The sequence below is a fragment of the Oppia nitens genome, unplaced genomic scaffold, assembly GCF_028296485.1.
Source record: "Oppia nitens isolate AA-2021 unplaced genomic scaffold, nextdenovo-longstitch-racon4-pilon3 scaffold1_pilon_pilon_pilon, whole genome shotgun sequence".
In the NCBI taxonomy this organism is placed as follows: Eukaryota; Metazoa; Arthropoda; class Arachnida; order Sarcoptiformes; family Oppiidae; genus Oppia; species Oppia nitens.
The window spans coordinates 9,524,922-9,593,060 of NW_026533199.1; the positions used below are offsets into that span (position 1 = coordinate 9,524,922).

Here is a 68,139-nt window from a genome sequence, read left to right on the forward strand (position 1 = left end):
GTAATATTCATAAACAAATAATCAGTTATAAAATAAACAACCAAATTATTATTAGTAATTAATCAAAAAATTTTATTTATAAAATTAGTGATACTTTTTTGGTAAAAAAGGAATTAAAAGTATGATACATATAATAAATTAATTATAAAGCAAACATTTTATAATAACAATACAACTATAAATTGTCATAAATAAAATATCAAATTAAAATTAAATCATAACTTATATAAAAACAAAAATCACATGAATTGAAACTAAATTATGATATAATGTTTGGAAAAGACTATATAACTTAAGACAAAAATATGATTTAGTAATCACAACCACAATCACAGTGCAAATCCTTGAATTTTTCATACATTTTCTTGAATTCATTGGTAACCATAAGGAAGGGTTTCAATTCATATAGAGTTCGGGCGGAGTTATCTAAACTGAATGGTTCTTCTACAGCAATGTATTCCCAAAGATATTGATCCAGTGGTGGTACATAACTGGCTTTAGAGATGGTTCGACCCAACCGTACAGAAGCCACTTGTGTTGAGAAATCAAAATCTAAACTGTAATACTTAAAAAAGCCGACAAATAATTGACCTAAAGATTGTTGGTTTTCACTCTTAAATGGATTCAATTGTTCCAAATCGGGTAGTAATCGGTATTCAGAGATGTCTGTGTTTGTGGCAAACATCTGTACATCTGTTTTCTGAAGACATGGCAATAGTGGTGGCGAACAAATCTGGAGATAGAATATTGCCATCAGTTCCACACAATAGCTCGACAGACAGCCGCTAAACGAGTCGATAATCTGATAGTGTTTTGCCCACTGTTTGATGGATATACAGATAGGAACGACACGCCAGTCAACTGATGCCACCAATAGATCCAATGAAATGTCATCATTGATATTGAAAATAATGGCATTTTAATTCAAATTTTCAAAAAATAAAATAATTAAAATCTAAAATATTTCGACATTTAGACTAAAAAAAACTACAGTATAATAAATTTATAATAATGAGAAAATTTACAGAATATAAGTGATTAAAAAATATCAATTCAAGCAATTAATTACTCTTAAAATAATAAACGATTGTTTTATTAACTAATTAGTTTTAACAAATATTTTTTTGTTACTAAATATTCATTATTTCAATTAGAAATATAGATATGAAAATAACCTCTATATCGATATATTGGGTATATTTGTATATAAAAAGTTATAAATAAAAATACACAATTTATTTTCATTAAATATATTAATTGTGATATTTCCAATAAAATCTTAATTTAATATATTTATTGTATTCATATTAAAACTATTATTCACTTTTAGGCTTTTTTAAATTTAATTAAATTTAAAAATTGATTTAATAGTAAAGTCAAGTAAATGAATCTCTTTTATGATATTTTTTTTAAAAGTAGATTTTGGTTAATAACATATGAAATAATATTAATTATCTTTAAAAATGATATCTTTGAACAAAACAATTAGTCGTTAATAACGTTAACTAAACTCACGTTTTGAGTAACAGTAGAGTAGTCTTGAGTTTCTGATTCCGATTTCATTATTGATGTTAATCTCAACCCGAATACCCGTTAGCCGATCGGTGTACCGCAAAATCGGTACTCTGGCCTCAATTACTTGGCTGTCGACCACTTCAAACTCGTTGCTCACAATACTCTCGATGGTCGACAAGATGTCAACTTTCTTGGACTTTGAAAAGTCTTTATAGAAAAAGTTGTGGACAACAAAACACAGATCAATGTCCGAGTCATTGGTGGCAAATCCGTTGACCGTCGAGCCGCTGATGTAGAGGTTTTCAAACTTGAGGTCATTGATGGTAAAGTATTTGGTCAGACAACTGGTTAGTTTTCGCTTTAGTCGACTCTTGCGATCAAATTGCCGAAAATGATGTGTATTTGTCTCATAAAAAGTCCAAATCCTGGCCGACAGCCAACCCCCACACAGTTCGTCCACTTTCGGCATTATTATGTACCCAAAGTCAATCAATTTCTGGTAATAAGCGTTCAATATTACGGCCATTTTGTACACCACCGATGAACTGTCCACTGACCAGATGTGTTGACCCGAAATCTGATTTTGTTTGGATCAGTTGTCGACCACTTCTGTGATCATATAAATCATATGCAAAACAAACACTGCATTCAATGTATTCATTGATTTGTATTATGAAATCACGTGTTTTGCGGCAAAACTGTTATTCAATGACTTCATTAGTAATCAAATACTTACTGATAAATAGTTTAACTTTTGTATACATTTATCAAAGTTTTTCATCAATTATACAATTTTTTATTTCCTACTATTTATTACATTTAATAGTTTTATTGATAAAATAATTAGATTTTTATTATAATTAATAGTTATTAGTAAAACTATTTAATTATTGGTTACTTTTAAAAAATGTTTTCTTTTACTGTATAACAAATTACAAACTATTTTAAATTACAACAGTATTAATATAAATATTTTACTATTTTAGTTAATTTATTAATTAAGCGAATTTTAATTAAACATAAAATAACACTTAAATTAATATATTTTGTTTATTAAAATTTAATAAAAGTGATTTTTAAAATTAAACTTAATTGTGATTTACTCAATACAGTAATCAATTTAAATGAAATAATCTTCAAAGTGATCCATTCATCAGATGATTAGATTTAACTCTTTCATTGACATCAATTTCATCTAAACTTTTTTGTAGACAATCCTATTTAATAGATAAACTTTGAATAAAATGTTCAAAATATTACATTTTTTAATTATTTTTTAAAAAAATCAAACCTTTGTTTCAGTGACCAAATTAATTATAATAGTTCTCATTGTTTGGTTTTTGTAAATTTCTAACTCTTTCTAAAAATAATAGACTATTTATTATTATAATACTTATAATTAGTTTAATAGTTAATAAAGTGATCTAATTTTTGGTAAATACCTGTATGTTTTCCAATGCAAAATCAAAAATACAGTGTTTCAGTTTGACATAACTGTCCGCTTCACATGTCGGCAACAATAGTTTAAAACACGGCATTTGTGTCAATTTGGCTGTTAATTCAATGATATCATCCTTAAGATTAATTTAATATTAATATATTGATATTAAATACATTATTATAGTATAATAAAACAGTATAGTATTGAAAAATATTACATACAGTATATAATTTGTTAATAAATTGGTCGATAATATTTTGAACACATTTTCTTTTTGATAGCTTATAAGCGTCTTCATTGACTTTTACTGATAAAATAAAAATTGCATTTTTATAAATAAAACTATATTATAATTTTTTTTCTGCTAAGATTACATAAAACTTATCAAAAATATATAATCATTTACAATATCTTACAAGTTTGACAAACCCTTTCATATATGAACTGAAAATCATGAACTAATTCAACGCTTTTGGTTATCAATGCTACCCCACAGTCATCATCAGTGGCAATGTTTTTGGACAGTTGTGCCAAAAGTAATGTACTCACAATTATTAAACCTTTCATTGATTATATTAACTTCAAATATGATAAGCAATAATAATAAATATTGTATGAAAAACACCTAAATGTTGGAAAACATTTAACTCTTTAAATAAACTGAATTGAATTGAAAGATAGTATGAAAATAATAGAATATTTTTTACAAATTATTTTATAAAAAATATTTATACAGAAGTTAAAAAACAATACCTTAAAATTTATGAAAAAATATAATTATTAAAAAAATTGTTTATAATTATTTAAATTTATTAATTAGTAATTTTTACTTGTTTTACAATATTAATAAAATTGTTATACAATTGATTTAACATTAATTGATGTTTATAAAACTAATAATAAAATATATTTTGAATTATATGAGATAATATACTGTTATAAAATTATGTTGAAAAAACATTTGTGTTGAATTAATTGAATAAAATTGAGATAAACGGTTATATTATATTAAGAGAAAAAACATAAAGAAAAAAATTAATGACATTACTATACAATATAACAACTGATAAAACAATTTATTAAACAACTGAAAAATACAAACAAAAAATAATGAGATTAACAAAACTCAGACAAACAAATAACAATTAATTATACAAAAAAACATGTTTCAACACTATAAATGTAACAATTAACTAAACAAATATAATTTATATTATAAATCCTATATTTTTTTATTTTAGACAAATTTTTTGACAATTAATTTCAATACAGTTTATATAGAAAATTACAAAAATATATAATATTTTTTGTTTGTGTTATTGTTTAGTGTTTTTTGTTGTTGATTTTTTTAGTGCTTAGTGTTTAATTGATTAATACTGTAAATATCTAAACATATCACATAATGTATATATTTTTTACAATTTGAAATTACTATTATATTTTTAAAAATGTTTTAACCACATGCCGAATAAATTATATATTTTAATTTATTTAATTAATGATATCAACAACAAAATACTATGAAAATTTAAAAGAAAATGTTAGCAAAAAATAATATGAGGTATAAATTTACATTACATTTAACATAATATGACAATATTTAACAATACTTACAAATAAATGACAATTAATGGTTTAGAAAAAATAATTTACAATTTACATGAATGCAATAACAATAAAAATTAAGTACAGGTAATAACACAATAGGAAACTTACATTAGTTGACACTACACATAATTGACTCTATAAACAACAAAAACTATACATTACAATTAGTTAACACAATTAACAAATAATTAGACAGCTATTTATAAATGTACGTAAGATATACATATTCACTATATATAGAGTTGGCTTATAGTATCATAAGGTATAATACGTATAAACAATAGTTATGTAAATGAGATTTAAAATTCATATGAATTTATGATTTTTGATAATAGAAACAAAATTATCTCAAATAAAGAGAATATTCTTGAATTAAGAGCTAAAAACTGATGAAAAAAAATCATATTATTTACTAATTATAAGCTAATAGTTTGTTGTGTTTTTCCTCCATTACGGAAACTCAGCTCTCTTTCTGCACTTCTTTCACCTACTGTTCCTCTTCTCTGTCCTCCAAACATTTTTCTCATTAGACCACCGAAACCACCACTAAATTTATCGTCTGGTTTGTAGATTATCTGAATGACAGCATTTTTACCATCTGCCAGACCATCGGCGTCATCGTCATCATCATCGTCGTCGTCATCTTCATCATCATCGCAATCCTCGTCATCGACATTATTATTATTATTATTATAGCCGCCAGCCTTGCGTTGGACACCCATCAGATTACTAGGCATTGTCATCATATTCTTGTACTGATTCAATGGTATAAATCGGATGCCCTGCGGACCACTCTCTTTAGACATAAATCTGGTAGCAGTGGTTATCCTATCAGAGGAAGCCTGTGATTGCATATCAATTGATGGCTGATCTGACTTTGATTTCTTAAACTTTTTCAACTTTTTCTGTTTATCCTCTTTGTGATCAATTGGACTCTTCGAGGGTGACATAAATAGTTTCAATGGATTGATTTTGTCCATCAATGTCAATGGCATTGCTGTTGTAGTCTTGTCATGTCTAATTGGTGGTACATTACCCGCTCTGTTGATTGATTTTTTCGATTTTGTTTTCGAGATTTTGTGTTCATCTATGTCTTTATAAACTGATCTCTTGTGTCTAATATGATTTCCCTCATACCTAAGCACTCGGTCGGCCTTTGAATAGTCATCATTATTGTGATTGTAATTATCGTTATAAAGTGTATTATAACTGGAGATCTGTTCCCCTCTCTGTTGTTCAGAATTATCCAAATGATTCTGATTCTGGTATTCATTGTTGTGTTCATCAAATCTATTAGCACTGGTATCAGGTCTTTCATGGGTTGGTTTTAGTCGTGTGTCTTCATATCTTGTCTCTGAAATTGGTTGAAAACCCTCGACAGTAGTGGGCATAGAGTATGAGCTATGTTTAAATAAAGGCATCATTGAATTTCTCTGTCCATCATCTTTAGGTGAAGATAATTTGGGAATTCCTAGAATCACAGTTGGTTTGGCACCGATATCAGCACTGGGTTGACTTTTTACATTATTGATAGCCGACTCCTCACTTTGAGGCCAATATATTTGACTCGGATCTATATTCGGGTACTGTTGTGACATAGCGTTGGCCACAAGCATTTGGTCGTAATTCATACCACCGCCCATATTATTGCCATATGAACCCATATCTCCACCGCCACCACCATAACCACCACTACTGCTACCATAACTCGTAGATTTTGTTCCGTATCCACTATTCTGGTAACCACCCTGTCCTCCCTTTCCATATAAATTGTTTGATCCTCCACTACTATACCCACTACCAGTACCATAACCTCCCTTATTGCCACCCAATGATCCATAACCCCCACTATTGCCATATCCACCTTTACCATTACCCTCATTGACTTCATTCTCATCGTCATCATCGTCATCATCATCATCGTCGTCGTCGTCGTCATCATCGTCATCATCTTCATCATCGTCTCTATAATAATAATACAATCAATTAAATAATATATAACTAAATTACTACTAAATTATTGAATATAAATATTGTTTTTTAATATATAGAGATTATTAAAACATTTAAAAAAATATAATTAAATAAAAACAATTACTTTTTAAGATTGCTGACTTGTATATTATGTTTTCCGAGAAACATCATTTTGGTTGACGACCCATCACCTCCCGGTAGAAATCTGCTTAGACCTGTCAGACCACCACCATTAGGTCCGGCCAATCTTGAAACCAGAGCTAAGTTAATGGCACCCATAACTGCTGTCGGCAACGAAGCCACAAGAGGTGTCCATATATCGGGTGATACTGCCTCCTGTGCCCACGTAAAGAATTGGTCATTACTAGTGAGGACAACGGCCACAATAACAACACAACTGTAAGTTAAATATTTTTCAAGTTTTGGCATTTTTTTGTAGTAAAAATATTTTTTTTACAAATACTAAAACAATAAAACAATTGTTTTTATTTATTGTTCACAATATAATGTCTTCATACGTCAATACAATTTATTATTATTATTTTTTAAATATAAGAATAATGTATTTAGACAGAACTTATGATCTTTAGTTGTCTACCGATGTATTGTATAACATATAATCATATTTATTGCAAAAATTGTAAACCTTTTTATACGGTATTGTTTTTTGGGAGTCAATACTCATTGAAGCACTTAAATTGTCTTAAATCTAATCAACGATCAGAAAATGAAACTAAGTATCGATTTTCTTAATTTAAATCAAAATTATATACAATTAACAAGTTTTGTTAATAGCTATTTAGCTATTAATTAGAATAAGAAAATATAGTTATAATAAATTTAGTAATATAATTAGTAAATTATTTAAATAGTTATGTTTTTGTTTTAATTTATTAATATGACATTTTACAAGTATTGTTTATAACAAATATCATCACAATTTATTGTCAGATTTTTGTTTGATAATAATGTCTGACAGTTAGGTGACCTAGACACTATATATTTTATATTATGCCGAAACTTAATTTAGTTAAGTTAACAATAATTAGTATTTGTCTAAATAACTGACTTAAGAAATAAATAAATACTGTAGAGAAAGATTATCTGCTAAATAATTAAAAATGTATTCAAATTTGAAATTAAATCAAATTTAATTTAGTAAAGCTATACAGTATATGGACTTTTATATAGATTTTTAAAATATCATATTCAGTATTATAAAAAGCTAATTCTATAAATACAATAATATTTTTAAAAATTACTAAATAGTGTTATCAAAACTAATCATTAATAAAATATTCAGATTTATAATTAGAATTATTTTTTTTATTAATAATTATTTGTTATTTAAATATTTTAGCCACATTATTTTATAACTTAATGATTATTATAATTTATTTAGATAATCAAATTTGAGAATATGATTATAGGAAGTGTAATATTTTTAAACAATTTATATAAATAGTTAGTATAACTTTAGTTTAATAGTAAAATTTTATAAATTTTACAATAAATATTTGTAAGTTTTAAATTGGATTTTTAAAAAGATGACTTCATCGATAAGATCAATATCATTAAATGGCACATAAAATATTATAATCTAATAATCAAACACTTATAATTGTTGCCAATTATATATATATATATATATWTTTTTTTTAAATAGTAGTTATATTTTAATGTGTTAACAACTAATTCATTATGAGATCTCACATGTGTTGCGATTGAAAATTATTTCACATTATTAGAAATAATATGAAATCAGATAAAATTGATAAAATCTGTATTAATAATATATACTAAATACAAATATAGAAACATAATAAACATATGTATGTATTAATATCAATAATAATCTTTTATGAATCATAAACTACATGATTGACGCTATTTTTTGAAACATCTGAATTATTTTTGTTTGTTTGAAACATAACTTTTTTCAATTGGCATATAATTTATGTTAAAATATTAAAGTTTTGAATGCTTTTTATGACAATTTCTTTGCGCTCTACTAATCAAACATTTAATATGCATTTTATTATTAGTATTGCATAATATATAAAATTGCATTATTTAAATTGTTTTATATAATAAAAATATTTACCACAACCTATAAGAAAAATAATAAAATAGTTTTTTATTTTATTATACAATAAATTTGCCAAATATTTAAAAATTTTAGGAAATATTTATAAATAATGAATGTAAATACCATAACACATATTATTTTATTAAAATTTTAGCTTAAACTTGAATTTAATAATTGACATATTATTAATAATTTTATTAAATTGTTGAGCAATAAAGATATTTCAGTTTTAATAAATGTTTGTAATTAAAATTTAGCAGATTAAACAAATATTTTTTTATTTATTTATATTTAAGTACTATTTAAACTAATACTAAATTAATGAGATTAATAAATGCACATAAAATAAATTTTTTATTTTTATAATCACATAATAAAATATTTATAAAAGTAGGGCAATTAAATATGAGGGACATATTTATCTATACTATTATTATTATTGTCTACATGTATGAAATTTCAATATAAAATTATATTGTACAAATATTATGCAAATACATGTAAAATTATATACAAATTTTTAATTTTATTGATATATCACTTTTTAATGTTTTTTTAAACGAGAACATAAATAAAAAACAATTTTGCAAATGCATTCAATTATAAATTAATTTATTAATTAATTATATATCTATTTGAATAAATTAAAATCTAATTTATATACATCAAAACAATCAAAAATATTATTAATTAATTTTATATTCTCTCTCTCTCTCTCTCTTTCTTTCTTTCTTTCTCTCATCTATATATTAATAGTGTAATCCGATTATATATAAATAGCTTAAAATAAAAAATTATAATTTTGTACTATATTATACTGTTTTAATAGCTTTATTTTGTATACTAATAAATTTTGTTTACTATTTTTCTACATACTAGTAAAATCTATTTATTTCTGTATAAAGTAATAATTTAATAACTTTATAGATTTCATATTAATTATATACTTTTAATTAAGAATTTTATCATTTTGAAAAATAAATAAAATATTATAAATTATTAACATTTTTAAATAAAATGAGTCAATTATTATGTTTTTTGTAGATATGATAAAAGGTCTTAGAACTTGAATATATGTATGTATTGCCTAACATTTAATTATATTTTTTGATGATAGATAACCTTTAAATTTTAAATTTAACTAAATTGCACAATCTAGTATAAATTATTATATAATATTAATTATTTTAGTTGTGAAAAATAATGCTATTTTATAAATTTATTCATATAATATATAATATACAATGTGTACTGAACAGTATATAATATATTATTAAGTGAAAATGATATTAAAATCAAAAGTGCTTACCCGTAACTGTTGATATAAATGTTAAATTAGTACATAAATATTACCAAACTTTAGATAATCTCATTTATTATACTGTATGTATACGCATATAATCTCGTTTTATCTAAAATTTATATAAGTCATTGACATTATGATAATCTAAATGTTAAATAATATATATATATACAGTATAATTATTAATTAAAATATAGAATTTATTTGACATAATCTTTTTATTTCTTTAATAAATGTCTAGCATTTTAAATAGCTTTATTAAGTATAATATTTTTTAAACATTAAAATTTTCAAAATATATTTAAAATATATAGATTTTATTATATTAAATTATTATTTATTAAATTTAATACGATTACTAGGGTTCGGTACTTTTTAGAAATATTTTTAATCAATTATTACATTGTATTGCTTGTCACAAGTTTTTATTAAACAAAATTTTCAATATATTTTTCTTAATTTATATATTGTATAATAATATTAATACAGTATATGATATGTGCTGAGAGACCACACTTTCAATGCAATGTTAATAATTATTTGAGTTAAAGGCCTTTTTAGGGCACACTTATGTGATGCCATTTCTGTAATTTTAAACAATGTATTTTAATTAAACCCTAAATTTAATCATTTAATGGATAAAATAGTTTTATTTTTAGGGATATGAGATTCGAGTGTCAAAAATATTTATATAATTTTAGATTTACATCATTTGATTGGATAATTATTTTTCGTAAAACTTTTCTAAATGTTTGACCAGTTTGTCAGCTTTTTCTGGTTTAATTGATAGACGTTCGGCCAATTCATGAGCACCGGGAGCATTGTCTGGAGGGTTACGATAGGGTAATGGGTTAGTTCCCAACAGTATATCAGGTAATTGATCGACAGAAACGTATTGATTGATAGTCTTTTTGCCGATAGTATACATATATTTGGACTGTTCGTCGTTAAGCCACGAACGGCAAATCTTAAAGATAGCCTCCAAAACGGTCGGCAACTTGAATACCAGTGCCGAAGACACCAGTCCCGGATAATAGTCATTTAGGACTGTATGCAAAAATTTTAGTGCATCCATATCTGCGTTCATAATACCGGCATCTCTGCAATCCATTAGTATTGTTAAACCTAATGTATATTTTGGTTTAATTATATTTTTTAAAAATAAATATAAACATTAATTATATATTTTTATGTTATCAAACCTTTTCCCTCGTAGTTAGTGTCGATGGTTTCAAACAATAAGACTAAGAACTGGTAGGCATTTTTTACCCACGACTTGATCTTTCGCACCACTTTGGCTCTCATTATAAGTATTGGTGATCCGTTAAGATCGGTGCCATAAATAAAGGCACCGGCACTGAGATAGGCTTCACGTGCAAAATCAGTATTGTTAATGTCTCGGACACCAAATGACTTCCTCCACTTCAACGACTTATCCAACGCATCCAAAGCTTTGTTGACATCGGTTTTAGACTTTGGTTCATAAAGAAAGCGACGAACAAACCAATCATTACTTCTTAATCTCTTAATGTCTTCACTATAGTATAGATCAGGTGTTTTGTCAACTCTTTCGACAATTTTTTGTCTTAACTCTTCAATTAAGTCTTTTGATATCACAAGACTATTAGCGTAAGTATCATATATTGGAAATGATTTGTCACTCATTTTTAATTTCTTTTTTATTTCACAGTATTTATTAAAATAAATATATAATAAAATGTCTGAACATTTATGAATAATACAAATTGTATTATACAATCTGCTAATAATTTATTGACAATATTTATAATCAATTTTATAATCAAGGTTTAGCAATAACAAGTAGCAAATACAAGTGGCAGCGACCCTGAAACAATTGTGTGCTGGTATATTACTAGAATATATATTTTTTTTAAAAATAAATATTAGAAAATTTTATTTAAATTATTTGCACATATTGAAATTAGATATATTTGGGTTTAAAATAATTAATATAAATTTATTATACAAATTAAATATGTAACATATATATTTAAATGCTTTTTTAAATAAAATAAAATATTGTGTTATTTAAAAAGTATTGATATTTAAATTATTACATTTTCATGGTTATTAGATTATTATAATTAAAACAAGTTTGTCAATGATATATATATATATATATATATATTAATATATTAAAAAGTTTATTTCATAGTCTGTTAATAAAAATATGCAGAATTATATAAAATAATATAACATTGAAAAAAATTAAATATTAGTCAAACATATTTTGTGATGAAAGTTATGAAAAATTATAGCAAAGTGATGACAATTATCATTAATGTGATTGATATTCATTAAGGAAATGTTTATTTAGTTATTTTTGTTTAAATTGTTTATTTTAACGTTTTGTAGTTTTCAATTGTATGCCAACTCTTGAATATTTGCCAAACATTTAGAGGACAAATGTCTACTAAAAATGTATAATAAATAGTAAAATTTTTATTGTATAATTTTTAATATTATTATATTTATTTATAGTATATTTTTAGTATCATAAATTCTGTACATATTTTCTAAATATTGTATTTAATACAAAAATAATAAGTTTATTACTTTTATACATTAGATTTTTTAAATATTAATACATTTTATCTGAATTTTTATGAATATAAGTGATAATATGCTAATGACTAGTTTGTCGATTGTTTTAAACATTCATTTTAATGATGCACTGGTATTGTAATTACTATTTAGTGAAACATTAGTTTGGTGTTTAATCAAATGTTTGATCAAGGTTATTTTTTGGTAATATTATTTTTAAAATATTATTAAACAATGGATATGTTTACAGTTTATTTTAAAAAGTTAATTAATTATTTGAAGTTATAGTTTAAGTCATATCAAATATGGTATAAAATTTATATTATAAATTTACAATAGTGTTTATTCGATATGAATACAATGTTGTAAATTACATATACAGTATATAAAATGATATTTACTACTTTTATAACAATAGTTAATTTATTATAAATATTTAACATTTATATTAGTTGTCAAAATACCAATATTTTCAAAATATATTTATCACAGATTACATTAATAAAGTTTTTGTTTATTTTTAAAAATACTACATTATATACACTACTATAGTATTAATTAGAATTTATTGTTGTAATAATCATAAAAAATGAAATACAATTATTAAATATTTTTTATTTATGTTTATTTTGACTATAAAAAACAGTCATTGTTTTATAAAAAATTTAATACTGTATTACTAAGAATATAATATATATATAAATATTAATAATAAAAATATCAAACGATGGCATTAATATTATTGAAAGTGTCACTAAATGTCAGCTATAATTTTTAATATGTGGGTAACTAAAGATAGAAAATAATCAAAGTTATTATAATTGATAATAAACTTTGAAATAGTGATCATTTATTTTATTTATTCAAGCCTTACATAAGCCCTAATTCAATGTAATAAATAAAGTATTTTAAACCCTTTTAATCAATTACAGAGTAGAGAGGGTATTGCACAACAAACACACCCATCTATTATATTATCACATCGTATACATGGCATGTCTTAAAATATTTCTCTAAATGTAGTTAAAGTTTTCTATTGAAATGCAAATTATTTTATAAAATTGTTTTGTGGGTAATATCTAAGTAAATGACTAAATCAATGAGTGAGTTAGTGAGTGATTTACTGTATGAATGGGTGAGTGAGTGAGTGAGTGAATGAGATAAAGATAGAAATGTGTGGGAATTGATGTTCAATTATAGGGCAAACCTGTTGTCGGGTAATGTGTTGGTGTTTTGTTTGAATTAACTGAAAAGTTCAATCATATCATAATAAACTCATAAATTTAATGAAAATGAAAGTGAAAGTGCATTGCATTGCCATTATTGCATAGTTAGTGAACTGGGATTTCTAGTTCATTAATATATATATAAAAAAAAAGTTTATCTTAAAATAAAAAACTCATTTATTATTATTGTTTACATTAAAAGATTCACTATTTTTTTGTCTGTCGATGTCTGACCCGTTCAGTCGTTGCATTTTATTTGTTTAAATAAAAACATAACTTATCGTTGGCTTAAAAAGACTAGAGAAGTGCTTTATATGATATTTCTAAACAATGATATATATATATATATATATATTGAGTAAAACTTATTAAAAGTTTAAAAATATACTGACTTTTCACTTACAATTACTTACAATTGATTTTGTGTTTTAACTCTTAAAACCCCAAATTAGTTAATAACAAATAATACTGTAAGTACAGTACTATACTATTACTATATTTATTTATTTAGCTGTTTTGTAATGTCAAACGCATCACTAAATGTGTTGATTTATTTTTGGATGAATTTTGTTGTTTTTCAGTGAAAAAATAATAAAAAGAGCAAAACTAACGAGTTATGCATAAAAAATTATATTAATATATATTCAAAAATGTTTGGCACAAAGTTTACACAATAATAATAATACTAATATTTTTGTGGTTTTTATTACATATGCAAAACTATTAGTGAAAGTGAGAGAGAGAAGGAAATGTCAATGAAATACAATTATTTATATAATAATAATAATATTTTGTGTGTTAAACTAAATTGAATATTGAATTGTTATGTATATACAGTATATATATTTTTATTTTGGTGTTGAAATCAGTGAATCGTTGAATAAAAGCTCATTATTTTGACATTGAAAGCAAATTTTGTTATTTTATTGTATTTAATAAATAAATTGTGTTTACATACATATATAATATTTGCAAAACAACTTTTTTTTTAAAGTTCGTGTTTTAATATTAAAAAAAAACTTATTTTACATTAAAAACTTTTTTTTTATTAATATAACAACTATTCAATATTTGTCATATAATTTACACAATTAAGTACTGTATTAATCTAAAATAAGTGCTGATTTATTATAATTTAATGTAATAGTCATTTTATTTTTTAAATCAACTTTAAATTTAATGTATATACCGTATATTTATTTGATAATAGTATGAAAAATAAAAATTTGTTTTCAAATCTATTATAACTCATGATTTGTAAAATGATAGTCAATTAATTTGTTTGGTTATGTATTCATTGTTAGTACACTACAGTAGTTGTTATTTATACTATTATTTTTGAACCATAATTTTTTCGTTATTACATTTTAATTGTGATATTAATTTCATAAAATTATAAACTATTAGATTAAAACACAGTCACTATTATTAATTATTAATTATTAATTATTGTTATTATTTTATTGTTTTTTTCTTTTGTGTGCCATATAATTAAACTAAACTAAAGATAACAATGAATTATACATTGATTATAGCAATTATTTTGTCATTCATTAGTGTAATAATAAAATCACACAAATGTGTTCAAATTAATTATGTTTATCATAACTACACATCGATGACAGCTATGTTGAAGAGTATTAACCAAACTTATCCCGAACTCGTTTATCTCTATTCAATTGGACAGTCAGTTCAGGGCCGGGAGCTATGGGTTATGTTGATTACGAAGTACAGTACAGTATAGTATTATATTATTAGTTTTACATATTGTAATATATTAGTTATAAATTATATATATATAAATTATACAGTAATAATAATGTAGGAAATATTAGGCAATTTTGTTATTTATTTTTTATAAAAAATTAAATGTATATTTGCTGTAAATTTCAGTGATCCGGGTAATGAAGTGTTACTTAAGCCAAATGTCAAGTACGTGGCTAACATGCACGGCAATGAAGTGGTCGGACGGGAACTAATGCTACATCTCATCGCTTATCTACTCAATAGTAGTGATAAAAGTAAATCAATCAAAAACATGTTGAACACCACCCGAATCCATATAATGCCGTCAATGAATCCCGACGGCTTCGAGACCGGCATTGAGGGCAAATGTGAGGGACCCGGAAGGTATACACTAACTAAACATATTTTTTAATAAAATAAATTATTATTTTTTAATTTCAAATTAATTAGAAATAATTAAATTAAATTTATGCTTACAGTATATTATAAGTAATTTAATATTAATCTAATATTCTTAAACTATAATTATTTAATTTCTTATTAATCATAATTATCATATCTTTTAAAAGTTTATTTTAAAAATGCTTAATGATGTGTTACTTATAATGTTTAAGATTGTTAAATTTAATTTACGATTGCTATTAATTTTATTAATTTAAAGATTTAATTATTCATAAAATTACAACATCATAACAAATGTTCAATAAAAAAAATTCATTAACATCACTTTGTTAATGAAATATCTTTTTAAACTTAAAAAAAAGTTCAAAAAATAAATAAATGTTTAGTTCATATCAAATGTAGACATTAAACAAAAAATTATTTGGTTTACTGCCAATTGACTGTATATAATTATTGTAAATATAACAGTACTATATATATATAATTGTTTTATACAAACAGAAAAACTGCTTAATTGAATGATACAAAACTTATTTTAGACATAAAACTTGTATACAATTTCTATGATTGATATCTACCGGTGTAATCGTTATATACATATAATATTTATTAGTAAAATAAGTAAATTATATACAATATTCATGAATCGACACATTTTTTTTAGTATCTAATGTTGAAATATTTGTATATTTATGTTTAGTACAAATAGATAGCAGTTTATCAATTATTGATAAAGTGATAATTAGTAAAACTAATTTAGTATTATAAGTAATTATAATTGATTGACTGGTGTAATATGCAATACATTACACTATACTATAATTTTAAATCAGTATATCTATTTTTACCTAAATAGATATTATATAAATATACAATTTATTACGAATAAAATGATATAAATCGCACATTTTTATTGAGATATATAATCGGTTATTTAAATAACTAAATAATTTGTAATCTTAAAAAAATATATTTGTATAAAAATAGCAATATAAATGTAAATTAGCAAAAATTAAATTACCATAAAATTACAATTTTTTGTACTACTGTATGATATTAATTATAATGTAGACAAATGATAAAATTTATAATTACCGATACTTTTATTGTATTTTGATTGATAAAACCCAGAAAAAGCGTTAATAGTTTTAATATTTGACATAAATTAGCAATTTTTTAAAACAAAATTATTGACTTTAATTATAGGTTTAATGCGGAAAATCGTGATCTCAACCGAAACTTTCCGGACTTTTTTCAGGAGAACACTCGGGTCGAACAGTCCGAGACAGAGGCCGTCCGCAAATGGCTTCATAGGATACCATTTGTATTGTCAGCCAATTTTCACGGCGGAACTGTTGTCGTCAACTATCCGTACGATAACAATCCGTTTGGACGAAACAAGAAGTCGGTCACTCCGGACAACGATGTATTCAAACATTTGTCGCTAACTTATGTCAAGAAACATCCGAAGATGAAAAACTCTAACCAATGTAGTGGTAATAATAGGGCTTTTGATAACGGCATAGTCAACGGTGCCGAATGGTATCCCGTCAAAGGTATGTCACATTTGTTTTGTTTTTTGTCAACTAATTGATGGGATATTTATGTTATGTTCAGGTGGTATGCAAGACTATAACTACATATACGCTGGTTGTATGGAGATTACAGTGGAGTTGTCGTGTTGTAAATACCCGCGTGCATCAGCCCTACCCAACTACTGGAACGATAACCGCCAGTCACTGATTGCATACCTACAACAAGTCCACAAAGGCGTTAAGGGTCTTATACGCGACCAAATGGCAAACAATCCCATACCGAATGCCGAAATTAAAATAGTTGGCCGCGAAATAACTTTCCGATCGACAGCTCGTGGAGAGTATTATAGGATACTAATGCCTGGAGACTATGTAATCGAAGCCAAAGCCAAAGGATTTGTTCCCATTAGAAGACAGTTCACTGTTGTTGACAATAGGGTGACTAAACTCAATCTATATATGTATCGGCAAAATGAACACAAACATCGAGGACTGACACCAGTTTCCGAAGGATATACTGCTGTCGACAACAGTTACGGTCTCAATGCTAATCAATATCTCTTAATCGTGTCATTCATCTCTTATGTAGTATTTATCATAATGTAATGTAATTACCGTAATAACAAAAAATCAGTTAAATTTTTAATCATTTTTTCTCCTCTCATTCATAATATTTATTTTATTTTTAGAAAAAATAATTACAATTAATATAAATTCTTAATTTGTATTAGTATTTTTAGATAATAGTTATGAGCAAATATCATAAGTACAAAATCATTGTTTTTAGAAAATTATAAGATCTACAGGTAATTGTTTTAATTAACAAAATAAATAAATCAACTTTTAATAAAATAATAGAGAAATAAATCAGTGATTAATAATAATCTTGATTTAAGATTCAATAAAAAAGAAAAGAAGAATCTAATAAGTGATTATTTTTTCCTTATTTATATGAAAATATGTATTAAAGTTTATAATTAACTAATTTAGTTAAAATAATTAAAGTTTGAATTAAAATAAATGCAATAACCTTTGAGTGTAAATACTTTTTTCATAAAAAATTCTTTAAAAGTGCAGAAAATGAAAACTTTGAAACAGAAGATAACAATCTATAAATATATATATAAAAGAAAAAATCTGTAAATAATAATAAAAAACTATATTTAAAAATATTAAAAGTTTATTCATCCCAATCATCCTCTGAATTGGCGGTTAACACTTCTTTAATGTTTGGCTCCTCATTGACTCCGTCATTGCCGTTGTCGTCTTCGTCATTGCTTTTCTGATATTTTTCAATCAAACGTTGTTTCTTCGCTTTGTTGACAAAATATTCTTCTTCAACAAATTTGTCGACAAGTGGTTTAATTTTTTCTCTTCGTTCACTCTTATCTTTAATCTTTGAAAAGGTTTCATTAAAATGTCTCTTCAGATGATCCTTAAACTGATAGTCAATGTCGTGCATAAAATCGCATTCATTATCTGAATCTTCCTGAATATGTTCGCATCGTTTCTCAGATTTGTCGTAAATAATATTACAGACTTTACAACCGTAACACTTATAATATTTTTTGTCGATATGTTCCCTCTCGTCCTCATCCAGTGGTTTGCCTTCACTTTTCAGTTTCTCAGCACTTTCTCGAAGATTATAAATATGACGTTTAATTATCTGAATGGTCGGACCAGTATAGGCACAGAAAGGACAAGTATACTAAATATATATATATATATATATATACGGGTACATACAGACAGAAAAAAAAATAAAAAACAATCAATTATTTATTGTCACATTTTTTTCAAAAAATATTATTGTCTGACCTTTGCATCGTAATGACCGTTCATATGAAAGTCGAATTGTTCTTTAGTGTACATCATTTCTCGGCACTCTTTGGTATCGAAAGAACACGGAAAGAAACCTGAAGTATACAGAGTTGTGCCGAAAATTTGTTAGCAATAAATTACCGGTAAATCATTTACCAAAAACTTATACACAACCTCTTCGTTCGGGAACTCGAGGTTTTCGAGTTCGTTTGGGTCCGGGTTTTCGTTTAGGTTTCTCTTTAGTGGTATTGCCATCGGATTCAGTTTTATTATCAGATGTTGTTTCGTTTGCAATCTCTGCAGTCGTATCTTTAGTTTTCTTCTTTCCAGTTTTCGCCGGTTTCTCATTAGTGCTGACCTCTTGTCCGTCACCAGAACCAGACTCATAAACATTCATCTTTCTTTGTTTTGCTGGCGGACCTGAAGTCTCGCCATTAATGCTATTAGATTTTCGAGGCGAACGTCTTCGGACTACATTTGCCGCGGACTCATCTTCGGTACTGTCATTACAAGTCTGGACTGTAAACGATTCGTTAAAACCATTTCCCGGCAATTTATCAGTACTTTTAAAGTAATTAGATATTTGATTGACTTTTTCCGGCTTTTTCGAGGCCGACAATGACTTTTTCTTGTCTCCATTTTGAGATGGAATCGATGAAATCGGTGGTGAATTTAATTTTTCAAACTTTTCATATAAAGCTTCTCTTTCGGCTTCGGGAAAACAATTGATAAGAAAAGAGTTTAACCGCAATAACTCTAATATCTGTAGTGTCGACGCGCGGTCTCTCTCCTTCAAAACGGACGCTTTATTGATAACCTCTTTGCTCTGACTCTTATAGTTGTCTTTCTCTAAGCAGTACTGTTCGGCCAATTTCTTGAGCCGTGCGTTTTCGTCGCGCAGTTTGGCCACAGAGTCTTGTTTGCCATTGTTTGTTGTACTTTTCGGTGACTTTAATGAATCGGTATTCTTCGGGTAAATAAATAAATAAATCATTTGGTAATATATCGTACAATCAGTGCTCAAGAATTAACTGCTGACCAAACCTTATCGCCGATGTCTTTGTAAATGTTGAGAATCTCGTCAGCGCTGTCCTCGTCGTCAACAACCATCCTCTTAGGTCTGACCACTGGATAAAAGTAAAATAAAATAATAATTGTCTCAATAGACACATGTATTTAAATGACATACTCTTTGCTGTGATATATAACTACTGAAATCATTCAACAGATCCACTGATTGATTGATTGAATGCTTATGTGTTTCACTAAAAATGTGCGCCAATTGTGACACAAATATAATAATAATTTCAAACAAACGACACATAAATATGTAGTCATTGATGGAAAACAATGTTTTTGTTGACTAATTATTAGAATATTTTAGTGTAATTTTCAAACAGAAAGTTCAATAAAAATTAAGCAAAAACTGTAATTTTTTTGGACACAAGTTATAAATAAAATAATCGGACGTTATTTGTGACCAATATTTATAACAAACATTTGGCACTTAAATGTCTGTTTCGGTAACAATTATTAACGGGTCGGACAAGTGGTCAGTGGACCTCAATCTCGTTGTCGTATGAAATATGCATCCCATGCGTGGATCCAACGATTACTTATCACATAATAAATATTCGTATGACATGACCAGTGGCACTGCGACGGCCAATCGATTGATGGCAACGACACCGACTGTCGGCCCGTCGGGAAGTGCTTTTGCCGATCGTAAAGTCACACTGTTTTCATTGAAAGATTTGAAGCCATTCGAGGTTCCCGTCGAGGATCAGGTAATGTGGACACAGTACTGATCATATGTGTGCCGATAATATCTGGCATTTCACATATGATTTCATGTGACCATTAATATATGTGACCATTCATTGTCGTTGCCGATGCCATCACTGGACGACCAAACAAGTTAGGGAAATGTCGATTAGTGACTGATTTTGAAAAACTGAATCGCATTGGAGAGGGAACCTATGGTATTGTCTGTATGTGTCAACACTCCGGCAATATATCATAACCAGAATTGTCTAATTGATGACCAATTTGTATATCGGGTACAGACAGAGCGCGTGACACCCGAACCGATGAGATTGTGGCCATTAAACGAATGCGTATGGATCGGGAACGAGAGGGCTTACCTGTTAGCGGACTGCGCGAAATAAATCTATTGTTGAACTTAAGACACGACAATGTGGTCCAACTCAAGGAAGTGGTTGTCGGCAAAAGTCTGGAAAGCATTTTCCTTGTGATGGAGTATTGCGAACAAGACTTGGCCTCACTGTTAGACAATATGAACACTCCATTCACTGAGTCTCAGGTCTGGATAATTCAAAAGACATTAAATTATGAATTAATAACTGTTTTACAAATCATATAATGATAGGTGAAGTGTATTCTCATGCAATTGTTTTACGGTTTAGTCTATTTGCATAAAAATTTTATTGTTCACCGAGACCTCAAAGTGTCTAATTTGTTACTTACTGATTGCGGTCAATTGAAAATTGCCGATTTTGGTTTGGCCCGCAAGTATGGCCTTAAAAATATACCGATGACACCACGTGTGGTCACACTGTGGTATAGAGCACCGGAACTGCTGTTCCAATCAAATGTTCAGACGACAGCTATTGACATGTGGGCCGCCGGTTGTATATTAGGCGAATTATTGCTGCATAAGCCACTACTACCCGGTCGATCGGAAATCAATCAAATTGAACTGATTGTAGACTTTTTGGGTACTCCTAATGCAAGCATTTGGCCCGACTGTTCCAAACTACCGGTGCTCCAGAAGTTTCAATTGAAACATCAACCATACAATAATATTAAATATAAATTTAGTTGGGTATCACCGGCCGGCATACGATTATTGAATCTACTATTTATGTATGACCCAACCAAAAGAGCCACTGCTGAGGAATGCCTACAGAGTTCCTATTTTAAGGAGAATCCATTGCGTAAGTCATTTAAATACTGTATATATTTAGTAATTGATGCTAAAAAAGATGACAAACAGTAGTTGATATCTAAAGAGAAATGTTGTATTGTTTTGGTGACAGCGTGTGAACCAAAAATGATGCCATCATTTCCACAACACAGAAATCTTAAGCGAGAAGCTGAGGAACTACCGATGCCATCATCTAAAAAGGTTGAAACTGAGGAAAGGTATTGTATTTTATAATGTCATAAATAAGTTATTATACGAAATACTGTATATATTTTGTATACAAATTTTTATTATAACCCTTTAGTCGGACATTCTTCACATTTAATGGAAAGGCTTTTATACCGAAAATGCCTAAAATGTGATCAATTGATTGGCAATACTTGTATTTATATTAAGTGATTATTTTTATAAAGAAAAATATGATAATTCACTAATTTATAAATTGATAAAAAATTAATCTATGCATATAAACTAAAAATGTATATAAATTTTATTTATTAAAAACAAATTTGAAATTTATTGATATTTTTATACCTATTGTATTTAACGTTAAATTGATCTTTTATACGTTGGATATCAATTATTTTGTGATTTCCGGCTGCACTTTCCAGAATGGGCCGCGCCGGAGGCGGGGTGGGTGGTATAGGTAGATAGGTCTTAATATGTAGTAAGCATATGTAAAATATTAGGTTTCGCAAACTAAAGGTTAAAGAGTTATGGCGTTTTGAATGACAAATTTACATATAAAATACTGTTAAATAATGTATTCAAATGTATTTTTATCAAAAACCAACCTAACCTGAAATAACATCATACCCCCACACCCGCCTTCTTCGCGGGCCATATAATAAAGTCCTGCCATATATTTATTTATATATTATATAAAAATATATTTATTTTTATTTTTTTAGAAATAAAAATTATTTATATATTTAAAAAAAAATATTTATTTATATATTTATAAAAAAATATATGAATTAAATAGATTATCCAGTTAGATTAGGTTAGGTTTTGATAAAATATACATTTGAATACATTATTTAACAGTATTTTATATGTAAATTTGTCATTCAAAACGCCATAACTCTTTAACCTTTAGTTTGCGAAACCTAATATTTTACATATGCTTACTACACATCAAGACCTATCTATCTATACCACCCACCCCCGCCTCCTGCGCGGCCCATTCTGGAAAGTCCTGCCTGATTTCCATTATATTACAGTAAATAATTTGTATATATATTTAAATATCTAAATTAAAACTAAAACTTATTTTGACAGCAAAATGTTTACATTTTTATTTGTAACTTATATTAAGTAATGCGTATTTATAAATATCTGTAATTTACTATTTTAGCTTAAATTTTGAATTTTTGTACAAAAACTAAATACAGAAAATCATCAGAAAGTTAATCATCAGTACTGTATATGTATAACCTCTAGCTATGATTACATACACCACGTATATATCATACCGTTATAATTATCATTAATTTATAATTTAAGTATAATATTTAATTACCGGTAAATTATAAAATCTTATATCTAATAAAACATTTTCTAAATCATTTAATAGATATATAAAATTGATAAACAGTAACTATAGGATCAATGCAAATGAATACTCAAACTAACATTTATTTATTTGCCAATCGTATTGATTATATAAATTGTGATATAAATTAGTTAATCAAAAAACTAAATAATTATCATTAAATACAATTACGATTTTTAAAAATTTCATTTAACGTTTCCTATCGTTTTTATCAGCAATAAAATTGATAAATGTAAAAATGTGATAATATAAACTAACAGCTTTAAAAATAATTTTATATATCTCAATAAAATATTAAAAGCAAATTTTTATTATATATATTTTACTTATCATAAATATTTTCATTTCATTCAATTAATGTTAGTTTGAAATATAATTATATAATACTTAGGTATTAATAATTTTCAATAGTAATGGACAAAGAGTTTGATAGTTTGCCAGAAACTATAGTATTACCCAAAACTGGCCAAACAGTGATATTTGATGTCTACAGACCTGACAAAGATTTTCAAGATTTATATGAAATTTGGTGGGAAGTCATAGACAAAGGACAGTCATATCTTCAGTACACAACAAATGAACAAGAATTTCAAGAAGTTTTTGTCTCGAAATCTTGTTTTGTGTTTCGTTTAATGGATAACAACAAAACTATCGGTGCTTTTCATTTAAAGCCATCAGCTCCGGGACGTGCGTCACATACGGGATGTTATGAACGTATTGTTCATAAAGATTATCGTAATATTGGTTTGGGTGGACTCATGTTAGACATGATTCATAAATTTGCACCACTTATGGGTTATGAAGCATTGATAGCCTACGTGTTTGCCACCAATGGTGCGAGTATTGCATCTAATCTTAAGAAAGGTTTGGTACAAATCGGACGCATACCTCGTTCATCCAAACTTAAAAACCTGGATTATGTCGATACTATTATTTTCCATAAAACACTAATTACTGGTGATATAAATTGATTTATTTACCGATAATGTCAACAATTTCAATATATCAGTAAATAAATATACATTATATTGACATAATTATTACCGTAATTACTATATTTTAAGTATTAAATGTTGATTTAATTTTGTGAATTTGGTTTTAAAATATTTACTATATCTCTAATTTAAATTAATAATTTTAATGATTGTTTAAATTACAATATTATGAATTTTAACAATTGTTTTACAATTTATAATACTTGTGAACCGCTTCCATGAGTTGTGCTTTTCTGGTTCCGTCAGCAGTTATGCTCTTTTTTCGACAAAATTCTTGCAGTTCGGCCACAGTTAGAGATCCCAACTGGAGAACAGATATCAATTAAAAATACATAATAAGTTTAATTCATTTATTATATAACAAACCTTATTATTTCTGGCAATCTCTTTAAGATCATCATAAACTTTGACCGGTTTCTTGACAATTGGTTGCACTTCATAGGCGCCCAACAATTGATTCAATGAATATAAATCATAACCGACTTTACTTTCGATTGAGTCATAATCTGGTTGTGTTTGGCTGTCATCGAAAGGCTCGATATTATCGTAATTTAGAGCCAACGCCTCAATTGTGCGCCAATGGGTTTGCAGTACAGGATTCGGGAAATCTTTCGGATCGTAAATGAATTTCAATTTTCTGATAACATCTTTCATTAGATCAAACGCTTCGCCATTAATTGGTTGTCTTTCTGCACCTTTTATTTCTAAATCTCTGATGTCATCCTTAAACGGCAATATTAATGCCTTAAAACCTCCCGGTTTGTCCTATATTTGCAAATAATTGTTAATATATAACAAATTAACAAAATATTTGTTTACTTACTAAATATTTGTTTTCTAATTGAGGAAAAAGAGCGCACAGGTATGTATTAGCTCGACGTCGTAAAGTGATGCGACAAATGGCCACTTTGTCGCGTTCAGCGCACCGTCGGATTAGTGCATTAAAAAGAGTAATACTGCCCTCAATATGACTCTCATTCGGGTAAATAAAAAAACCAGTTTTTATTTGAAAGTTTAACTTAATGGCAGTTCTCGGTTTAAATCCAAGTAATGAAAGGGCAGGTTCTTCGCCAAATGCGCTCATTTTCTTAACCTCTTGTTTATTAACAACTATATCTCTTTGTCCGAATTGATACTTTTTGCTCAAATCTTCATTTTTAAGGAGAGCGCCCGTATCGGCGGTCCAACGTTGAACCACTGTTTTTAACTCTGTGTTGTCTTTTCGATCAATTTTGACGGCAACGGGTCGTTTGGTATCTGAACACAACACATAGATATAGACCGACATTTCCACGTATTGCTGACCATCATTTTGTTCATCACTTTTTGGTCCCAAACGAAAGGGCAACGACGCCACCATTCGTTGGCGATGTGTTTTGCGATGAATTCGCTTCAACAGTGGTTCCAATTTAGTCAAAGTCTGACAATTTTGGTCCTTAAGTTTGGGAAAACAGTCCTCATAGAAGAGCTCGACATCAAACGGTTTGTTGTCTTTTGTGGTCAACGGTATGAGTTCTACAGAAATATTATGATCCTTAAAATCTTTAGATCTATTGATAGCTGTCTTTCGCAAATGTTTTGATTCGGCTGTAATTCCGTCGTGTGGTTGCGGACAACATGTTAATAGTATTACACGTTTTGATTGAAATTTTGATTTGCTTTAAATTGAAAGCAAAACAAAAATTATTAGAAATAAATGATTTAAAGAGATTAAGAAATAATTTTGAGACAAACCTTTTGGTGAACTCTGAAATGGCTAAAGAAAAGACATCCGACAATGAATACCGATTGTGACCCAAATCCTTATCAAAGTCGCAGTCGATAAGACTCTTGAGACCAATAATCAAATCAGCGCTAGTCTTCTGCAACTTTTGAACAACAAATATGTGGTCAAAGTTATAATCGTTTGACGTCTTATCGGTTCCAAACAGAATGATAGCGAACTCATCGCCCGGACTGGCGATGGCTTTGTTTTTCATAGCATTTTCAATACACTATTGTTTTAATATAACTATTAAGCAAACAAACTGTTAGATCTGTTTTCAATAACATACACGAATGGCGAGTGAGAACTGTTCACAACTAAACATATCTTCTGTGGCGTCAATCAAGAAGACGATTCCCTCTTTGCCGCCAAATAACTGTTATAACAAAAATAATTATCAATTAAAACCAATTATAAGATTATTGTCATAAAAATGTATCGATTGGTTAACACAGACCTGATATGTTTGAGACTCATCGTCATCGCTGTCATTGTCCAAGAAATCCATGTCTTAAGTGTTGTCTTAACTCAGAAGCAAATCATTTGTTTTCAATGTATTTATTATTATTTATTCACTGATTATTGCATTCATTTGATGCAAACTTTTAGTCACTAATATTTTGTGATGAAATTTATACTATAATTGAATGTTCAGTAATTATGAGTACAAATAAGTCAAACCACAAATCATATCAATTGATTGAAACATACAATAAGTAAATATATTTGAATCACATTTAAACGTAATATATGGACAATAATAATATAATACAACACGTGTTTGACATTTGAGTTGAAATTTATATTTGTTGTCAACAAATGTTTTGATCGCTTTGTGTTTTGGGATCAGCTGTCGATGTAATCATTGAATTAACTAATTACTTGGTTTTATTGTTGTTGTAATAGCAATGAAGATAAAATCCAAAGAGAGTCTTCTGGTGAAGTCGTTTGTCCAGTCAGTGAGCGCTGCGACCACTTTCGGCAAACGGTATAAAAAAGTTTGTCGTCTTCTCGATTCGCGACCACAACTCAGTGATCAGCAATGGATTTACATCTGGAGAGGACTTTACTACAGTGTCTGGTATTCAGAGATGAACAAAGGCTGCGACCAATTGATCCAACGTATAGGCATTTATGATAACATACCGATGCTTTTGAACGGTTTTCAGGCGATCACTAATGACTGGTTCGGTATCGACGCCTTCAGAGTCGATAAGTATATGTTTTTGGTTAGAGTTATGATCAACACATGTCTTAAGTTACAAATTGAAGCACTGATTGATGATAAACAGGATCAGAGCCTAACAATAGTCAATAATGAATGTATTGACGCAAATAATAATAATCAGAAAACTGATGACAAAAAAGAGGAGACGAATGATTCAGAGGATGAAGAAATTAATGGTAAAAGTAATAAACAACAAAATAGACAGAAATACAGAAAACGATTTGATAAGCGAAACGATAGCCAAAAGAAAGAGATGACATTTGACATGGAATTCAAGGCTAATGTCATCGATAAGATCCTAATGACCGTTAAGTCATCGATTGGTTTAACACTTCATTTATCGGACATATTTATCGAAGAATTTCAGAAAGTATTGTCTGAAATGAGAACCAAATTGAATAACAGAGAAGTGGATATTTATTACCACATATTAGTACCGTTTGTCAAATTGATTGCTGTTATCGGCGATCATCGGGTTTTAAGTAGCCTTAAGACCAACATTTTCGACAAATTTAAGAATCAGTTATTGATTGCCGAATCGGTTGACACACGAAATCAAGTGTTAAACAAACTTATATCTGCTATGGTAACCATCGGTGGTGTTGAACTACTTCTACGGAGAAATCGAGATATAATATATGACATGATTTCCATATTTAAACAAAAAGTTTATCAATTGACGGAAACAAATCCTGAATTTAAGTCAATTAAAAGAACGAAGATATTTATCGGACGCGGAAGACATAAGAAAGTCAAGTATGAGATGACGAGTAAATCGCCATTTGTCACATCAATTGTTCCAATACCTGTTTTGTAACTTTTTATAAATTTGAAATTTATTTTAAATAAACATCAATTTTAAATAGAGATTCACAAACTAATAAATACATTTAATAAAACTAATCGAAGCGTTAAAATTGTAAAAATATTACATTCATTTACTGGATAGTGAAATATATATTAAACTTTAAAAAAAAATTATTTTCAAATTAATTGAGAGTTCAAGAGATAATAATTACAAAATATGGTGATTAAAAATATTTAATTTTTATACAATAAATTTAATTCCTAATGAATTCGTGACAATTCTTCTACAATCTTAATTAAGTCATCGACAGTGGCCTCACGTTTCATACCACTTCCTTCGGGATCAATCTGTTAGGGATTAGAAAAAATAAGCGCTAAATATTTGTTGTTAATTAAAAAAAAAAAAGATTATTAAATATATTTATTCAGAACATAAAAAATATATCAACAAAAACAATGTTATAAAATCTAGCGAACGGTTTTCAGTCGGGGAAAGATTTTCATCATATAATACTCCAAATTAAAAACAAATAAATTTATGATATAATTACCATTAAATCTTTAATACATTCTTGCATTTTATCGCGGCTTAAGTCCAAGAAAGACTCGATGAGATCACCGTCGATGAAACCGAACGAGGCTTCAGTTTTTCGTTCGGTACTAAATGCTCTCCAAAAGTCGTGATCTATTTTACCGACAGATTTGATTACTTTATTGAGTCTCGTTTGGAATTCCCGTAAAAATGCAAAATATTCTTGTGGTAACTGTGCCACCAGTCCTATTACAAGAGAATTATCGATAATTTCAAAGTTAATGGAAATCGAAAGATTAGCTAAGCGTTAGAAAATACCAATTGATCCAAAAATGGTACCATAGAGGACAGGCGTTCCCTGAATGGGAGTCGCTATCTCTCCTGGATGTTGCATAACAAGTGATCCATGTCTCATTACATTAATATATTCTCCGACGTGATAGAGACCAACTTCTTGGAGATGTTGTCGCTCTTCATCATTAGTTGCAGCGCTATGTGATTAAAAAAATATTTAAACTTTCGAATAACATTTACCGGTAATGATAACTACCTATCCTTTTGGCAAACAAACAAATTGAACGAATTCTCAGCGCCTAAGAATGTGTCGTCATCTAAGATCTCAATACTTGTCATCCAATTTGGCTGAAAATCTCTGGAGATCTCTTCAAAATTACCCTCTAATGGTTTATAAGCCAATAGTGTCATCGATCGCATGAGATCTCCAACTAGAATAAAGTCTCCTTTGGTTTTCAAATATAAAGCTATAATTGTGTTAAAATATGAACACTCGTTGTGAAGATCTCTTTGTGGTGTCCATTCAAAGAGTCGTACGGTTGAGTTGATACCGGCCAACAGTTTACTATTGAATTCGACTAAAGTATAGGGCGCTCCTTTGATCTCCTTTTCAGTCACTTGTTGTAGCTTTCCATCGGTAAAGTGGAAAACCACAATACGGCCCAATTTGGGTTCCGGTTCATCAGGATTCACAAAACATGTGCCAACGATATAGTAAGTGATTGGGTCATCAGCTGATTCATTATCATCAAAACATGTGTAAGTTTTTTCAATTTATCAAAAATATATATAAATACCTAATTTAGCGGATATAACACTAAGTGCATACTCATTAACCATGAATTGGTGTGCGTGAAGCACTTCAAAAGTGTGCTGATCTATAATCAACAAATGGTGAACTTCGACTTCAAGTCCTATTTGTTCCATATTTGATGCATTGCTTGGCTTTACAATTGTCGGTATCGATGAAGAATAAGTTATATTTTGTGCTAAATTAACAATTAAGATATAATTAATAAATAAATACCGGTAATTATTTTATTTAATATACTAAATGTTTCAATATTTAATAATTATTATTTCAGAGAAAAAAATTAGAGTTTATTAAGACATCATAATAACAGTTATGACTGAAATTTAGTCAAAGAATCGTCTCATCATTAAAATTATGATTAAAATAACTAAATGAGTAAAACAAAGACAATATAATACCTGTACAACTGGCGCTATTACGAATAGGAACCAACCCATCCTCGCCCTGTATATCATGTCTCATAGTGATCACACCGAAAGTATGGGTCGACTCCTGGTAGGCTATCCTTCGAGGTGTTTCTCTTAATGGAACAGTTCTAATATGAAGTTTCTGTATTTCATCTATTTGGCCAATAAGTAGCTGGGAATCACTGGCCAGTGCTAGTGACTCACGAAAAGCATCCGAATTTAGTGGACACATATGATTAACTTCTTTAAGGTTAACATTGGAGAAGACCAACTTGTTATTCGACGAATAGATAACAGTTGGTCTATCACTACAAGCAAAGATGTTTGATGTCGATGACGAAGAAAATGTTTTGAGAACAGTTGGTTGAGTACCTAAAGTGATTTTCTTGCGGTCCGTCAAATAACCGGTGTTTGGATTCAGATTAAAATAAAAGAGCGATCCGTCACCCAAAGCGGTTAATAAATAAAATGACTGTTCAAATGCGGCCAAAAGTATTGAACGCGGGATTATTTCTCCGCCCAAACTTTCTTTATGCATTTCAACCAAATCGGGTAAATGTATTAATCTAATCCACACAAGACATACCAAATATCAATACGATGTCATTACCAAATAAATTCCAATCACATACCTAACAGAAATGTCTGTCCAGAGACCCACTGCACACAAAGAACTGGTCGGTCCAGAAATGGGATTAATGTCAAGACAAGCGATTTCAAACTCGAGTTGTACTTCATTTACCATTTTAATCAATTGGTCGTGAATTTCAAGATAATAAAGTTGGTTACGAGAGGCGCACACTATCTGTGAACTATTACTCGACACAACAGATATATTTTGTTTTGGCGTCCATTCGTTGCATAAGTGTTTGGTTTCCGTTGAGACCAGTCTAATGCTGTTTGCTGTCACTTGCAATAGGAGGTCATCTTTTACATTACCACAGAAAAGTGTCTGTTGTGTTGTATCAAAGCCGAACAGTTCTGTTTCTTCAACTTCTTCTCCGGTAAGCATTAAGACTTTGGTTTGTCCAACAAATGAGAGCACAAGAATGTTATCGAGTGCTGAATTAACCCTCAACTGCCAAACGCCTTTAATTCCCGGTAAATCTATAGTCGCCTGTTCTTGAATACCGATACCGTTACGGATAATCCTTAACGAACCTATCAATCAAGTGTTGATTCAATCGTTAATATTGTATAAAAGTTAATTCAATATTAATATACAAAAATCTCAAACATAATCAGACAAATGTTAATTAAGTCAACAAAAAACAGTATTAATATCTAGCGAACGGTTTTCAGTCGGGGAAAGATTTTCATCATTTTATAATCATTGACAAAAAAATACTTATAAAAAAGTGTTTTCAATTTCATACCTTCTTTATAAGCACCGGAACATGTGATGAGCTGTCCCTGTCCTTGTCTGTCCAGATCGACAACAATCATGTCGACAATTGGACCCAAATTTGTAAACGTTTCCATCACTTCAACAAAAGTTCCGCTATCGTTGGGCTCTAAATTAAGTTTAACTAACTGCGAGTCACCCATACGTGAGCCGACATACACCACTCCGTTATCCAAATATGTCAGACATTCCGGTATTGTTATCTCACCCAACAGTTCTAATTTCAAATCTTTAACCGCCTGGTCTTCGACGCGCAGTATTAACATAAACAGACGGCCAGACATATCGCCCAACAAATAACGAGTTTCATCGACTCGACAATAGGAGGTAATTGTTGACTGTCTGATAGCTGGAGGTGCTATCGCACAGTACTCTTTCTCGCCGTTCAAGTAGACTATCGATTCCTGACCAACAATAAGAGCACCGCAATAAGGTAGTGGCACCGGTATGACAATACTAGCCTCCGATTCGACGTTGTCCTGTTTCCACATGCCTTTTACAAACTCTTTCTCAGACAAAGATATCTCATAGGTTTTCACGTGTCTCGATGTGTTGTCCTGATGTATGAACGCAATGGTAGGCGTAGTACAGCCGTAGAGAAACTGGACGTCCGAGACATTCAACTCTTCCATACGAATGTTAAAAGCTTTCAGTTCTTTGTTTTCGCGATCAAGTGGTATAACCTTTAGATTGAAAACAATCGGATTGCAGAAAAATAAGCGATCATTGAAAACACAAAATCTTAACATACCTTAAACAGACCGTCATATAGACGAAGACCAATAATTTTACCGGTCGGATCAATCATACCGATAGAACCGGTCTCCGAGGGCCGTGATATTGTGTCGGCAACGTTGCCATGTGCTCGGGTCACGACCTCAAACGAGTCTCCATCGCGAATGCATTCCAGTATAGATGCGTTATATTTATAAGTTAACAAAAATAGCAAATCTTTTTTCTCGCCTTCGGGTCGGAATGTCTTCATTATAGTCACGCGGCCATAGATCGAGATCTCTTTGATCGGTCGCAAACCTTCGGCAGTCACCAAATAGATCTCAATACGTGTTGATTTTGCGATTAAAAGATTCAAATCGGTCGGCGATGTAAAATTGCCTACAAGAATATAATCCATCGGTAAATTAAGCGGACATTTTGGTGGACAATCACAGCAAACAAAAAAACATTGATAACAATGAGTCAAAAAAGTCCACAACAAACCTGTGACACAGTTTGAGACACCCGAACCCTTGTGTGCAGTGACCGCATAATTACAGGCCATTGTGTTTACCGAACGGTTATGATTACAACCGGTGGACACAAATCAGCGATCAATTGATATGAGAGTCAAACTTATGATATATTATTAAACACTGGTTTGCCGTCAATGACTGTATTGTCAGTATATTATATATAAACACGTGTTGTTGTGTTGCATAGCAACCATTGAGTCTATTGCGCTAAAACACAATTTGGCGCTTATTTTAATGCAATTCTAGTGCTTTCACCAAATGATCAGTAATTTTAACATTGTTTTTGGTTTCGGGTTTTTATCGATAAAAAACCGAAACCGCTATTTATATATCTATTTAAACTTTTCTCAATATTCAATAGTAATTGTATTATTAATAAATTATCATTAATACACTATTTTATGTATTTCTAAAAATTTATTAATTTATTTTAATTTATAATTTTAGTTATCAAAACTTTTTTGAAGTCTAATATCTAATAGAAATTAAAAAATTAAATCATAATTATTGCTGAATAATAACAAAAATAATGATTTTTATATTATACAGTATTATAATCATATTTTTATAAATATTTATTTAATAAAATTATGGCAAATAATATTAAATATTTAATTTAATAGATTTTTCATTGATTAAATTAATATAATTTTGATTTTTGATTTCAATAATTATTTTAAAAATATTGTCTTATAATTAAATAAATGAAAATAATTGGAAAAAATTATTCATTAGAAATGAATACAAAACCTGAAATACAAAACTTTGATGGATTACCACAATCTATAGTATTGCCCAAAACTGGCCAAACAGTCATATTTGATGTCTACAGACCTGACAAAGATTTTCAAGATTTATATGAAATTTGGTGGGAAGTCATAGACAAAGGACAGTCATATCTTCAGTACACAACAAATGAACAAGAATTTCAAGAAGTTTTTGTCTCGAAATCTTGTTTTGTGTTTCGTTTAATGGATAACAACAAAACTATCGGTGCTTTTCATTTAAAGCCATCAGCTCCGGGACGTGCGTCACATACGGGATGTTATGAACGTATTGTTCATAAAGATTATCGTAATATTGGTTTGGGTGGACTCATGTTAGACATGGTTGACATATATGCACCACTTCTCGGTTATAAATCGTTGATAGCCTACGTGTTTGCTACCAATGATGCGAGTATTGCAACTAATTTAAAGAAAGGTTTGGTTCAAACCGGATGTATCCCACGGGCTGTCTATTTAAAAGCATTTGGATTTACCGATACTCTCATCTTTCATAAGTCATTAACTAATGATTAAATGCAATATAATATACTGTTTGCTAATTAATATATAAAACTAATAATTTTTTTTAATTTAAAAGTACATTAATTCAGTACTAAAGTAAATATAGAAATATTAATAATTAATTATATTATGATAATCTAATTATAATGAATAAAATTATTATATTTTGCATAATTATTATGTTTTTTATTAAAATCATTTACAATTTATACAGTAAATTAATATATATTTTTTGTAAATTAGTATTAAATTTAAATATTAATTAATAAACTTTACTGTAGTGTAGACACACTGTTGAAACTGTAAATCATTAGATTATCTCTAATATTAAATTAATAGGAAAAAGTATAATACAGTACTGTATATGTAATGTAATAAAAAAATGTGATATTTTAGTCATTTAATCAAATTATATAAAGTCATGACATATGACGTAAATTATATGTAAATTAAATAATATTAATATTAATAAGCAATTTGTATGAATTTAATATCAATATTATGTCATCTCATGAATCAATTGGATCAGATCTCGGCTCAAATAAATAAGCAAACAATTTGGTGATCAAACAAATGGATGATTACTCGTCTAAATCGGTTACTAAAAGATTAAGTGATAGTTTGTGGCAATTTAAGCCATCACAAGATGACAACAAAAAGCCTCGTTTGACAACAACCATAATACCGGTTCCCATCAATCAAGAAGAAGATAAAACTTCTTGTGGCACACATTTGCCACTATTGAAAGATAATTGTATTACTATTGGTCTTAAAAATAATCGCCGACAACACCCGATGTCCAGTAAATCAGATTTTGAGCGTCACATACAAAGAGATGTCAATTGTTTGTCAAATGTTGAACTGATGTCTAATCCAAAGATATATGAATGCAATGAATGCGACAAAACATTTGTAACCTATGATAGCATATATCGTCACAAACACTACCATTTGTGTGGATTTGGTATCGAAAAACCAAAGTTTTCAGATGAAACCAAATGCATGTTCTTTGATTGGCAACTGTTTATAAAACCGGTATCAACTGATAATAGCCGCCACCACCACCCCCTCCAAGGCTACCGATGCTGTATTACTAATTGTAATTTTTGTTGTATTAACTATAAAGAGATGGAGTGTCACGTCCACGACCAGCACATCCATCCCATACCTAACCAATACTCAAGATTTATCGATGAATCCATTAGAAAGTATATCAATAATTGAATTGAATCGACAGTATATACAGTAGTCTAACATTTGTATGGATTTTAATATATGATAAAATGATTAATTGTTTTTATCTAAAAATAATTAATTAAAATATAAAAATTAATAATAAATTTAATTTATATAAAAAATAATAATATTTTTTATTTAGTCGTTGAATAAGATTTTAATTACAAATATATTGTATTTATAATGAAATGTCATTTAATTTTAGTCACAGTTTTTGTGAACAACTCTGCATTGAATTAGTCATCGATTAGATAAAAGTTGAAAAAAGTTTTTGACAAAAGAATTCGATTTTGTTTTTATTATTATTTCATTAATTCTTTTGTTTGTTTTAAATGATTGTCTGACAAAAACTGAGACCAATTGACGGAACCATTTGGTGATCAATCGATTCAGTGGTCATTCATTTAAGAGAAGATAATTTACAAGTCGTAAGTAGTTTTGAAGATAAATAAAAACTAAATCTTTATTTCAAATGAAATGATTTTGTATTGTTGTTGTATTATATGTGTTGTGTTTTTATTGTTGGATCAGTTATTAGTGACAATCAGTGGTTTGTAAGATGAAACCCGACTCTGAATTTGTCTGTGAAATAGACAATTGTGGCAAACGATTCCAAAGACCAGATAGTCTGCGAAGTCATGCGATACCATAAGTGTGGGTTCAGTGTTCGCAAACTGACGACCGCTGACCACTGTTCGGACACTCGTCTCAGTCAATACTGGGGTCCGGCGCCCAGTAATGACAGCGGTTGCAGTCGACGACAGTGTCTCATTTGCGGCTACATTGGACTGCCGTATGACGTGAAGCGTCACATTCATAATGTTCATTATTGTCGCCATTGGATCAATGCTGGCCATAAAGTAGCCGGTGATCAATCTCAACCACCTTTGAGTACACAGTCAAGAGTGGCAAAAAAGTCGGCAGTGACCACACAGTCGGCAATGGCCACCAAAAAAGTTCGTATAGTTGACGTGAAAAATGTCGTACTAAAGATGGCCGAATGCAATGGTGAATCTCAATTACCCCGAATTACACAGTCAACAGTTGTGGCCAAAAAGTCAGAAGTGGCCACACAATCGATTGTGACGACACCGTCAGAATTAACCACACATTCATCAGTGTCTACCAAAAAGGTCCGTATAGTCGACGTAAAAGATGTTATCCAAAAGGTAAACGAAAGCAATGGCCAGTCGAGCGGTGAACAGTCATCCATGACTTGTATGAATAAGACCGATAGGTCTTTGGATTTTATCTGCAATCTTAATGATTGTAACAAATCATTCGTCACAAAGAAGTCACTCCGTGAACACCAATTGGACCATTTGTGTGGTTTTCGTCTCATAAATCTCGAAGTGGACAATCCGTGTTCAGAAGACAATCTGAATAAATGGTGGAATAAATTGGATAACAAAAAGTATTCCTGTCTTTGGCCTAATTGTCAATCTTCGGCAACTTTTACAAACATTCGAAGACATGTCCACAATAGTCACGTTTGTCCCTATCGTAAGGGTAGAGATAAGGCCGCCAATGCTAAGAGTGAATTGACTCTTATGAATACAGAATCAATTGGACAGTCAAATGTCAAAATTGTTAACAAATCAATGGATAATAAGAAAAATTTTGGTCAAAAGTCACAAAATAAAGGAAAAATTGTATCTTTTAAAGACAATTATTATGAATCAAAAGTTATTGATATTAAACAATTGCAAAAAAAACTAAAGGCTAAACAAAAACTAAACAATGAATTTAATTCATTTAACAAATCAAAGATACCATTGATGACAACATTGAAGAGAAAGAAGGAAATGAGATCAAGATTTGATTTTACATTTCCACCAGAATTGATGACAAAGATTATGGCCAATGAAAAGGCAAAGAAAATTTATGAAGAGATTAAAGATAGAGATGACGACCCCTTGTTTGATGCACTCACTCAACAACATCTCAATGAATCAATGAAACGCAAGTCACAAATTGCCGACAATTTTATGGAACCAATTAATAGCCGAAAAATGGCGAAAAAGATATCTTTCGGACCAACCATTTCGGCGCCTAATTATAATATGAGGAAAATATTCACTTTGAATAACCATTCAGTGTCTGATGACATGTAATATAAAGATAAAAACTATTATTTTATTTAATATATTTTTTTATAGATTTATGTTTTTTATCTTAAATTTTTTGAAAACTATTTCCATTAGATATCATTTTGTTTTACAATGCATTTCATTTCCTTTATTATAATTTTATAAATAATTGTTTGCTTTTAAAATGTAGTGCTATATCAATAATTACTGACTATTTTTTTGATTTAATTTTTTAAATATATTTTAAAAATAATAATTTTGTTTTTTGTTTGTTTATGTTTTTAGTATAATATCTTGTTTTATCTAAATGTGATTCATTTTTATTACACTAATTATATGAAAGTTACACACAATTTGAATTTGTGTTTTGAATATTTTGGTTTCAATAAGTCATAATCACATCAACAGGTTTCCTATCAAGTCTTATAATCTTAATTTACTTTTAAAACTTGTTTTATTATATAATAAATTTATGTTTTATTAAATTGTTTTTATTTGTAAAAGTATTTTTAGTTCTAACATTTTAATTGCCTCATTAACAGTGTTTGCAAAAGTGTTTTTTGTTTATATAAAATATTGTGTTTATTTAATGATTAGATTTTTGTATTTATTTTCATTACATAGTACTGTATATTATTTTTGTTTTTTTAAGTAAAAATTTGCAATTTTAGTTTTATTCTAAATCTAAAAGAGACAATAATATGAAAATTTTGTTAATAATAATAATAATATATCAAATAAAATGTAGTTATTTAGGAAATATTAAGCCAAATATTGTAATCTTTGTTTCGGATGACTTGGGCCGGTATGACATAGGATATCACGGTTCCCGACACTTGATGACACCCAATATCGACTCATTAGCTGCCGATGCCGTAGTTTTGGACAGGTATTACACACAACCGCTGTGCAGTCCAAGTCGCGGAGCTTTACTTACAGGTATAGTATGTCCAGTAGTTATTTGAAACAATTATTTTATTATAAACTGCATATTTGTTATTTAATGATAAGTCATATTGTTTTTTAAACATGGTCTTTTTTAAACTGTTGTTTTAAATTGATTTTTGTTAATATATTGCCGATACTATTAGTATTATTATTAATACTATTATATAGGCATACATCCCATACATAGCGGGACTCAACATTTTGTCCTTATGAGTGGTTCTCCATGGGGTTTACCATTGAAATACAAATTACTTCCTCAATATTTAAAAGACATGGGATATAACACTCAAGCTATAGGTAAATGGCATTTGGGTTTCTTTAGCAAAGATTATTTACCGACAAGTCGTGGCTTCGATGACCATACGGGCAATTGGGGTGGTTTTGAGGACTATTATAATCATTGGATGAAAGAAAGGGGTTTCCAAGGACTTGATTTCAGGCATAACTTGGATGTAATTCGTGATTCAGACGGTATCTATTCAACAGATTATTTTACTGACAAAGCCATTGAACTGATAAGCGATAACAACAATACTCGACCATTATTTCTATATATGGCCTATCAAGCCATGCATTCAGCTAACAGTCCCTTTGAACTACAGGCGCCCAATGAGTTGGTCAAAAAGTTTAGTTTTATTAAAGACGAGAAAAGACGTTTATTTGCTGCCACTTTATACTCAATGGATCAATCAATTGGTAGAATTGTAGAGCAATTGTATTACAAGAATATCTTAAATAACACAATCATATTGTTTGTCAGTGATAATGGAGGCGCCATCAGTGGGTTTATGGGTATTTCAATTGATTACTATTTTTAAAAATATTTTAATAAATTAATTAATTTACTTTTGATTAAAAACTATAGAAAACTATGGTTCAAATTATCCATTGAGAGGCACCAAAGGCACACTTTGGGAGGGAGGGGTAAGAGTACCGGCATTTATATGGAGTCCATTGTTGAAAAATTCTGGTTATATATCCGATTCATACATACAAGTGTTTGATTGGTTGCCGACAATATTAGAAGCTATTGATCCAAAAGTTTATGACCAAAATCGGCACAAATTCGATGGCATTTCTCAGTGGAAGACATTAAATACAAAGAAGTGTCAAAATAAAAATCAGTTACTATTGAATATCGATCCCATTTGGAATATGTCATCCATTATTATCAATCAATGGAAACTAATCCAGGGATCGGTACCTAAAGATATGTCACCCGAATCTGATTTATGGTCACAAAGTTTCGATGAAGACAATGATTTCAAAGTTGATTTACAACGAAACCAGTCTGTTGTGTATAAAGTATTGCAACAAATGAATCGTAAAATAAATTTTGATATTTTTGAAAAAACAAAACTTGAATGTGATTTGAAAAATATGAATAAATCTAACTGTGATCTCAATCATGAATTGTGTTTATATGATATCAAATCAGATCCGTGTGAGTTAAACAATGTGGCCAAAAGTTTTCCACAAATTGTCACTCAATTGTGGCAAAGTATACAACAATACAATCGTACAGCTGTTCCGCCATTAAACAAACCAATTGATTCAAATGCTAACCCTATTTATCATAATAATACATGGGATGTATGGTATGGGGATTGACTTGTCTATCAATTTTTTAAGATTTTAATAATAATTATATTATTTTTTATTTGTTTATTAATAAACTAAATAAAATACAGACAATCTTATGAATAATTTATTTTTAAAAACTGAAATAAATCCCTCATTTAGCAGAATAACAAACAAAAATAAATTTTATAATAATTTATTAAATTTTTATTAAACATTAGCACAAATAGTGGTTTAATTAATTATCTTTACAATATATTATATAAAAATTTATTTTATTATTTATTATAATGATTGTAAAAATACGGGTTATTATAACAGTTATAGTAATGGCTTAGTGGAGAAAATGATTAATAAAATGCAATGAAATGATCACAATTGCATTGATGTGATTGACGGCAACATCAGTATAACGAAACAAACAATGACTTTAATAGCTCAGAGTCTATCCGTTCAATTGATTACAATATCGATAATATCACTGCAAAGACAACTGTTGCACAACGAGGCCGCCAACCGAAGCCAATGGAACAGTACTTATGATTATGTTATTATAGGCGCCGGTAGTGCCGGATGTATACTAGCGGCCCGACTCACGGAAGACCCCAACATCAATGTCTTGTTGCTTGAAGCCGGCGGTCCACAAACAGTCATCACTGACATGTTGGCCAATGCTTGGATTGGTATGATAGGTGAAAACGATTGGCATTATATGACAACCCCCCAAAAGAGAGCCGGTATTTAATAAATATTTATTAATATATTTTATATTTACATATTTTGGTTGTTTGCCAAAAGGGTTTGCTTTTAAGGACAGACGTATCATTTATCCGAGAGGTCGTATATTAGGCGGTTCATCGGCGACCAACTATGCCATTTATAATAGAGGCAATCGACGCGATTACGATAACTGGGCCAATAGATATGGTGCCACCGGTTGGTCGTATAACGATGTGTTGCCTTATTTCCTACGTATGGAAAACCAGACAAACCCGGCCTATGCCGCCAACTTTGCCTACCATTCAACGTCTGGTCAAATGCCAATCGCTTCGGCTCCCAATCCCGATCCTATTTTATTAAGATATATGGAAGCGTGGGGACGGGAAGGCTGGCCTACAATTGACTTTAATGGGCCCACACAGAGAGGAACTAGTAAATGATTTCTAACATTTTTATATGAATTATTAGATAAATATATATTGATTTTACAGCACTGATACAACAGGCAGCGGTGCCCTCTAACTGGACCCGAGCCTCGACGGCATCCAGTTTTATATATCCATTGATCAAAAACCGTAATAATTTGCACGTTGTTTGCCGATCACATGTGACCAGAGTTTTGCTTCAAAATATGACAAATGGTTTGACTGCCACTGGCGTCGAGTTTTTAAAAAATGATATGACATATCAAGTCAGTGCCCGACGGGAAGTCATACTATCGGCTGGTATTTTAAACCAAAATTTTCTAAACGAGTTTTTATATTAAAATTTTGAAAAATTATTGATAAATAGGCGGCACTAATAGTCCGCAGATTTTAATGTTGTCGGGAATCGGTCCCCGACAGCACCTCCAAGACTTAGGTATCCCAGTTCAGGCAGACTTGCCGGTTGGCAACAATCTTCAGGATCACATTTTAATACCAATGAACTATTTGGTGGAAAATCAATCGGACATTCAATGGTCAAGAAATTTAGATTCAATAATGACTGTCCAAAATCTCTACGATTATTATGTCAACGCTGACGGACCGATCACTCAATTGCCAACTATACTAACTTATCACAGTTCCCGTTTCAATGACAACCCCGACTGGCCCGATGGCATTAGAGCAACTCTTACATCACAAATTGGTTAAACACTGATTACAGATTTTTAATAATTTATTTTATTATTGCTTTTATTATCAACTTTAGGTATGAATATATCGGTTGCAATGGGAGAATATGGTCAGAATGTTGAGGAATGGGCCGAATACTGGAAGGGATTGGCCGGAGATCAGAGACATTTCTGGATTTTTTATGCCGTATACAGACCAAGAAGTCGAGGAACCGTTCGTTTGGCGTCAACCAATCCCTTAGACGCTCCGCTTATTGATCCCAACTATTTTGCCGAAAATTATGATCTGGGAGTAGTCGTTGATACGATGAGCACTGGTATGCGAATGACCGAACAGCCCTTCTTTAGAAAGTTCGGCCGCATTTACAACCATACAATTCCTGGCTGTCAATTGTGTACCGATGGCACACCTTATTATGAGTGCTACTCATACTTGGCTTGTGTGGCGCAGACCATAACTGCCACATCCTATCATCCCATCGGTCAGTATATTGTTCAGTAACAGTAAGATATTGATTACTGACTTCCGATATTGATTACAATTAAAAATCTATATTTTATAGGAACATGTCGTATGGGTACTGCATCTGATCCCGAAGCCGTTGTCGACAATCAGTTGCGAGTTCGTGGTGTCAACAATTTGCGAGTAATCGACGCGTCAATTATGCCAAAGATAGTCAATGCTAACACCAATGCCTGTTCAATGATGATCGGCGAAAGGGGTTCCGATTGGGTCCGGTATGGCAGATAAGGTGTGGACATAGAGTTGATAATCAGACAAATTAATAATAATGTGAATTTGCAGATAAGATAATTATTTTAATAAATTTATTTTATTCAAAAAATAGATTTAAAAATGCGTTTATCTAATATTATACAAACTTACAATAATTTGTCTGATATATAAATAATATAAATTAATTACCGTATAAATTATTTTTTATAAAATATTGATAATTTTTTGATAATTTTATCAATTATATTGATATTTGATAAAAATGTTTGCTCGTAAATCAAGACAACTGTTGCCAATATTAGCAATATTTCTATAATTTTAATCATAGATTTCAAAAAACTAAATTTTATAACAATTGCTTTCTTTTTGAACGATTTAAGGGTTGAATAAAAACATTTCTTAAATTTTGAACAATTTTTTTCATTACTCATCGCTTTCTTTTGCTGTTCAATCCATTTGCTGATATGTCCTGATGTATGACTAATACTAATCCTTTAAAAAAAATGAAAAACAATATCAGAAACAAATTGTTTATTATGTTTTAATTATTGACAACAAATTGTATGCAAATTAATTTTTTTACCATTGATTTAGTTTTTGTATAATAAATTGAAACGATAGCGACTGAACTGATTTAGAGAAAACCATTGAAAGATATTTAGAGTTTGTCCAGACTTTGTCGGCCACATGTAATCTAATGTCTGAATTGTATTTACAAAGAATAGCTTTCGTTGCAAATACAGTGCTCTGACTGTCGATGAATGCCAACCGACGGGCCATAAACTCCTTGCGATACCAGTTATTAGTGAATGGATTTTCCGTAACAAACGATTTGTTTTTATTGTCGTTCACTTTATTTAATAAATCTACAGATTCTTTACGATTCGACTTCTATTAACAATAATTGTATCAATAAATTGAATGTCATATAAATTATTAGATAATCATATTTTTAAATAATTAAAAACCTTTAGATGATAGAGAAATGCACTGTCGGTATACACGACAGGCAACATGTGGTCATTACTGAGCAAATCACTGATACTATTGATCTGATTGTCCTCTTTGAGAGTCAGTATGTCTGAACTGATCATTGAATTCAGATAAAACCATAAAAACATAAAACTTATAATAAATATTATATGAATTAATGTCCATTTGTTCAATTTATATGAACTGTTTACTATAATATAAAGTTTATTAAAAATCAATTGTCATTAATATATACAATGAATAATATTTAGGTATTAAATGAATATACAGTATTAATATATAAATAAAAGTACCGTAAATGTTAAAACTTGCCTTTTAAGAGAAAAAGCTTAACTAATACTAAATCCAAAGTCTTTTCAATATAATTTGACGACAAATTTATTGAAAAAATTATTAATAATGTAATTATAAAACAAGATATAATAATTGCTGTCAAAAACTGATAATCAATTTGATGGATATGTTGTAAAACATCGGTATAGTATGACTGTATGGTATTGGCAGTTGTGATAATGGTATTTAAGTCCGTAAATAAACTATTTGTATAATTAATTGCTTCCAAGCGGTCGGACATATATTCAAAGGGACCCAAACTTAGTTGACATATCTTTATTGAATATAAATATATAAATTATTTCTTTTAATTTATTTATACAAATAATTTTATATAAAAGCTTACATTTGTAAATACTTTACCGATCATACCATTCCACGAACCGTTCACTTTGAGACCCCATAACCCATCACTTGGTCTGATAACTGTAAAACTAAGATTAATACAAATAAATAAATTATTGTAAAAAAAATATTTTATCACTATAAATTAAAAATATAACTAAAATAAAATAACTAACATTATTTTCTTTATTTATAATTTATTTTAAATTATATTACAATTATAATAAATATATTAAATACTAATAATAATACCTTATATTATAAGTTTGAGTGAAGCTATTCCATAGTTTTCCAGTTAATCCAAAAATTTCAAAATTGCCGTTAGTATTGTTTTGTAACACTGTATATGGTGACCACTTTTACATAATTTATAAATTTATATCGTAATAATAATATAATATAATCTTATATTATATAAAATTATAAATGATTATAAACTAAATTAAAACTCACATTATCTGCACAAACAGTCAAATGCATTATGATTTTTAAACATTTAATGTACAAAATTAAAATTTATTTAACATTAATATTTGATATAATTTTTACTTATTTCTTATTGGAAATAAAAAAATCTTATAATTATTGTTTTACTTATTTATAATATAATTACCGTATATTACAATTCACTGGTATTGTAAAAGTTCATATTAGGATAAATATAGAAAGAAAATCAATTATTAAAATAAATTAAAGTGAAAATATTGTTATAGAATTTTTTTATAATTAAATTTCTTTTGTTTATAATTTACGGTACATATGAATACTATTTAATTATACAATCAATAGTTTTATTTAATTAAAACTATTATTTATCATAATATCAACAATTTTCAAAAATTTTATTTGCAATTTTTCGCATTTTCTTATTGATTTCAATGTTATTTGTAATTTTTCCAACAAAATATCAATAATTGAAATGCTATGCTCTTAAATCATAATTGTATTTTCAAATAGAAAATGTTTTAATAACAACTTAAATTTCTTATATAAATAGTAATTGAGAAATACTTATTGAGAAAAAAAATCCTTAAATCAATTAAACATATTAATTATGGTAATTATTATAAACAAAATTATCAAATTTAATAAAAATATGTAAAATTGATAGGACGGGTATAATTAGCAAAATCATCTCTCAGTTTCTTAATCCTATCAAATGATTGATAGGTAAGACATGGTTGCAAATCCATTGCATGAATTAGTGGAAACAACTCAAACGTTTTAACGGCATTTTTATAGCTTTTCGATAGTTTCAATACCTGTATAATTAAGACATATATATTATTATTATAACCGTAAAATTATTACAAAAATTATTTCAAAATAACATAAATATGATACCAATCCATAATAATCGCAGACAAACTCTCTGAAAATCAAATAACATGTATCGGAGTCAAAGTGCTTGAAACCGTTGACAAACATTTGATTGGAAACCAATTGCCAAAAGTTTGTAGCTTTTGTAATGCCACCAAACTTTCCAGTAATTGTTGTAATAGATTTGGCCAATGCTTTAAACTCAATGATTTGAGTTTTCGGTAAATTAGATATCTTTTTCATTTTTCCCGTATCATTGCTTGCAGTTTTCATTGATGCTTTAGAATAAGCTAAATCTCGGCCACGATTTGCTTGAACATTGTTTCGGTAATTTCGGTCAAAATCTGATCGATTACTAGTCAATGAATGATTTGAGTTAAATCTGTTGTGTATTTTGTGGTCATTGACTGAAAATGAAATATTCAGCGAAACATTTGACGGATACTTTCGTGAAACAGATTTAAAACGTCGGCTGTTTTGTAGTTTTCTATTAAACTCTTGTCTTAGGTCTCGGATTTCATTGAATTCTCGCAAATTGACAATAAATTTTAGATCAAACCAATAAAATGTCGAAAACAATGGATTAACTTTATTGGCGGTATTCAGATCTGGACACGAGTTCAATGTCTATAATTTAGTTAAGAAATTACAAATTTAAATAAAAATATAAAACCTTTGAAATCCATACCCTTTTATACAAATTGAGAGCTGATCTGAAGGCGTCTCTACATTTGTCGGGCGACCACTTCTTGAAGCCATTATTAACCATTTGAATGGAAATTGTGATCCACTTTAGACTAACATCTGCCGAACTATTAGATGCATTCATTTGAAAACATCGTCTATTAATGTCCAATAAATCAATCAACAAACAAATAGAGTCATAATCTATAGCCCGAAATCTGATGGCAATGACAGACATACAATCAATTTTGGTCTCATATGTCTTGTAATGCAAATGTGGTAAATCGGTGGTCATCTTATAAACCGAAGTCAATTCAATGTCCAAATAATTTATGAAATTACGTTTTTGTATGACTCCTTTGTTGCCATTATAGGTCTTAGCTTTAATCGTATCGTCTTTTCCGACATTATGGTCACCACTTCTATCGCCTATTAATTTGTCGACAGTCTTATCGGATACCAAATCATTGTTACCATTAAATACATTATTTTCAGAATTAGACCGCTTTTTCAACATATAATTAGTTATATCATCGAAATCATTGATTTCAAAGTCATTTAACGTTTGCTTAGTCGTCGACATCTTATGGACCGATAAATCATTTTTAGTGCTCAAGTATTCAACCTTTTGTTGGTTTGTCGTCAACTCGTTATTCATAATCTGATTGTTGTCCCGTTTTTTGACCCGAAGACGTGCCAAATTGCCGATAATATCGTCATCAGTGGCCATACAAATGAATTGATTAATTTGATGGTCAAAGATCTGTCAAAACCAAAAGCAATGCATACAATGATAATATGTATATTATATATATATATATAGTGACCGATGCGGTGATAATAAATACTGACCTCAACTGAATGTGTGTCCAAATGGACTAATTGTTTGTGTTGTTGGTTCAACTGATCCAATACCGACTTTATAGTCAAGTGATGACTATTATCGACGACACAAATCGTAAACTTTTGTTCATTCAATTCAATCAATACTTTAATGGCATTCATATTATATGACAATTATTTTGTTGACAATCAATACAATCACTGTTTTATTGGTCAGTAAGTCATATGTTGTACGTATAGTGTGATTGTGTTTGTATTATACCGTTTGACACACTATTACACACTATTACTCTATAACTGAAAATTAATATAATATAAACTTTTCATAAATTTATAAACTTTTGATTGTTTCTCAAGTTTAGAGTACTCTATACAAGGGTTGGATAAATACAAGGTTTTAAATATTGATTTTGTATAATACGTATTAATATGTATAATACATTTTTAAAAACTAATATAAATTGTTAGAAAATTTATAAAAAATTATTTAATCACAATTTAAGTGTTAGAGAACTCGTTATTTTTTTAAATAATAATTTGTATAATATTTTGTTTTCTAATAATAATAATAAAATAGATATCAAATCTATATTTATTATACATTGTGTTTATCAATGTTTTTGGTACTGAATCTGTCGCTAACTTTTGTTTTGTATAACAAAATTGTTATGTAATGTATTGTAAATTTACATTGAATTATACTCAACTGTATAATACTTATACAAACATTTTATGTCTGCCAACCCTACAGTGTATACAATATAAGTATGACTGTCAGGTCAGGCATAACGCGTCGGATAATCCGATATTGAGGTACAATAACCAGTTTCCGGTAGTGGTTGTGCCGAACCATACATTGTCCGGAATTGTATTAATATTAATGTAATATTAATAGTATAACTTTAAAATTAATATTAAATATTATAATTTTTTAATTATCTAAGTAATACTAATTAATATATATTAAATTTATTTAAAATGTTATTAATTTTATAAATAACTAAATAAATTATGAGTTTTTTCTTTATAATAAAACAGTAAACTTTTGTAAAACAGTAAACAGTTGTATCTGTTGGGAACAATCCGGCAAAATATAGTGAGAGACCTGGCAATCGTAAGTATAATGTTAAGCATAATTACATGAAACTTACTGTAATTATAGTAAATTTTATACAAATTTATACAATTTTATACAAATTTATACAATTTTAATACATGTATATTAATAATAGGAAATTGTTTATACAGTATTACAAGTGTTGATATACACTAAACATTTTCAGAACAAACTCGGTACTTTTTTATTTATGTTACTTATGTTTTTTGTGCTACATTTGGTAAGTATAAAAAATACCATATTGTCATGAGTTGTTTAAAAAAATGCGACATCATTTATGTAATTATATAATTATTTAATAGAGATATAGTTACACAAAAAACATATGTAATATATATAAAAAGGGCCCGAGTTTTCGATAGATCATAAGGACTGTATATGGTTATGCATTTGGGATAGTATTCGGTTAGACATGTATTCCAATTATTAGTTTATATTAAATATCTGATAAACCATACATTCAATTTAAAAATGACCAAGGGCATATTTATAGATAATATTAAACTCAACATTATTGTCATTTGGCATTTTTTGATTAATTGTAAAATGAACTAGATAATAGTTAGCTATTTTATGTCGATGCTATTATATAGTTAATTTTACAATTACCGATAATCAAAAAATGACAAATTACTATAATTTTGAGTTTAATATTATCTATAATTATGTCATTTTAATATTGAAAGGATAAAAAAATTTAAATAAAATTAGGTTAAAAACATTTATTTAAAAACATGCGACAAGTGATCACATTATTAGATATAACATAATGAATATATTTAAAACAAAGTTACAGTTTATATATGAGTTTAAAAACTATTAGTTGTTTCTAGAAATAGATTAATAGAAATACATATATTATTAAGTTATTTCCTCGAAGTAATAAACAATTAAATATTATATATATAAAAACAATATAAATATATTTTAAAAATCATATCAAAAATATTGAATTTTGATAAACATTTAAATAATTAATTTTATGTAGAAATATGTTTTTACAATATTGAATGTATTGTTTATTATATATTTAATATAATCTAATGAATCGAATACCTGTCTAATCGAATACTATCCCAAATGCAAACACAATATATACCCAAACTTGCAATACTGTCAGTACAGTATAGTATATGATATGTCAATAAATTAATTTTAAAAACTTTTAACTTTTATATTAATATTTTATAAAAATATAAATTTTTGTTAACATATTTTTACAATTTATTGACAAATGATATACTATATAATATATTTTGCGATATATATTGAATTATATAACTATTATTTATTGTTAATTATTTATTTTTAGTTTTAAATTATTTTAATTCTTATCATTTTACAATTCAATACTTAATGTTTAAATTATTATCAGTACTTGTAATTACTTCATAGATTGTATATTATTATTAGTGTAAATTAAAAAATCACAATTAAATTAATTTTATAGCAATTTTATAAATGAGTTATGATATAATCAAATGAGAAATATAATGATTAACAACAACAACAAAAAGTTAACTTATTTGAGACAATTTGAAGTAAACTTTTCCCTTAAATTCTTAATCTTTTCGTAGGAATAAGTACTCAGAGATTGGCTTAAATCCATTGAATGAATCAATGAAAACAATGGAAAAGCATTGGAAGCGGTTCTCTCATCACTCGAATGGGTCAATGTCTGTCAAAAGGGATTAAAAATAAATAAAAAAATATGACTAATAATAATCTGTAAATTATTAAAAGCAATAATTCAATCAAATGATTATTAAAACAAATAGATTACCAAAGCATAGTAATCGCAGACAAATTCAGTGAAGACTGATCGACACATTTCTGAGTCAAACTTGTTTTCTCCGTTAGCCGTCATCTCATTTGATACCAATTCCCAGAAGTTTCTCAATCGCGAAAAGTTTCCTAATTGTGAGGTAATTGTATCGACACATTTGGCCAGTAATTTAAATTCATTAATTCGCTTTTGGCTGAAATTTGAGACCCGATTTAGTTTCATAAGGTTTGACTGTTCGATGGCCTCCAGTTTGGACCGAGTTTTCACTTTTTGATAATCTTGTGGCGATTTTTGCTTATATGACGAACAATTCGAGACCAACGACTGTTGTGAACCATATTTGTTGTGTATTTTCTGTTCATTCAAAGACCAGATATTGGAAGTGATGGACACGTTTGAGTTCAAAGAAGTATTTGATGGAAACTTTTTAGATACTAATAGTTTGCGTTTTTCAAGACAATTGTTTGAAACGTTTGAGTTCAATGAAGTATTTGACGGAAACTTTTTGGAAACAAATATTTTGCGTTTTTCAAGACGTTTTATGGCAAACGATTGTCTCAGATCGCGAATATCTTCAAATTCGCTCAAATCAACCACATATTTAATGTCAAACCAGTTAAGCCAAGTGAAGATTGGGTTAACCATCTCAGCCGTGTCCTGATCGGGACACTTGTCTAATGACTATTTAAAATAAATTATAAAATAAAAAACAAAATTACTAACAAAAAACAATACCTTTTTATACAAATCCATAGCACATTTGAAACCATTGAAACATTTTTGCGGCGACCAATCATCAAAGCCATTGATGATCATTTGATCTGAAATTGTCATCCATTTTGGGTTATTTTCAGGAAAATCGTCCGAAGGATTCTTCTCAAAACAACGTCTATTAGTGTTAATCAAGTCTATCATTAAGATTATGGCACGAAAGTCATCGTAACGATATCTAATGGCAATCACCGATTGATTGGCTACTTTGATCACATGAGTCTTGTAATGTAAATACAGACAATCGCTTGATGTCCGATAACTGTGTGTCAGTTCAATATCCAGATAATTCATTGCTTGCATTAGTTCTGCCATAACTTCTTGAGCTTTATTAGCATTTTTGATGCCTATTGCATGTATGGCGTCAATCACATTATCGATGTTTGATTTACTTTCAATAACTGGTTCATCTCCAGTACTTCCAACTACTTTATCGCACATATATTTGATATCATCACATCTATTATCATCTTCCAACCCATTGATCGCTATACCATCACTACCACTACTATTACTATCATCTGACAACTCTTTGCTTTTGCTTAACAAATCATTGTTTTGCTTAACATTATTGGTATCAATGTTTGACATTTTTCTCAAAGTATTTTTAGTAATATTTTTATCCGACTTTTTGTCGATATTGTTATCGATATCTTTATCGGCGGCGCCGTCGCTGACGATAACACTGTCTTCAGTGGGCAAAACATTTTCAGGAAGAAAGGGTTTGACAACATTTTCATTGGTGGAGTTAGTCTTGTCTTCGGTGTTGTCGTCGCTTTTTGTGGTCAACTCATTGTTCAGTATATGACTGGTCTGCCGTTTTTTGACCCGAAGTCGAGACAAATTGTCGATAATCTGGTTCTCGCTGGTGATCACTACATACTCTTCGAAGTCTTTATCAAAAATCTGTAGTCAAAGAAAACAATAAAAAAAGTATTGAAAACAATTTGACATAAATTTATAATTAATTAATGATTGTTGACCTCAACTGAATGTGTGTCCAAATCAATGCATTGTTTGTGTTGACCATTGATTTGATTCAATACTGTCTTAAATGTAATCACTTTATAGTCGCTGTCGACGTAAACGCTATACTTTTGTTGGTTTAACTCAAATAGGATTTTAAATCTATTCATTATTTACTAATTATTATTATTATTACTATTATTATAAGTAATAAAAAAAAGTCAATTAATAAGTAATAAAAATTTCATTAAACATATAAAAACAAAAATAATCGCAATTTTCAAAAGTGATTCATTGATAGACTTATGATAGCAATGTATAAACACAAACAAAAGTTTCAAATTCAATGCAAAATTTATTATAAGTTTTACTGTAATATACATTAAATGTAATTACAGTCGACGTTCGGTTTAATAAACATTTGATTTACTAACGATTTAGTGTCTGTATACTATACAGTGTATAGTTGTTTAAAAAAATTAAAAACTACTGAATTAACATAAACCAGAATTTTATATATTGTAAATTACATCTAAATTATACATATTATAATTAGCTATTAATAAATCACTTTTAAAAAAATCTAAATTTTCACCCACAATGTATCACAATGTCACACACAAAATAAAATTTATTTTTTTAAAAAACTTAACAATAAAATTATTAATTTTTCCGATAATCAATTTATTTCTATTTATATCTTAGTATTTCTATAGCTATCGATTTCCCAAATTGTAATGTTATTTAATGTAATTTATATACATATAGTTTTTTTAACAAATTGTTTATTAAATACATTTTATCAATATATCCATACATACTGTACAATATATATGTAGATAATTATTAAGGATATTATTTTAAATCTCTTAATATTTAATACAGTAGTACTGAAATAACTTTAATACTCAATTAAAGTTAACGCTGTATTAAAAAATTGATTAATTGCTAATATTTTAATGCACTTTAAAACAAAGATTGACTGTAGTATATTATCTATTATTTATGTACAGTTTACAGCATTAAGTCAATATTTACAGTAGCATTGATTGTATATAATAAAGGGTTAGAGAAAATTTTTATGGGAAAAGTTTGTAATTGAAATTTAATTGTTCCGCAATTAGATGACAAACAATGAGATAAAATTTAATTTATATAATAATATAATTAATTAATTAGTCAATAACTAAATTAGAGTTTTGTACTAAATATAAACAAGTTTATGAAGTTTGCGGGAACACATAAAATAGTAAATTCATAGATAATATTATTGTACAGTACTTATGAGCTAATCTTCCCAATCTTTTAACAGTTAAAAAAATTAATAAAATAATGTACAGTATTATACAGTATTGTACAGTAGACTATAATTTATTGTGACAGTAGTGTAGTCTAGAAATTATTTCAGTAAATGTTTGATATCTTTTTACTGTACAATAATATAGTTGTAATCGGTATATAAAAATGGGTAACAATTTGTTACTAACAAATTTAATATTTATTAACAATTTGATTTTACTATAATTGTAAATTTAATTATTATTATTTGTAAGTTACAAATTGTAACAATGTATCAAAGTTTATGAAAACAAATTGACTACTATTAAGACAACAATAAAACTTATATATTAAGTTAATTTAATATATCATATGTTTATTTTTTAAATTTTATTAATAAAATAATTTATTTTATTATTCTTACGCTTAATTACAATTAATCTTAATTGTAATAATAAAATAGTTTTAAAAGCGTTATGAATCATATAAGTTATGATTATTACTATATTTAAAAAAAAGTTTATATCATAAAAATATAAATTATTAAAATATTGCATAAATAAATAAAAAATCAAAGATTTTATTAGATAACACATCAAAAATAATTATATAATTTATTTATCTATTGTATAACTATTAACAGCTAATAAAATAACTATTTTTACGTTTTAATAGATATTTTTCTGTTATTTTGCTTATTTTTAGCGACAGGTTTGTTAGCTTTGGGCGATTTGTTGGCTCCGCCTCCACCTCCTCCTCCTCCCTGAGGTTTGGCGTCGAGTGGAAACAACTTATCAAAAGATGGATACTTCTGTCTGAGACACTCCAAGTTCTTGATTGTCAACGACTCCCGCATACACTCACTGTTTGGTTTCGGTATTTTCGGCGGATTACCGTTTGTGGCCATTTTTGCGGCGCACTGTTGAAGTCCACTCATGGCTGCCTTATCGCAACCCTCGGTCCTACCAGTGGTACACTTCTGGAACTTTTCGACATAAGCGGCGGTACTATTGTTGCTGTCCTTAAGGCACGCGTAGAGTGCGTTCTGTGTGTCGGTCGACACACACTTATGGTCCTTAACTTTAATTATATTCAACAAACAAAACAAAATTTACTATTAATTACAACTATAAATAACTATAAATACTATTCACCACAAAATGCTCCGATAGATAATATCATTTCCTTATAGCCGGACGGGTAGTTGAGTATACCATTACCATTACCACCGTTTCTAACGATAATCACAGTCTGAGCTATTCATTGAATTAAATTATAATTTATAATAAAAAACATTAAAATCTAAAAGTGTTATCTTATAACCGGGTCGTCGTATTCGTCGCCTAAACATAAGTCCCGTCATGAAGAAGGCATTTGCATCTCTTAATATGACATTTATTATCACAGATATCACTAACAATTTGATACCAACTGAGGTCAACCATAGCTGTAAACAGTTTACCATTTCTTTAACATTTTATAGAAATTAAATGACAATATTTTTTTAGTTTGTATAATAAATTTTGTCATCAATTATCCAGATATTATTATTATATATTATATATGAATATTATTATTATTAAAATATATGCATAAAATATTTGTCAAACACAGCATAAGTTTTATGTAAATACAGTATTAATTTTGATTGCATTTCAATGAATCTGTAGTAAGCCTTGAATCACGAAATTGTGTTTGAATTTTATTACATAAAATTCAAGTCTAAGCAAACATTTAAATGTTTTTTATTTTAAAAATCTAATTATATTAAGCAGTTTCTAAATAACCTGATTGTTAATAAATAATACGTTTAATTAACATAAAAATTATTTTAATAAAAAGTATTGTAATTTTAAAAAATAATATTTTTATTTATTGATACAAAAGTTATATTTATATTAATTAATGACTTAATTGTATACAATTGTACTTAACTTAACTTTTAACAATGATGTAAATGTATACCATTATTATACAAGTATTAAAAGCCATTAAGATATAGAAATTTTAGATAATTTATTTTAAACTCGAAATAAATATTATTTTTTAAAATAATAATTAAAGAAATAAATTTTTAAATTAAATAAATTATTAAAAGGTTTTATAAGTTATTAAAAGGTTAAATACTTTTATATATTTGATATTAATGGTAAAAAGCCTTAAAATACATAATTACATTAATTTTTAATAAATAATAAAATGATAAAATTTTATTATCATCAAGATATGAAATTACGAAATAATTATTATAGTATAAAAATATTTATTATATAATTTTTTACTAAATTTATTAAAATAAATGTTTAATTTAAATATATCATAAATATTATTAATTTCTTTAGCATAAAACATTTTTATGTATGTGTGTAATACACAGTGTGTATAATATATATATACATTCCAGAAAACAAAGTTTATTTGGAAATATTATATTTTATTGTTAACTCATCGTTAAAATTAATAACAATTTTGCAATTGGTATCTATAGTATAAATATAAAGCAGTTAAACAAAAATATTAACTAAACATACAATTGTTTATTCAAAGATAGAGTCAATAAATCTATAAAGTTATTCAAAAAACATAACATTATTTAAAATATGAAAACAATTTCAATTCTTTTGCTAATTAGTTTAGTTGTTGTTTGTAAATCAGGTATTTAGAAATTTTTAACAAAATTTATTATAACTTTATATTTGAATTTTAATATTTTTTTCTATAAATTTAAAGATTTGGTTTGTAAATCCAATGAAGTATACAGTGAGTGGACGCCTATCTGTTACTATACCTGTCAAAGACCGTCGGGAGTCATATGTTTTGGTGAAATACATAAGCCGTCGTGTCTTTGTATAAATGGTTATCTTAGGGATGAAAAGTCTAAAAATTGTGTACCAAAAGCTAACTGTCCACCAAAATAATAATCATTTGTTTGCTTGTTATTAAACAATTTGCAATTTATTACACTATAGATTATTAATTTTTATTTAATTTACTATAAATGTATAAATTATGTTATGATATAATTTGAAATAAAACTTGTAATGTAATATGATTTTGTTTTTTATTTAAAATAGAGTTATAATAATATAATTAATTTATGTTTCACATTTATTTTATTATATGTGCTTTCATAATATTATAGAAACTTGTAATGTAAAATATCTGAAAGGTAAGTAATTTTCAATAATATATTTGATTTAAAAACATATATTTTTAAATTTTAGTTAATTTATTTATTAACACATTTAATAAAATATTAAATAATTAGTAAACATTACTATTTTTATATCAAAATTATAGTTATATTGAAGTGTTACTTATAAACTACAAAAATAAACATATTAAATTATATTTATAATTAATATTTTAAGTGTAAATTATAAAACTAATAATTTTGTTCATTAAAATTATTGCATAAATTAATATTCTATATTTTTAAAGAATCTATTGAATATATATTAATAAAATTATAAAGTTAATAAAATATTAATATCTTTTAAATATATGTATATACAAGTTTATTTATTATTATTATTTGTACAAACTTTATAATAATTAAATATAAAAAATATAATATTTATTAATTTTCTAAGAAGTGTTTAGAAATAATATAGTTTTGTAATTCTTAGTAAATTACTTAACTTTACTAATTGTTATTTGATTAAAATGCAAAATTTAGTTTATATTGTAATAATTTATAATATAAATATAAAAAAATACAAAATAATACTTCATATAGTAAACTGTATTGCAATTTTGTTTAGATAAATAAGTTGGCAATTAATAAAAATATATTGAATTTTAATTTATTTTATTATTTTATAAAAAATACAATCTTATGTTTAGAAATAATAATTGTTTTCTTAGTTGATTATAATTTATTTTAAACTTAAATAGATTGTGTAAGATTAGTAACTATTTAATATTCAATATAAATTAAGTACAAAATATTGATTTATGATTGTAATTAAGATTTCTATTAAATATGACAAATAATTATTATATTTAATAAATATCATACACCAGTTTATTGTTAACTCATTATTAGTTAATAACTAAGTTTGCAATCTGTTTAAGACAAACAATAGTTATTTATAAATATAATGCAATTTAATATCAAACAATTGACTTTAAAAAGAAGTTTATTAATTAATGTAAAATATATTTTTACTTTAGTATAGTATTTATTCCTTTAAAGAGTTATAGAAAATATCGTTTTTAAAAATAAATATGAAAATTATCATGATCAATTTACTGATTAGTTTAGTTGGCATTTGTAAATCAGGTATTTATTAAATTTACTAATAATAAAAATTAAAAAATTAAGTTATTTTGATGTATGAATAATTATAAAATATTTATTTTAAAGATTTGGTTTGCAAACAAAATGAGGAATTTAAGGAATCGAGATCTGCTTGTCCTCCAAGTTGTCCATATTTAACGCCAAGAACTTGTTTAGCAATAATAGAGGAACCGTCGTGTGTTTGCATCAAAGGCACGGTTAGAGATAAAGTCAACAATAGATGTATACCTCAAACTTGATGTCCGCCACAGTAATCATATGTTTACTACTTTATAAATTGTTTATTTCTATATACTATTTGTTTTTAAAAAATATTTACTAATCATTAATCTAATTGTTATATAATATAACAGTATAAAAGAAAACTTTTTGTATAATGTATTTTTTGATTACAGGTGCAAACAACCCAATGAAAAATATTCACCGATAACACCGGTATGTTTACAAACCTGTCAAAAGCCAAACGGAGGTCTGTGTAAGTCAATAAAAGATGAGCCGTCATGTCTTTGCATAAATGGTTATTTACGGGATAAGGTATCCGGAAATTGTGTGCCAAAAGCTGACTGTCCTCCTAAATAAATGTTTTCTATTTAAAAATAAAATTTGATAACTATAAGTAATAAAAGTTAAATATTATTTGAGTTTTTCTAATTATAATTTTATAAGTTTTTTAACTGAATTTAAAGTAAATTTTTAAAAGTTAAGTTCAATTTTGTTTTTAAGTAATATTTAATTAATATTATATGATACATGTATATTTTGTTTTAATAAATTAATGCTGGCAAATTTATAATTAAAATGTTACTTTATAAATATAATTTATTATTTTATTAAATAAATACATTTACAAATTAATAATTGCAAATTTTAAAAAATGATTTTCTTTCAAAGGTCTAAAATATTAATATTTATGATTTTATATTATAAAATGTTTACTTTTTAAAATTGCTAAACTGTTAGAATTATTATTTTAATAAATTAAATCATTATTATATGACATGTTTACTAAAATATTTGCCAAATTTCCTAAATTAATTTATTATGTTTAATATTTGTTAATAATAAATAGCAAATTAAGATAAAATATATAATTTTATTAAAATAAAAGTAATTTAGATAATATAATATTTCACTATCAATAATTTTAAATTATTTACGTAAATTAAAATATAAACATGAAATAATTGCAGTATAAATTGTACATTTACAAAAATTAATTATCATTTATAAAAATTATTATACATTTAACAATTTAATATTTAAATACTTTTGTAAAAGTTAAATATGAAAATATTTCTAATTATTTTCATTACTAATTTGATAATTTTATGTAAATCAGGTAATTACTGCTAATATTTAAATGTTATATATAAAAGTTGTCTTTTTGAAATAGTTTATATTATAATTTTACAAAAATTATTATTATAAATAATATTAATTTTATTTAAATTTTATTAACTTTAAAATTTTAAAATTATGTTTTTTTGCAATTTGATTTTAGAATAATTTATTTTAAGTATTTAACAATTAATTATTAAAAATATTATAATGTATTAAATTATTATTATTAATTATTCAAATTATTAATTAACTTATACTGTATATAAAATATTTTTAAATAAATATATTGTTTAAAGATTTAATGTGCAAACATAGTCATAATGAAATACTATCGGACACAACACCTGTCTGTTATCATACGTGTCAAAACCCTACCGGACCTCTATGTCAGACATTTAAAGAGGAACCGACATGTCTTTGCAAGACTGGATATCTCAGAGATGAATGGTCTGGAAATTGTGTCCTATTTAACGACTGTCCACCAAAATTAATGATCAGAAAAATTTGTAGTTAATTTTGTTAAAATATAAAAATCAGTTAAATTAATTAATTATACAAAACCTAATATTTTGTACTAAAATTATTATTATTTTATTACTTATCTATTTATATTAAACTAAAATACAGTATACACTATAAAAGAAATATAATTAAAATTTTGCTAATTTTATATTTAATATTATTAAATTTTAAATAAGTATTTATAAATGTAGTTAAATTTATTATAATAATTAAATGTTTGCAGTTATTTATGATCATATATTAATATTTATTATTTATTTATTTTTAATATATCAATATATTGTCATATTAACATTAAGTTTTGAAAAACAATACAAATTAATTGCACTTTTATCTAAAATTACTAAAGTCTTACATAATATCTTGTATTAGTATTGCTGTCTGTTTTTAATAATCTATTATTTTTATAACTTTAATTTTCAACATTATAATTAAATTATAATTAAATTATTATTAAATTATTATTAAATTTCAATATCATTAGAGTTTCTGTTCTAAATTAGGTTAAAATATTTTTTTGTTGACAATTAATTTTACATTACATCTAAAAATATTTTTAAAAATACAGAACATCTACTTCTAAATTGTAATTTGTAATACAATACATCACATAATTTATATCAACATTTTAATCATATGATATCAATAATTTACAATTTTACAAAAATTAAATACCAGAATAATATACATTTACGTATAATATATAATAGATCAACAGTAAAGTATTAAAATGTAGTCTATTATTAATATAGTAATAATTAACTATTATTTGATTATAATTAATTAAAAATTAAAAAATAATTTGATATATTTAGATAGATATTTTCTTTTACTAATAAATTGTTGGCAATAAATATCAAACGAATTATATTTGTGTAATACTGTGTAAAAACATAATTTATATGAAAATAGATAAAAAAACTAATTATACACTAAATTTACACATAAATCGATATTAACAACAATATTAACAATATTAACAATATTAACAATATTAACAATATTAACAATATTAACAATATTAACAATATTAACAATATTAACAATATTAACAATATTAACAATATTAACAATATTAACAATATTAACAATATTAACAATATTAACAATATTAACAATATTAACAATATTAACAATATTAACAATATTAACAATATTAACAATATTAACAAATGGTAAGTACAGTACTTCTCATAATAATTACAAAAACATTTTAATATTAAGTAATTTTTAGTTATTTGTTGTAATAATTATAAATATGTTATGTAATGTATATTGAAATTAAAAAAAAATTATGTCAAAATGTAATTACGTTAAGTGTATAAAGTTTATACTATAAACATATTATAGTGTAAATTTATGAACTGTATAATAAAAAATATCAAAAAAGCGAGCATCCCAGCGGGGATTCGAACCCCGGACCTTTGGATTAGAAGTCCAACGCGCTATCCACTGCGCTACAGGGACTCACGGTTAGTAAACTTTTGTTAATTAACATATTTATTAGTAAATCACTGTAAATGTAGTCAGAAATTCATTTAGAAAACACGTGTTATTTGTTTTGACTTTTAAATCATTGGATTACTCTTTGAATAATAATTTCAATTATAATAAGTGTTAGTTTTTACTATAAATTTAATTGTTTTGTCTATAAATAAATAACTAGTAATTGGTTAAAATGGTCCGCAAATTGCGATATCACGAGAGGAAACTGTTAAAGAAAGTAGATTTCATCAATTGGTCGACAAATTCAGTGAAAGAGACGGCTATTATGAGAAAATATCACATCAATAGACAGGACTATACTAAGTATTATAACTATTATTGTCATTATTATACCATTTGTGGTCATATTTGATGATAATATGATATATTGATTGATTTGATGACACCTATTGACAGGTATAACAAGTTATGTCATGAGATCTGGCAGTTATGTGACCGCATATCCCGGCTCTCACCGGACGACACCTTCCGTAACGGGTGTTCCCAACAATTGATTGAAAAGTTGTATTCAAACGGTTTAATCAAAACAAAACGTCTTAAGAAATGTAATTCAGTAAATGTCAAGTCATTTTGTCGCCGAAGACTTGCGGTATATATGATTCAATCGGCAATGTTTTCGGGACCGCTATCTACGGCCGGTAATCAACTTTTTCAATACATTTATTCAATGGTATATTAATTGATTAATTTTTTTAATTAAATCTATAGTAAAATATGTAAAACACGGACACGTGAGAGTTGGACCTAATGTGGTGACAGATCCGGCATTTTTGGTGACCCGAACTCATGAGGACTTTATTTCATGGACTGAAAGCTTTAAGACTAAAATCGATACCTATAATGAAATCAGAGACGACTATAAAGACTAAAAATATCTATATTTTCCAAAATTATAATTTTTTATTGCAATAGTCATAAAAAATGTTTGTAATAATAAATACAAATATTAAATAAATTATTTATATCATTATAAAATTCATTGACATTGTATTGTCAATAATAACAGTACTTTTAAACTATAATCAATTACATATTACAGTAATATTTAGATTTAGGTATTTTAAATGAATATGAAGTCATAAATTGATAGTATATATATGTTATTCACTGATATATATGGTATGTATACTTACTATATATATATACACATGTTTATGAAAAAATAAAAATGTTTTTTAATACATTGATTGGATGCCACAGTAATTAACAAAATAATGTTTTTAAATAAAATTTAAAAAACCGATTTTTTATGCTTTAAAATTCAGGTCAAAATAATTATGATATTAATGGCTTGCGATTAAAAAAACATTACCTAAACATATGATCCGCAAGTGTTAGCAACAAATTATTACTCTCAAAATTGTCACTAAAAATATTTAATTATTTCTCTATTTTCTCACATTTTGTTTGTTTCTCTTTCTTATTAATCTTATCTCTCCTATCCTTATGTCTATCAACTCTTAGTTTGTCTCTATCTTTATCCTTATCCCTAATAACTATATCTTTATCTCTCCGACACTTATCAGTCATCTCTCTATTATTATCATTAGTTGTCGCTTTGCTACCACTTCTTCTACTACTACTACTGCTGCGCTCATTATTATTATTATTAAGCGTTTTATTACAACTACTTTTAGTGTCTTTAATTTTATCTTTATTTGTGTTTTTATTTCTATCTTTGTCTCTCTCGTTGTTGTTGTTGCGTTCATCAGCAGTTCGGTGTCTTTTACGGTCATGTCCTCCTCTATCATGACTTCGGTCCCGATTTCTATGTCGTGGCGAAGGACTTCTATTACGTCGCTCAAGGCTTCGCCGACGGGAATGACTACGACTTTTGCTTCGCTTTGGATTACTGTTTGACTCTTTTGCCGACAACCTATCATTTGGTCTATCACTTGACTATCAAAAAAAAAAGCATTTAAAAGACAATAATCAATTGTATGAAGAAATACATTATGACTTCGATGGTGATCTGAACGGTGATGATGACTGAAATCATGTGATGTCAGATCTCTACAAGTGTTGGTACTCTTGTCGCTGTAGAACTTCTTTTGTCGATCATTGATATACTTATTAATGTCATGACTTGAGTTGACACCATTGCTCTTCAATCGGTTGAAGATCAATGAATCCAATTCACTTCTTAAGCTATCGATATCAAACTTTTTGCGATCGATTTCCGCTTTAGCCGTCTTATAGAGTGACGATATGTTTGTCTTCAAAATGATTAACTGTTTGTCTTTGTCGGCCAACTCTTTGCGCAGCTCTTCGTTTTGTTGGACAAGACTTTTGTTGGTCTCTTCAGTAGTGTTGAGCGTCTTCTCCAAAATGGTTAACTCGCTTAAGATCATATCATTTTGCGAGTGATCATCACATTTGATGGCCGCCATAGCCATAGGCCGAGTGGTGTCACTCTTCAAGCATGTCTTTGAGGTGACAGTTAGATCCCGACCTTTCTTGTCGTTATCGTCGAGATCGGCATAGATGTCAAAGTCGTCGTCCATCATATTGTTTGGTCACAAATACATCGGTAATACTTGTTTTCAACGGACGTATGACTGACTCGATTGCAACCAAATAATTGTTTTATTAAAAAATTTGTCACAAAAATGATTAACAGTTTTAATTAAATTTTAATTTTGTTATTAATTTTGTCATAAATTTATTTACACTTTCATTGTGTTAGTCATCATATGATTTGACTATTATATTAAATTCATTGACAAATCGCAAACAACGTTACGTTTAGAAACAGTGTTTATGACAACAATTTGTTACAGTGTTTGGCATTTGTTTTAATATATAAATTACACAACTTTTAAACACATTATTTAGTGTAACAGTTGTTGTGTTTTGATATTAATATTTAAATTTTACTACAATATTAAAAAAAAACCTTATTTTTCAATTAGTTATTAAAAATTAAGCTGTAATTTGCCAAATGTATGACAAATGTAACATATGATCAAACTTTATTTTTTTTAAATTAATAAAAACATTTTAAATACTATAAAATTAAAACTAACAGTATATCTATATAATTAGAATTTTTAATTAAATTATTATTTTTTTTCATATTTTATATAAAATAATTTTATTGCACTACTTGTGTACAGAATATTAATTATAAAATATATACTTTTAAAAAATATATTATACAAATGTTTTTACAAATTTTTAAAAAAATTTTATACATTTTTTTTGTTTAGAATTATTTGCTACTTGAATATTAATTTTAAAAATTGTACAAGTTAATTTTATAATTTTATATTATTTACAAACATATTGTTAACAAAATTATTGATAAAAATCAGAAATATTAATACAGTATTAACTCATTGATGCATATATTATGATGACATATGAAATAATATATGAAAATTATTGTGACATTCATTGAGCACACAATTCATTGCAGCAAAAGATGGTCTCAAAGAACTCAGAAATTCCGTCCAAACAATCGCAACAATACTGACCACAACAACAACTGTTATTATCACCGCTCGGTGTCTGTCCATCGGTGGACAAACTAGTTGTTACTAAAATATTATCTTCCGGTGCATTCACTAAAGTTTTTGGTTGATCTCTTACAACACTATTACTTACAGACATTTTTGTGACACTTATTGATTATATTTATTAATTTTAATAATTTATATTTTTTTGAAATAAATAAACATTTGTAAACATTTTTATATTATTATTAAGTTATTATAAATAAAAAATAATTTTCAAATGAATCATTACAAAACTTGTTGCTATTGAATATAAAATTTTAAGCATTTCATGGACAGTTGGATTTTTAATTTACAATGAGAACCGCCAGTGATCAATGATCATATAAACATTGACCTTGGGCATCCACCTATTTTCAGATATATACCATATATTGTATATTAATATAATATTATTTTATATTATATGAAAAAAATTTAAACTGTTAAGTTAATGTGTGAAGTTTTTAATTATTTATTTATCATATTAAAATTAATTTTAATTATTATAAATAGTAAATATTCATATACTTTGATTGCTATTTCTACTCTATATTACTCTCTAATAAAATATTTAATTATAAATATTTAATTATAAATATTTAATTATAAATATTTAATTATAAATATTTAATTATAAATATTTAATTATAAATATTTAATTATAAATATTTAATTATAAATATTTAATTATAAATATTTAATTATAAATATTTAATTATAAATATTTAATTATAAATATTTAATTATAAATATTTAATTTTAATCACCAATTGTGTGACTATGATCTTTGTTGTGCTCATTAATTGCTGTTGTATTGCTAATAATTGAATCATTACTAAAGAAAATAAATTAATATAATTATAATTTTAAATAAGATATTTAATAATAAGTTTGAAAACCTGTTAAAACGTGGACAAAGACACTGACATGAATTGATGGTTACGGTGTATGCATCGTATTGGTGATGATCCGTATGTATGTGCGATGATGTCTCTGTTTCATTGTGATGACTATTTGAATATATATTCACAAATTGGACAAACAGTACCAGACATATGACAAACACAGAGACCGACACAAAAATAAATATTGTACTCTTTCTGTATTATATTTAATTGATATGATTTAAAAAAAATAATTAATTAATCGCATTCAAAAAATAAGGATTATAATTTTTTTAGATAATCTATTTGAATTTAAAGTATTTATAATTTACCTACACTTCATCGTTTTATAAAATAAAATAATAATCAAATTATTATTAATTTAAAAAATATTTATTTCTATCTGAGATATTGTCTACCGTTTACTATGAAATAATTTTTTTTTAAATATTTAATTTATAATAATATTAAATAATAATTAATTTATAAATTTTTATTCAAGTCATGAATATTTTAAGGGCCATTAATTTTGATAATAAAAAATAGATCAATTTTGTTGTGTATAATATAAATTAGACTGGAATATTAATATAAATAATATTTATTATTTAAATAAAAAAATAAGTATAATTATTAGCTTTATAAATGTTAAGTAAAAAGTTTATGCATTGAAAATGACAACTTAATACAATAATATTTGTAAATAAAATAGTAAGTTATCAATAATATAATATATATATATATATATATATATATATAGATTAGAAATTATTAAAACTAAATGACTTTAATATAAAAAACAATATTAAAATTACAAATAAAAGTATATAAAAATTAAAAGTGAATGTATTATAACAGACCAAAGCCAATGACATTAATAAGACGACTGATATTTTAAGATAAAAAATTGTTATGAAAGGCATCGACTTTTTAAAAAACATTAATAGCTATTAAATATGAAATACAAATATAAATAAACTTTCTTAAACTCAAAATACAAAGATAATAAAAAAATAATAATAGACTTAGTATTTAGTGTATAAATATTTTGTGTGATTGGCTTATCATCTATATATGAATGAAATTATTACTTATAATAATTATAAATATCATAATAAAGTGTTTGATATTTGTTTTGTTCAGTAAATTATCAAAAAAATTAGTTAGTATTAGTAACTAATATTTATCAATAATCTATGTTTACATAATGCTGTAAAAAGTTATTATATAGTTATCTAACGCTTTTGTCGCTTTCATTATGTTTATAATTATTATGATTATTATTAATATAAAAATTATTTATATGATTATTATTATATTATTATTATTATTATTATTATTATTATTATTATTATTATTATTATTATTATTATTATTATTATTATTATTATTATTATTATTATTATTATTATTATTATAGCTTTGATGAATGTATAGTCAGCCCCGTTGAGAGTCAATTGGAGAGTCTGTATTAGAGGCCAATCCCTCAATAAGTTCAGTAACTCTTGAAATGCTTTTGGATTTTTGTATGCGTTTAGAGATGCGCTGCAACTTCTTATGCAAAACCTTATCGTTCAATAGTTTGTCAATACTGGACAACAGTTGCGATTCGGTGCAGTCGTATGGATCTAATCGGATGCCTAAACCTTTTTCCTGTAATCGTTGGGCGTTATCGAACTGATCGCAAAATATGGGCAAAACTATCATCGGTTTGCCGTAGAAGAAGGTTTCTGTAAATGTATTGTTACCGCCGTGAGTGATGACCAGATCGACCTTTTGTAGTACTTTGATCTGCGGAACGGTCTGATCGCCCCACATATTATCGGCCAATTCGTACTGTTCGTGAAGCGGACCTTTCGATATAATAAATCTGTGTTTACTCTTAGCTAATATGGAGACCAAACGTTTCATCAGTTGGACATCAGTTCCGGCCATAGATCCCATTGAGAAATAGATCAATTTACCCGGTTTGCTCTTCAATTTGTCGGGTATTTCAAACATATCATTACAACACGACCGCATAAAATAGTCAAATCGATACCAATTGGACGGAAACTTTGTGATATCAGTGTAGTCAAGTTCTTCCGGTACCATATATATGTTCAGATAGGGTGACGGTGTGATCAGTTTCTGTGTCGGAAGAGTCGGGAAATTATTACTAATGAGCCAATTGTTGAAATTTTCAATAGTCGGAGTCAATGCAGCATTTTTCTCGTCTCTCAATTTTTTCCACAATTTCTTATCACTGTTTGCCGGAAGTCCTGAACATAATAATAATAATAAAGTTGTTATTAATTGTTATACAATTTGTTTATGACTTTTTATTTGTAAATAAAATTATTTTATATTATCAACTAATTGAAAATATTTTGTTTACTACTATAAAATACAGTAATAAGTACTATATATTATTTGCTACTTTCATTAGTATCATTACTTTAACTTAATTCTGTATTATCTAATCATTTATAATATGTATGTGTAATATACTGTTTATACAATTTCAATGACATATTTTATAGACAGTTTGCCGCCATTCAGTCATTTCATAAATTATTAATTGAAATTTATTTACAAAAATTAAGAAATAAAGTTTTGATTGCTTACCCAAACCTCCCGGTGGTATTTCTTCGTCATCGAAAGCGTGATCGATGGACAACAAGTTTGTACTTATGGACCAAACCCAGGGTATACCGGAGTTCATTAGCG

General features: G+C 27.2%; 19 protein-coding genes, 1 long non-coding RNA gene and 1 other non-coding gene across 21 annotated transcripts in view; 9 read left to right on the plus strand and 12 right to left on the minus strand.

Annotated features, from left to right (window-relative positions):
* Positions 1-277: 277 nt before the first annotated feature.
* Positions 278-2,268, minus strand: LOC128952130 (poly(A) RNA polymerase GLD2-like). Its single transcript, XM_054297468.1, has 2 exons — positions 1,516-2,268; positions 278-861 (listed from the first exon to the last, which is right to left on the minus strand). The coding sequence occupies exons 1-2, from the start codon at positions 2,039-2,041 to the stop codon at positions 311-313; spliced, it is 1,077 nt and encodes a 358-aa protein (XP_054153443.1). The 5' UTR covers positions 2,042-2,268; the 3' UTR covers positions 278-310.
* Positions 2,269-10,594: 8,326 nt separating this feature from the next.
* LOC128952124 (motile sperm domain-containing protein 2-like) lies at positions 10,595-11,682 on the minus strand. The gene is made up of 2 exons (XM_054297462.1): positions 11,133-11,682; positions 10,595-11,055 (listed from the first exon to the last, which is right to left on the minus strand). Exons 1-2 carry the CDS (start codon positions 11,593-11,595, stop codon positions 10,655-10,657), a joined length of 864 nt encoding a protein of 287 aa, XP_054153437.1. The 5' UTR covers positions 11,596-11,682; the 3' UTR covers positions 10,595-10,654.
* Positions 11,683-15,200: 3,518 nt separating this feature from the next.
* Positions 15,201-18,205, plus strand: LOC128952072 (carboxypeptidase M-like). The gene is made up of 4 exons (XM_054297405.1): positions 15,201-15,449; positions 15,615-15,851; positions 17,076-17,425; positions 17,487-18,205. Exons 1-4 carry the CDS (start codon positions 15,235-15,237, stop codon positions 18,008-18,010), a joined length of 1,326 nt encoding a protein of 441 aa, XP_054153380.1. The 5' UTR covers positions 15,201-15,234; the 3' UTR covers positions 18,011-18,205.
* A 309-nt stretch (positions 18,206-18,514) lies between these two features.
* LOC128952058 (uncharacterized) lies at positions 18,515-20,549 on the minus strand. The gene is made up of 5 exons (XM_054297389.1): positions 20,415-20,549; positions 20,270-20,352; positions 19,400-20,192; positions 19,223-19,320; positions 18,515-19,112 (listed from the first exon to the last, which is right to left on the minus strand). Coding segments are annotated over exons 1-5 (1,503 nt in total). The 5' UTR covers positions 20,416-20,549; the 3' UTR covers positions 18,515-18,584.
* A 147-nt stretch (positions 20,550-20,696) lies between these two features.
* Positions 20,697-22,564, plus strand: LOC128951698 (cyclin-dependent kinase 10-like). Its single transcript, XM_054296952.1, has 6 exons — positions 20,697-21,012; positions 21,144-21,216; positions 21,292-21,548; positions 21,615-22,182; positions 22,285-22,390; positions 22,477-22,564. Exons 1-6 carry the CDS (start codon positions 20,812-20,814, stop codon positions 22,532-22,534), a joined length of 1,263 nt encoding a protein of 420 aa, XP_054152927.1. The 5' UTR covers positions 20,697-20,811; the 3' UTR covers positions 22,535-22,564.
* A 1,576-nt stretch (positions 22,565-24,140) lies between these two features.
* Positions 24,141-24,698, plus strand: LOC128951232 (uncharacterized). Its single transcript, XM_054296481.1, has one exon. It carries the CDS (start codon positions 24,141-24,143, stop codon positions 24,696-24,698), a length of 558 nt encoding a protein of 185 aa, XP_054152456.1.
* A 199-nt stretch (positions 24,699-24,897) lies between these two features.
* LOC128952029 (X-ray repair cross-complementing protein 6-like) lies at positions 24,898-27,045 on the minus strand. The gene is made up of 6 exons (XM_054297352.1): positions 26,945-27,045; positions 26,777-26,863; positions 26,457-26,716; positions 25,546-26,380; positions 25,089-25,487; positions 24,898-25,026 (listed from the first exon to the last, which is right to left on the minus strand). The coding sequence occupies exons 1-6, from the start codon at positions 26,993-26,995 to the stop codon at positions 24,910-24,912; spliced, it is 1,749 nt and encodes a 582-aa protein (XP_054153327.1). The 5' UTR covers positions 26,996-27,045; the 3' UTR covers positions 24,898-24,909.
* A 198-nt stretch (positions 27,046-27,243) lies between these two features.
* LOC128951848 (uncharacterized) lies at positions 27,244-28,610 on the plus strand. The gene has a single exon (XM_054297130.1). It carries the CDS (start codon positions 27,396-27,398, stop codon positions 28,530-28,532), a length of 1,137 nt encoding a protein of 378 aa, XP_054153105.1. The 5' UTR covers positions 27,244-27,395; the 3' UTR covers positions 28,533-28,610.
* A 52-nt stretch (positions 28,611-28,662) lies between these two features.
* LOC128951846 (DNA damage-binding protein 1-like) lies at positions 28,663-33,420 on the minus strand. Its single transcript, XM_054297129.1, has 10 exons — positions 33,193-33,420; positions 32,726-33,087; positions 31,946-32,657; positions 31,202-31,730; positions 30,561-31,135; positions 30,146-30,337; positions 29,605-30,082; positions 29,373-29,545; positions 29,074-29,300; positions 28,663-28,870 (listed from the first exon to the last, which is right to left on the minus strand). Exons 1-10 carry the CDS (start codon positions 33,251-33,253, stop codon positions 28,784-28,786), a joined length of 3,396 nt encoding a protein of 1,131 aa, XP_054153104.1. The 5' UTR covers positions 33,254-33,420; the 3' UTR covers positions 28,663-28,783.
* A 541-nt stretch (positions 33,421-33,961) lies between these two features.
* Positions 33,962-34,525, plus strand: LOC128951233 (uncharacterized). Its single transcript, XM_054296482.1, has one exon. It carries the CDS (start codon positions 33,962-33,964, stop codon positions 34,523-34,525), a length of 564 nt encoding a protein of 187 aa, XP_054152457.1.
* Positions 34,526-35,988: 1,463 nt separating this feature from the next.
* Positions 35,989-37,895, plus strand: LOC128952111 (uncharacterized). The gene is made up of 2 exons (XM_054297447.1): positions 35,989-36,177; positions 36,281-37,895. Exon 2 carries the CDS (start codon positions 36,388-36,390, stop codon positions 37,861-37,863), a length of 1,476 nt encoding a protein of 491 aa, XP_054153422.1. The 5' UTR covers positions 35,989-36,177; positions 36,281-36,387; the 3' UTR covers positions 37,864-37,895.
* Positions 37,896-38,023: 128 nt separating this feature from the next.
* LOC128951235 (arylsulfatase J-like) lies at positions 38,024-40,398 on the plus strand. The gene is made up of 5 exons (XM_054296483.1): positions 38,024-38,028; positions 38,588-38,778; positions 38,956-39,579; positions 39,653-40,111; positions 40,226-40,398. The coding sequence occupies exons 1-5, from the start codon at positions 38,024-38,026 to the stop codon at positions 40,396-40,398; spliced, it is 1,452 nt and encodes a 483-aa protein (XP_054152458.1).
* Positions 40,399-40,792: 394 nt separating this feature from the next.
* On the plus strand, positions 40,793-42,956 carry LOC128951236 (L-sorbose 1-dehydrogenase-like). Its single transcript, XM_054296484.1, has 6 exons — positions 40,793-41,105; positions 41,167-41,520; positions 41,580-41,813; positions 41,881-42,219; positions 42,283-42,687; positions 42,769-42,956. The coding sequence occupies exons 1-6, from the start codon at positions 40,793-40,795 to the stop codon at positions 42,954-42,956; spliced, it is 1,833 nt and encodes a 610-aa protein (XP_054152459.1).
* Positions 42,957-44,424: 1,468 nt separating this feature from the next.
* On the minus strand, positions 44,425-44,926 carry LOC128952737 (uncharacterized). The gene is made up of 3 exons (XR_008484448.1): positions 44,865-44,926; positions 44,614-44,701; positions 44,425-44,541 (listed from the first exon to the last, which is right to left on the minus strand). It is a non-coding gene; the product is annotated as an uncharacterized LOC128952737 (long non-coding RNA).
* Positions 44,927-45,697: 771 nt separating this feature from the next.
* On the minus strand, positions 45,698-47,748 carry LOC128951237 (uncharacterized). Its single transcript, XM_054296485.1, has 4 exons — positions 47,469-47,748; positions 46,621-47,379; positions 45,957-46,559; positions 45,698-45,874 (listed from the first exon to the last, which is right to left on the minus strand). Exons 1-4 carry the CDS (start codon positions 47,619-47,621, stop codon positions 45,698-45,700), a joined length of 1,692 nt encoding a protein of 563 aa, XP_054152460.1. The 5' UTR covers positions 47,622-47,748.
* A 2,350-nt stretch (positions 47,749-50,098) lies between these two features.
* LOC128952036 (uncharacterized) lies at positions 50,099-52,343 on the minus strand. Its single transcript, XM_054297359.1, has 4 exons — positions 52,117-52,343; positions 51,098-52,039; positions 50,360-51,043; positions 50,099-50,254 (listed from the first exon to the last, which is right to left on the minus strand). Exons 1-4 carry the CDS (start codon positions 52,267-52,269, stop codon positions 50,099-50,101), a joined length of 1,935 nt encoding a protein of 644 aa, XP_054153334.1. The 5' UTR covers positions 52,270-52,343.
* Positions 52,344-54,038: 1,695 nt separating this feature from the next.
* On the minus strand, positions 54,039-54,842 carry LOC128951238 (uncharacterized). The gene is made up of 3 exons (XM_054296487.1): positions 54,701-54,842; positions 54,532-54,633; positions 54,039-54,457 (listed from the first exon to the last, which is right to left on the minus strand). Exons 1-3 carry the CDS (start codon positions 54,840-54,842, stop codon positions 54,039-54,041), a joined length of 663 nt encoding a protein of 220 aa, XP_054152462.1.
* A 6,095-nt stretch (positions 54,843-60,937) lies between these two features.
* Positions 60,938-61,010, minus strand: Trnar-ucu (transfer RNA arginine (anticodon UCU)). Its single transcript has one exon. It is a non-coding gene; the product is annotated as a tRNA-Arg (tRNA).
* Positions 61,011-61,098: 88 nt separating this feature from the next.
* LOC128952089 (U3 small nucleolar ribonucleoprotein protein IMP3-like) lies at positions 61,099-62,004 on the plus strand. Its single transcript, XM_054297425.1, has 3 exons — positions 61,099-61,352; positions 61,446-61,687; positions 61,758-62,004. Exons 1-3 carry the CDS (start codon positions 61,222-61,224, stop codon positions 61,916-61,918), a joined length of 534 nt encoding a protein of 177 aa, XP_054153400.1. The 5' UTR covers positions 61,099-61,221; the 3' UTR covers positions 61,919-62,004.
* A 373-nt stretch (positions 62,005-62,377) lies between these two features.
* LOC128952196 (serine/threonine-protein kinase fray2-like) lies at positions 62,378-63,743 on the minus strand. Its single transcript, XM_054297543.1, has 2 exons — positions 63,002-63,743; positions 62,378-62,948 (listed from the first exon to the last, which is right to left on the minus strand). The coding sequence occupies exons 1-2, from the start codon at positions 63,554-63,556 to the stop codon at positions 62,430-62,432; spliced, it is 1,074 nt and encodes a 357-aa protein (XP_054153518.1). The 5' UTR covers positions 63,557-63,743; the 3' UTR covers positions 62,378-62,429.
* A 3,124-nt stretch (positions 63,744-66,867) lies between these two features.
* Positions 66,868-68,139, minus strand: part of LOC128951239 (NDP-glycosyltransferase YjiC-like) — a 1,669-nt gene continuing 397 nt past the window's right edge. Inside the window, exons 1-2 of the mRNA XM_054296488.1 lie at positions 68,038-68,139; positions 66,868-67,691 (exon numbers count right to left, since the gene is read on the minus strand). The exon at positions 68,038-68,139 is cut by the window's right edge and continues 397 nt beyond it. Coding sequence (XP_054152463.1) covers positions 66,868-67,691; positions 68,038-68,139 — 926 coding nt within the window. The remainder of the gene's footprint in view (positions 67,692-68,037) is intronic.

Excerpts from the sequence above, each read along its gene's own strand:
- LOC128951235 (XM_054296483.1), top strand. Across the intron at positions 38,779-38,955 it reads TCGCGGAGCTTTACTTACAG|GCATACATCCCATACATAGC; the intron begins GTATAGTATGTC and ends ACTATTATATAG. Across the intron at positions 39,580-39,652 it reads CGCCATCAGTGGGTTTATGG|AAAACTATGGTTCAAATTAT; the intron begins GTATTTCAATTG and ends TAAAAACTATAG.
- LOC128951698 (XM_054296952.1), top strand. The coding sequence starts at position 20,812 with ATGCATCCCATGCGTGGATCCAACGATTACTTATCACATAATAAATAT. Across the intron at positions 22,183-22,284 it reads TTTTAAGGAGAATCCATTGC|CGTGTGAACCAAAAATGATG; the intron begins GTAAGTCATTTA and ends TTTTGGTGACAG. Across the intron at positions 22,391-22,476 it reads AAGGTTGAAACTGAGGAAAG|TCGGACATTCTTCACATTTA; the intron begins GTATTGTATTTT and ends ATAACCCTTTAG.
- LOC128951846 (XM_054297129.1), bottom strand. The coding sequence starts at position 33,253 with ATGGCCTGTAATTATGCGGTCACTGCACACAAGGGTTCGGGTGTCTCA. Across the intron at positions 32,658-32,725 it reads TATATGACGGTCTGTTTAAG|GTTATACCACTTGATCGCGA; the intron begins GTATGTTAAGAT and ends TTCAATCTAAAG. Across the intron at positions 29,301-29,372 it reads TACCATTTTTGGATCAATTG|GACTGGTGGCACAGTTACCA; the intron begins GTATTTTCTAAC and ends CTCTTGTAATAG.
- LOC128952089 (XM_054297425.1), top strand. The coding sequence starts at position 61,222 with ATGGTCCGCAAATTGCGATATCACGAGAGGAAACTGTTAAAGAAAGTA. Across the intron at positions 61,353-61,445 it reads AATAGACAGGACTATACTAA|GTATAACAAGTTATGTCATG; the intron begins GTATTATAACTA and ends ACCTATTGACAG. Across the intron at positions 61,688-61,757 it reads GGGACCGCTATCTACGGCCG|TAAAATATGTAAAACACGGA; the intron begins GTAATCAACTTT and ends TTAAATCTATAG.
- LOC128952029 (XM_054297352.1), bottom strand. The coding sequence starts at position 26,995 with ATGGATTTCTTGGACAATGACAGCGATGACGATGAGTCTCAAACATAT. Across the intron at positions 26,864-26,944 it reads ATGAGTCTCAAACATATCAG|TTATTTGGCGGCAAAGAGGG; the intron begins GTCTGTGTTAAC and ends TTGTTATAACAG. Across the intron at positions 26,717-26,776 it reads AGTTCTCACTCGCCATTCGT|TGTATTGAAAATGCTATGAA; the intron begins GTATGTTATTGA and ends TTAAAACAATAG.
- LOC128951848 (XM_054297130.1), top strand. The coding sequence starts at position 27,396 with ATGAAGATAAAATCCAAAGAGAGTCTTCTGGTGAAGTCGTTTGTCCAG.
- LOC128951233 (XM_054296482.1), top strand. The coding sequence starts at position 33,962 with ATGAATACAAAACCTGAAATACAAAACTTTGATGGATTACCACAATCT.
- LOC128952130 (XM_054297468.1), bottom strand. The coding sequence starts at position 2,041 with ATGGCCGTAATATTGAACGCTTATTACCAGAAATTGATTGACTTTGGG. Across the intron at positions 862-1,515 it reads ACTCTACTGTTACTCAAAAC|TTGACTGGCGTGTCGTTCCT; the intron begins GTGAGTTTAGTT and ends TGGTGGCATCAG.
- LOC128952196 (XM_054297543.1), bottom strand. The coding sequence starts at position 63,556 with ATGATGGACGACGACTTTGACATCTATGCCGATCTCGACGATAACGAC. Across the intron at positions 62,949-63,001 it reads ATCACCATCGAAGTCATAAT|TCAAGTGATAGACCAAATGA; the intron begins GTATTTCTTCAT and ends TTTTTTTGATAG.
- LOC128951238 (XM_054296487.1), bottom strand. The coding sequence starts at position 54,842 with ATGGTAAACTGTTTACAGCTATGGTTGACCTCAGTTGGTATCAAATTG. Across the intron at positions 54,634-54,700 it reads GCGACGAATACGACGACCCG|CTCAGACTGTGATTATCGTT; the intron begins GTTATAAGATAA and ends TTCAATGAATAG. Across the intron at positions 54,458-54,531 it reads ATCTATCGGAGCATTTTGTG|TTAAGGACCATAAGTGTGTG; the intron begins GTGAATAGTATT and ends ATATAATTAAAG.
- LOC128952072 (XM_054297405.1), top strand. The coding sequence starts at position 15,235 with ATGAATTATACATTGATTATAGCAATTATTTTGTCATTCATTAGTGTA. Across the intron at positions 15,450-15,614 it reads TGGGTTATGTTGATTACGAA|TGATCCGGGTAATGAAGTGT; the intron begins GTACAGTACAGT and ends TGTAAATTTCAG. Across the intron at positions 15,852-17,075 it reads AAATGTGAGGGACCCGGAAG|GTTTAATGCGGAAAATCGTG; the intron begins GTATACACTAAC and ends CTTTAATTATAG.
- LOC128951236 (XM_054296484.1), top strand. The coding sequence starts at position 40,793 with ATGACTTTAATAGCTCAGAGTCTATCCGTTCAATTGATTACAATATCG. Across the intron at positions 41,521-41,579 it reads GCCCACACAGAGAGGAACTA|CACTGATACAACAGGCAGCG; the intron begins GTAAATGATTTC and ends TTGATTTTACAG. Across the intron at positions 42,688-42,768 it reads CACATCCTATCATCCCATCG|GAACATGTCGTATGGGTACT; the intron begins GTCAGTATATTG and ends TATATTTTATAG.
- LOC128951237 (XM_054296485.1), bottom strand. The coding sequence starts at position 47,621 with ATGAATGCCATTAAAGTATTGATTGAATTGAATGAACAAAAGTTTACG. Across the intron at positions 47,380-47,468 it reads TGGACACACATTCAGTTGAG|ATCTTTGACCATCAAATTAA; the intron begins GTCAGTATTTAT and ends TGGTTTTGACAG. Across the intron at positions 45,875-45,956 it reads TCTGCGATTATTATGGATTG|GTATTGAAACTATCGAAAAG; the intron begins GTATCATATTTA and ends TTAATTATACAG.
- LOC128952058 (XM_054297389.1), bottom strand. Across the intron at positions 20,193-20,269 it reads ACAAAGACATCGGCGATAAG|AATACCGATTCATTAAAGTC; the intron begins GTTTGGTCAGCA and ends ATTTACCCGAAG. Across the intron at positions 19,321-19,399 it reads TCGAGTTCCCGAACGAAGAG|GTTTCTTTCCGTGTTCTTTC; the intron begins GTTGTGTATAAG and ends TGTATACTTCAG.
- LOC128952124 (XM_054297462.1), bottom strand. The coding sequence starts at position 11,595 with ATGAGTGACAAATCATTTCCAATATATGATACTTACGCTAATAGTCTT. Across the intron at positions 11,056-11,132 it reads CACTAACTACGAGGGAAAAG|GTTTAACAATACTAATGGAT; the intron begins GTTTGATAACAT and ends AATATACATTAG.
- LOC128951232 (XM_054296481.1), top strand. The coding sequence starts at position 24,141 with ATGGACAAAGAGTTTGATAGTTTGCCAGAAACTATAGTATTACCCAAA.
- LOC128952111 (XM_054297447.1), top strand. The coding sequence starts at position 36,388 with ATGCGATACCATAAGTGTGGGTTCAGTGTTCGCAAACTGACGACCGCT.
- LOC128952036 (XM_054297359.1), bottom strand. The coding sequence starts at position 52,269 with ATGAATAGATTTAAAATCCTATTTGAGTTAAACCAACAAAAGTATAGC. Across the intron at positions 52,040-52,116 it reads TGGACACACATTCAGTTGAG|ATTTTTGATAAAGACTTCGA; the intron begins GTCAACAATCAT and ends CTTTGACTACAG. Across the intron at positions 50,255-50,359 it reads TCTGCGATTACTATGCTTTG|ACATTGACCCATTCGAGTGA; the intron begins GTAATCTATTTG and ends CCCTTTTGACAG.